Raw genomic sequence first — 68,213 nt, forward strand, 5'->3', positions numbered from 1 at the left:
CACGAGTGCCATTGAGACAACTCTCCATCCAAGTCACAATGCGTAAAAAGTAGACAATTATTGGTCAGTGTACGGTCTTCAACACAGAGCCTTGGCTCTCACCGAACAGCTAGCTACATATGACTAGTGTCAAACAATATAAACAGGAAACAAACGGTATAATCTTTATGAAAAACGAAAAAACCTTATAAACTACACCAACAAATGACAAACTCTTTAAGAAACAGGAAGCGTGTAACGGTACTGTCAATTTTTGCAAATAATCTTAGATTTTAAAAACCTATTTTTGATGTATTATTCTTTATATAGTTACAAACAAATTAATTCAATAAGTTCTATGCTGTGTTTATCAAAGATTTCCTTTGGGTTAATTAATCAGTACTGCTACAGACAAGTGTAAAAACAGGCGGGTAAAACATATAATTAAGACATTGCCTTATAGAAACAAAATCTTTAGAATTTAAAACTCAAAACACTGACTGTGAGCTTTAACTATGACATAATTGAAAAATGGTATTACTTTTGAAAACTTTCAAACATGTATTTTTTTAAAACCGTTTTTTTTTTAAAGTGAATATTTTCGAAGGGTTAAATATTTCGCAGTGGTGTCTGGTAATGGCTTTGTTTGAACTTGTTTGTTTGCTTTTTGGCCTTAAATGTTTGTCCCTAATATTTTATTAACTGTGCATTTGCATTCAGATATCGCAGGTCAAATTTATTCGTTCATAGTGTATTAATGTACGTTTTTTGATTGAGTTAAGCCTGACAATTGATATTTTATCGTGTGTTTTTCTATGTTGTGATGTTATGCTATTGTTTCAGAAAAAGGGAGAAGGTTTGTATCCATTAAAACGTTTAATCCCGCTGCAAATGTTTGCACCTGTCCTAAGTCAGGAATCTGATGTACAGTAGTTGTCGTTTGTTTATGTAATTTATACGTGTTTTTCGTTTCTCGTTTTAAAAAAAATTTAATATAGATTAGACCGTTGGTTTTCTCGTTTGAATGGTTTTACACTAGTATTTTTGGGCCCTTTATAGCTTGTTGTTCGGTGTGAGCCAAGGCTCCGTGTTGAAGGCCGTACTTTGACCTATAATGGTTTACTTTTTTCAAAGTGTTATTTGGATGGAGAGTTGTCTCATTGGCACTTACACCACATCTTCCTATATCTATAAAATATTTATTGAAATTCTAGAAGTGCAGTTCAAGTATTCACATATAAAGAATAAATTGAACCTAATATTTGCATATTTGTCAAGTCATGTTGATTTAGAAGCTCCTCTTTCCTGGTATCTTTCATTGATAAAAGGTTCGTTGTTAACCATCAAAGAAAAAAAATAATAATTTGATTTCATTAACAGTGACGTTTAAATGTGACCTATTTACCTTACCAGTAATAGGTTTCTCTCTCGGGTCGACAGTTTCCATTGATTTTAGTGTCATTCTAAGAAGGCAAGCTAAGTGACCAGATTTCAACAGGAAATATCTGTTTGATGTATCTAGGTTTAGAAACAGCTTCTTTTAACCTGACCTATTCACCGCAAAAAGTGTAACATTTCCACTTTTATTATATCTTCTATCTATTTACGAATCCGTTAAAAAAACGTACGTGAATCTGAAGATTGCATCGGTAAAGCATTTACGTCAGACACACAGAAGCTTCAAGAGTAAAATTAATTTCTTATTTCGGAGATGTGTAAATGTTTTTGTTATTTATATTCGTTTCACTCTATGTGCTTGTGTTAAGACAGACAAGAGTATGTTTCATCAGGTTGATTATAGACAACATAAATTCGGAAGTTGATTTAAAAAGCAAAACGTATTACAAATCTACAAATAATATTGTTTATATGTGTACTTTGGTACTGACATGATTTAACACAATTTACTAAAATTGTCCGTTTATAAATTTTGAAATTATTAAGAAACTAAGGTTTCAACTCCCTCAGTCGAAGTTGACTTAAGATGAATTTGGCTATTTATTTTAGATATTTTTGACATATAGCTCTTCAACGGTTTCGGTACTTATATACATCTTCGGTTTTCAAATGTTTGGCTTTGAGCGTTCCGGATGAAGGTAAAACCAAAAAAGCGCTTCGGACGCAATAAATTATTAAATGTGTTGTTTTCAATTTTTTACATCACTGAGTCGATACCTCTGCTGGTGGAATATCAGTCCCCGAGGGTATCATCAGTTCAGTAGTCAGCACTCCGGTACTGACATGATTTAACACACTTTACTAAAATTGTCCGTTTAGAAATTTAGAAATTATTTAGAAACTAAGGTATCAACTCCCTCAGGCAAAGTTGGCTTTAGATGAATTTGGCTAATTTCTTTTACGTATTTTTTACATATAGCTCTTCAGGGGTGTCGGTACTTGTACATTTCGGATTTCAAATGTTTGGCTTTGAGCGTTCCTGATGAAGGTAAATCCAGAAAAGCGCTTCGGACGCATGAAATTATTAAACGTGTTGTTTTCATTTTTTTTACCGTTTTACACTTGGTGAGTTTAGTTCGAAACTGCCAAACTAGCAAAAATTGTCTCATTTGTTTTATCTTGTTATTGTAATTAAAATAGAAATAAAGGCGTAACTCCAAAATAAATTGTCGTACAACATCTTTGTTACACAGATGATACCTGTAACAGGTATAAAATATCTGTTAAGTAAGGCCTGTTCTTATATCTATTTTATCCCCAAAGTACTATGTGTTGTGTAAATTTGCATTTTTTGGTAAATATATCATCTTGTTTACACGCTATGTTGTCACCATAAATGACTTTTTTGTAATGAAAGGCTTAAATTTGTTACAACCTGTATTTGGTTTAAAGTTTTAGAACAAAAAAATTGTAAATAGCATAACTACCTTTTATAAAAGATTTTTTTTCTATTTATGTATTGCTTTCCTGTCTTTGTTTTATTACCAATCGCTGTGTACAGTAAACGCTTACATGATATTTACATATCAGATTTTATAATATCAACAAATGCACCACATAGCAAATAGTTACTGATTAAGCCAAAAAAATAATTTACTAGGTTTTTCATATATCTCGTAGCTAGTGCCCCTTTAATTAAATTTCTTTTTTTTTTAATTCAAGCTAAATATACAATAAGAGATTATTGGAATGCAGCGTTATACTTCCATTGCAATAAGAATAAGAATATATATTATTCCAATCAAGGGCCCTTGATGGGCAGCATATCATGTACACATAAAACAATACATCATGATTTGTAACAGAAGAAAATTTTTATAAACTAAAATGAAACATTAAAAAAAAATTCAGACGGATGTTATTATCTTCATTCTATACAAATCATATACATCTAATTCCAGGCAGGATCAGAACTATAAAATCATTACAATTATCATTGTTATTACATACATTAAATGACATTTTGTCTAACATCTAGACATGTAATAATATAGCTCCTTAAATATTTAAGTACAGACAAATTTTCATTAGTAAATAACCAGGCAAATTTTGCCTCATTTGAAAGATGTATAAAATTAGGACAAATACAGTTTATCTCCTTGAAAAATATCTCCCTATCATTTTAATATGCTGGACAACCAGTTATAAAATGTTCTCCATCTTCAACCAAATTTAGAGTACATTTCTTACAAAGCCTTTGGTCTCTGTCTATATATAATGTTTATAAATCAAATGAAGTTCAGGTTGTCGGTTTGCAGCAGATGAAAAAGAATCATCAAAATGTGTTATGCAGAAACAAATATTGATATAATTTTGAAAGAATTTATAAAAGTGTCTAATTTAACCCTTTTCACATGCATGGCTGTGTTTGTTTAGAAGTTTTTCTAATAAATATTATGTGACCGAATTGGACCTTAAATTTATGGTATATTAAATCTGGACTTATGTTGCACAATTTCAAAAGCGGTACAATATTTCTCTTTAAACATAAGAAGATGTGATACCTCTCCAACCAAACACACAATGACCTTTAAGATAACACATTACTTACTCCGGATGCGGGATTTTCTCGCTTGGTTGCAGACCCATTGTTGAACTTTGGCATTTTTTAAAATCTTTATTCGGGTTTTTGTTTTTTTTACACATTCCTCATTTCCATTCTCATATTTACATATAGGTCATTGTGTGTTTGTTACTTTATTTTGTATATTATTTTCTAACTTATCCAGATATTACAAAGGACATGTATCATAACGTCTTAAGAAATTTCCTAATCAGAAATCAACAACACGCAGTCATTTAGCTATCGATTTTTTCGTAATGAATAAATGAAGAATTATTTGTATATTCTTCTTAAGCATATATTGAACAAGGCATTTATAGACTAGAAATTACTATAAAAGTAAATAGCTACAAATTGCTTGCTTATGGAGTATATATCTCCTAGTTTACATAATTCGTCTAAACATCAGCCCAACAATGTTGGATCTGTAAATTTGCTTTAGCAAATATTTGGTCTTCCCTCGCTCGGATTCGAACTCATGCTACTGAGATAGCGTGGCACCAAATCGTCTGCACTGTCTCCGACGCGGTAGACCCCCTCGACCACCTAGGTTTCACAAAAAAAAAGCTTTCGGTGGCTGGGTGTTATCTTTCCTTGTCAGTTTTAATCTAGCGTCGTAATATATTATATGGTATATAAGTCATGAAGATGGAATTGTAACAGATCAGCTGAGCTATCTTTTGTAAATTTTGTATTCACGCCAGACGCGCGTTTCGTCTTCAAAAGACTCATCAGTAAAGCTCGAATTCAAAAACGCTAAAAACGCCAAATAAAGTACGAAGCATTGAGGACCAAAATTCCAAAACGTTTTGCCAAATACAGCTAAGGTAATCTATTCCTGGAGTAGAAAAGCCTTAGTATTTCAAAAATTTTGAAAAAAAAGTTTTGTAAACAGTTAATTAATAAATATAACCATATCAATGATAGTTCATGACGATACCCTCGGGGAATTAAAACTCCACCAACAGGGGCACCGACCCAGTTGTTGTAAATTAACTCATCATAGATACCAGGATTAAATTTTGTATTTACGTTAGACGAGCGTTTCGTCTTCAAAAGACTCATCAGTGATGCTCAAACCCTAAAAAGTTAAAAAGGCCAAATAAAGTATGAAGTTAAAGAGCATTGAGGACCAAATGCAGTCACAGAAAGATTTTATCCATCGGATCACAAGCAGTGATAGTGATACTAGGCTGACAATACATTTTGTTATTATAATTCGTCTAAACATCAGCCCAATAATGTTAAATCTGAAATTTGTTCTTCCCTCGCTGGGATTCGAACTCGTGCTACAGAGATATCGTAGCACCATATCGCACAACGAGTGCTAAATGTGGAACATGATCTCTTAATTCTTCCAGTGCACATGAAATCCATACCGGTTTCCGGTGGGGTTCGTGTTGCTCAGTCTTGGTTTCTATGTAATGTTGTAAACTTTTGTTTGTTTTCTTTATTCGCCATGGTGTTGTCAGTTTGTTTTCTATTTATTCTTTTGAATATCATTTGGTATCTTTTGCCATTTTTGTACACGTCCAAATAAAAAGATATGAGGATCAGATGTAAGGTATAGCGACAACATTTAGTATATTGGCTATTTACAGTTGTAAAAGACAAACCGATTAAGTCTAAATAAATTCATAATGCCTAAAATAAGGATAATATATGTATGATCGTGATGATTGTGTTAACTGTAACAACTTTAAATAAACAATTTACAGGACCATCACAAATGTTATTTCTACAAATATTTGTCTTTTAATTTTGTGTTTTTCGATACATCTAGCAAGCAATGATTATTCAGTAATCCAGGAATGATTTATTTTAGCAATAATAGATGGTCGATATAGATTATTTGATGTTTTGATATTACCTGTGACAATTGCTTTTACAATTATAGTTAAACTATTCCATGCGGAATATGCGTTTGAATTATTTGATACAAAATTGTTTACCATAACAAAAATACGACTGCCTAATGTCATTTAGTATTTCATTAAACAAATAATTTAAGAATTTCAAATATCTTTCAGGGACCGCTTAAAAGCATTGAAATGCTTAATTGATATTTCGTTTGATGGAAATTAAAGTATGAAATAAACGTAAATGCGGAAAAACCAAAGAAGAGAGATCCATTTAACAATTAGAAGCAAACGCTTTTAGAAACATTCTTATATTCCTAGAAAAAAATATAATTTGTTTTATAATTTCGGTCATACTAGATAGTTATCAAAGGTACCAGGATTGTAATTTAATACGACAGACGTACATTTAGTCTACATAAGACTCACCAGTGACGCTCAGATCAAAATTGTTGTAAATCCAAACAAGTACAAAGATGAAGAGCATTGAGTACCAAATATTCCAAAAAACATGTTTAAAAAGTTTTTAACAGGAAATTTATAAAAATTACCAAGTTATTGATATTCAAAGTACTGACTACTGGGCTGGTGATACCCTCGGGGACGAAACGTCCACCAGCAGTGAATCGATTGATCGATTTCTGTTTGATTGTATTTCAGGAAAAGGACTACAACATATTTTCTTGCACAAAATGCGACTAATTAATTAAAAAAGTCTTCAAACTGGTTTTAAATAACAAAATCTAGCTATTGCCAAGAAATCAAATATCTACCTCTATATTCGTTGTCATTGTTTTTCGCTTAAGAATGAAAAATCAGCATGACTTCTCTCCCTTTAATTGTTGAAACATACTCAAACCACAGTTTTAATCAAGTACCAATTTGGATGACAGATTTTAAATGCAGATGCATACGGATAACTTACAATGCTCTTCAACTTTGTACTTGTTTGGCTTTATAAATATTTTGATATGAGCGTCACTGATGAGTCTTATGTAGACGAAACGCGCGTCTGGCGTACTAAATTATAATCCTGGTACCTTTGATAACTATACACCAGTCGTCAGTTTGCTTGGTGTTGATGCGATACTGTAGTTTATTTTACTGAAATTACTGACATTCATATATTACTTCAATACATATAAGAAAAATTAAGACAACACTTAAAAAATTACCTGCGTCCAATGCTATTTTTTGGATCTTACTTCATCGAGAACGCTCAAAACCAAATATTTTAAAGTCTAGGATGTAAAAATAAACCACATAATAAAAAAAAAATTATACGATAAAAAAAAGGAGAAATTATAGCCAAATCCATCTACGGTCAACTTTGCCCAAGGGAATTGAAACCTACGTTTCTTTTTAAATTTATACGACGGACAATTTTAAAAATTTAAATGGGGATTTTAAATCAATCATAACCGAATTGTTTTATCGCAATAACATCTGGATCACTAATTATAGCACATCAACTTTTAACGTTTAAAGTTTCCAATTTATCATTATTGGTTCAACAAACACATATGTACTCATAACTTCTTGCTTTTGACCCAAGAATAAATCCAGTATATCTAATATCATGCCAAAAAGCATTTGTTATCTTCATTTTATAAAATAGTTGATGTTTTTCCCTTTGTTTTAGTTTTTGTAACCCAGATTTGTTTTCTCTTTATCGATTTCTGACTTTTAAACAGCGGTATAAATTCTAGGTACTGACGTTGTTTATCATCGTAATAACGTGTTATAATATTTTTTAATTTATCTTTGTAATCATGACTTTTACTGTTGAGTGTATATTGGTGATATCCATGCGATGTGACTCGGTACTTATACATCCCGTCATTGTGTTATTGTCCATTGGTAAATTTTTATATTTTTGTCTTTTGTTTTTGCTAATGTGCATTGTCTATATGCCTTTTTTGTGTTTCTTTGTTTACATAATTGTTTAAATTTATAGACATTAAGATATAACACCATGTTAACTGCTGTGCCCGATTTCTTTTTACTTTGTGTATCTATTATGTCTGTTTGTTTTTTTCACACATCGTTGTCAATATACTGAAATTTGATGCGACTGCCATACAAGTGAGCTATTTAGATAGCTATAAAACCAGGTTTAATTCAACAGTTCTACATAAGAAATGGCCGTAACAAGTCAGGAATATGACACTTGTTATCCACTCGTTTGATGTGTTTTGAGCTTTTGATTTTGTTATTTGATTATGGACTTCAAGTTTTGAATTATCATCTGATTTTTGGTTTTTGTTATTTTACTTTATACGACTGTTGCCTTTATAATCATCATCAATTACTGCTAAATTGAAAAGCCACGTGAACAAACTTAAGTTGTAATTGTCTTTACAATGATATTTATGTTTTTTAACTAGTGGTAAATTTTTAATTCCAGTAAATATAATTTTCAGACATTTTTGTAAAATTTTGGATAATAGGACAATATATCGTTTAAGCATTGAATCGTAGAAATGAAACCATCACTTTTCTGCTTTTATCCATAATTATATAACTTCGTTGAAACCTTGATATACGATAAAATAAAATTTCATTCAGGTGTGGTCTAATAGAAGAGAGATAACTTTAAATTTCAAAACCTTGTAATTTTGTAATTTTATAACAACAATAAGAATAAACGTCAAAAATAAAAAAGTGTGAAAATAATTTAAAAAGAATATTAAAAACTCCCATCTCAATGTTTAAATGTGCATATTTCAATACATAAATAGTTTTGGGCTTGTTTAAATTTGAATTCACAATATTTTCTTTCATAAATTATATCATGATGTATTAAGTACAAAGAGCCGAAAAGTTATAAAATCTCTTCAAAATATAGCAAACAAAAAATATCTCTTTGAAACAATTCTATTAACTTAAATTTTCAGAAATCTTTAAAATATGGGATAGCATTAAATTGTGTTCAGTATAACCTCAACGTCAAATTGATTATAATTATTGCTAGTCTCTCACTTTATTAATATAACTGTTAAGTCTGTATGACACTTGTTGTCCATTCAGTTGCTGTTTTTAAGCGTTTGATTTTGCCATTTGATTAGGGACTTTCCGTTTTGAACTTTCCTCGGAGTTCATTATTTTTGTGATTTTACTTTCAACTGATACTGAACTTAACTACAATTAACTCACATATATAATATAGACTATATAGATATCCTTTATTTTAAATAAAAGTGCTAATATTAATGAATTGAAACTAATCTATTGGGTATAACAGATCTAGAAAGGTATATATACATTCCCTGTTGTGTCAATCGGTTTTTGTCATTTCGATTCCGTTGTCACATTCTAGTTGTCTCCCTTATGCCTTATAAAATCATCATAGATTCAAGGCGTATAATTGTGTACACCAGGGACGCTTTTCGTCTACTCAGCTTTATCAGTGCCGCCCGAATCATAAAATTTAAAAGGACGAATCGAGTAAGAAGTTGAAGAGCATTGAGGGTAGGAAATTGCAATAGGTTTTGTCAAAAACATCTATTACTGGGGTTGAAAATTCTTAGTGTTTCGAAAAAATATAAGTTTTGTATAGTAAACAGTGAATTCATAAAAATGACCGATGACCATATTAATGATATTTCATATCAACAACGAACTGCAGATTACTGAACTAGTGATACTCTCGGGGAAGAAACCTCCATCCTCAGTAGAATAAAAATAACTAAAATACAGAACTCAGAGAAAAATTCAAAAGGGAAAGATCGTAATTAAGTTGCAAAATTGAAAGCTCAAACACAACAAACGAATGGATTACAACTGTTTTATTACTGACATTTTTTTTAATTAAGAAGATGGTGGATTGAACCTGGTTTTATAGCTGGCTAAACATCTCTCTTGTTTGACAGTCGATATGTGAACAAAACAATAAGACATAATAGGTAAAAACATAAAAAGAAATAAAATTACGAAAAACAGCAGCGACCAAGTGGTTGAAAATTATTTATCAACGATTTCAGAGTATCTATACTATAAACAAGAAGACCTCATTTTGTGTGTCGCTTCTCTACCTTCCCCAATAAATGAATCAGCATGCCTCTGTGTCCTATAGGTACCATGCATATTCGCATTTGACATCCATTCTTCTGATTATTAGATTTGGGTTATTTTGGGAGAAAAACGGATAAAGGCGTCCGGATATTGTTTCAGTCATCAGACCGACTTTTAAGTCATAGGCAAGACTTTCGATTTTAAACTTTTATATACAATTTTCATAATAACTCCGGGACTGGACAATTATTTTCGCGTTATTCTGCATGTATACTATGAGTATACTCCTATAAAATATAATCGCCGTGGAGATGAAACTTGGAATTGATAGTTTATAGCAAATACACTTAATTTATAATTTACGTATGTTCGTATTATACAGAAGTTTTAGGCGAAAATTATGGAATTTAACAGAAAAAAAAAAAAAAATAACGGACTTTGGAAAAAAGGAAGAGGGCTTAAAATAATAAAATAAGTGTCCTGTCTCCAAGTATCTATGCCTTTTGATACCTTTTGTGAAATTCTTCTGACATAAATTCTTTTACAAAAATTCATCCTACGAAAGTTTACATACTTTCAACCACGCTCTAAATACCCGCGATTTCAAATCGCGGGTATGTTTTAGTTAGTTTGAAAGCTGTTGCAATTACAGCCAAAATAAGCGTTTAAAACACTACAAAGTTTTGTAAACGTTCGATTTACAAATTGACGAAATTGACCATATCAATAACATTTAAGCCAACGCAGAAATGTCAACCACTTTGTTTCGAGTTTCATTATCTTCTCTTTTATTTTATTTTATTTTTATTTTACCTGGTCGTATCAGAATTACTTCCTTTATATTTTCAACTAAACATTGCTTAACTTTATTAATGTAAGCAATATACAAATTGACTCATCTTATCCACATTGTTGCAGAAAAAATAGCAAACAGTGATTTTTAAAAGGGCTTGATGAGAACATATGTAAATTAAGATGCAGTTATATCTTGTACTTACTTTAAAAAATCTGAAAATTCAAACTTAAATTTTAAAATAAAGAGACCACACCAATGTATGATTCTATAGACAGAAGATTTACATTTTATGACCAAGTCTCATTCTGTTGGCTATTAATAAACAAATAAAGAGCAGACAACTATTTTTTTTTTAATATGCATATAACCACGTATTTATTCTATCTGTCAATATGTATAGCTATTCTTTATAAGCACTTCGCAGGAAAATTATAAACTCTATCTAGCACTAAATATTTGTTTTTTTTTTATAAATAATGATATATTTATATATAAAGGAAAATCATAAAAATACTTAACTCCGAGGAAAATTCAAAACGGAACGTCCCTAATCAAATGGCATTATAAAAAGCCATCAAACGAATAGACAACAACTTTCGGACTTGAAAAAAATAACAGATGATATGTATGATATTATTAAAAAGATACGGATAAAATATAATCAAATACAAAGTGTTTTTCTTCTTTTTCTTCATTCTTTTTTTATCTTTTCATTTTTTTTCAAGTCGATTATAAGTGGGTGACCTTTCATTCGGGTTAATAGTTAAGAATTGATTTAACATTCAGAAAGTCATTAAGAAGACAGTATGCATTGCAAATGCAATTTTTATAATTAAAGATAATAAACTGTTAATACAAGAGATGCGACTGAATAGGAAAAACAATATGGATATTTAACTAACACGGTTTCAAAATTATATGGTTCTTGCAACGAGTGGACACCAATGCTAGCAGTTAATGGACACAAAGAAGATGTTGCACCTACGAAATTAATGGATCAATTTACGAGTTCATGCATACGTCGAGTGTGAAAAAGGCTCAAGTGGACATGTTATTTTATTGCTGCGCGGCTATTTGAGGCTATCTAAGGACAAATGACCCATAGACATCTTTTTCATCGTAATTATATGGTATACGGTTTAATACTCGAGCAGATTTACACCTCAACTTGAATGAAATTATCTGTCACACGAGGAAATTCTCGAGTGTCTCCATTATAAAGAACCAATTCGCCATTAAACATCGACCATTGTATATTTCTATTACAAGTCATTAGATCATCTTAAGTCACGGTGGTTAACAAAAGGTGTCATGGGGGTTTCTGACGTTCGGACACACGGATGATGAATAAAAGATGATACATAAGGCTGATCATTCGAACCTCCCTGACTATCTAGACACTGTTGCCATGGTGGGTCAAGCTGTGAACTGGACACGTTGATGATGTCGATTTCAGTAGAACTTAGTTATTAAAATCTTCATTTTCTTTTTATTATACTTTTGTAAGACAGTGAAAAATGATTTTTTCATCAATTCATCAGTTGTGGTTGTAAATTGAACAATTATTATATCTTAAAGACGATTATTATTTTCCAATGTACCTTTATTATCTAGTTTAAAGGTTTAATGTATTGTCGCCATATTATATTGTCTGTAATTTTTTTATCTGAAAAAGTATTAAATTGACAAAGTCTTTATAAAGCAAGGTGATATTTATTGACTTTTCGACAACTATATAATTTCTGATTTAGCTGTGTTCTGTTCAAAACCTATAATTTGCAAGTGAAAAATAATAGTACGTTAAAGGTTAAACACATTTTAAACTATATTTACAATAGTCGCAGACTTAAATATTGCACTATCTATATTTCTCCGGATTTCCCACGTTTATATACCTTTTGATCGTTATTGACAGACGAAAGAAATGAGCAGGAGATTATAGCGATGGCTAAAATGATAGTTCTGCTTCTTATTCTGCTTTAAGGATAACAAAATGCATTACTTTAAAACAAACGTTCATTAGAAAAATGTAACAGCTAATCTTAAAATTTATGTTAACCCCCTCCCGAAACTAGTTGTTAACTTGCGATCTGATAACGACTATCGAAAAATTTCTGGAAACATTTCATCGTCATCATTCACTTACCGCTGTTTTGAATTTATTGTACAAGCAGTAATGCAGTGCAGATTCAAATGTCTCATATAAGACCCTAATCGGGAACAAGATCTTGAGTGAAAATATTGTATAAAGTCTTAAGAAAGAAACAAATAATTTGTTCTAGATTACAAATCATTAGAACAAAATGTTTTAAACTTTTATATATATAAATTTATCTGATATATATTGATGCTATACTTATGTCGAATAAACTGTTAGTTTAAGCAGAAACAGGCGAACAATTGTATAATATAATATAAACGAAATTCAAACATGTACATTAACAAAGAAAACATCATATATTCGAAACTAATTGATACAATCTGTAAGTAAAATCCAGCATCTATTAATTTGTTTTAATGCATTATGTCAAGGTTGTTATTCTTCACACGTAGAAAACTTAAAACCGGAAAAACAAACAAATCCAGTACATGTTATTCGCCCCTCTTTTTACAAAATTGTTCATCAAGTCAAAAGACAAATGGAATACATGACACAGAAAACATATTTCTAGTGAGTTTACAAACGTAGATTCTAAAAAAGATCAACCAATTAGAATTTTCTTATTATTGTTTTTGTTTTTCAAAAACTGTTGGAATCGATCACGGTTATACAAATTATTTGTGACAGAAGCATTAATTTATGCATGAATCTTTGGTGATAGTGAAACATTATAAACATTGATTTCCCAAATAAAACCTGTTAAGTATTTGATGCATTGTTTATTCAGTTATAAACAAATGAATTCAGCATCACAATATTGCAGGAGAATTGATTGAATTAACAAATCAATTCATAATTGACCATCGTCTAGTTGTAATTTTATCACAAACATAAAAACTTTAAAGTTATAACTTGTAAACTCTTAATTTTATACAAAAATTATACATATGGATATCAATTTAAATGTATATATATACATATTAATTTAAATAAATCAATTGTATCCTTGTCTTACACACAGTAAGTGTATATTTAAGTGGCATTTACGAAAGTGAATTTCAAAACTTTTTTGGATTTTATTATGTCTGTATATTGATATATAAATATATCACAACAAGTTGTCAAATTAATTTATTTTGTATCTTTACGATCCTTTACGTTTAACAACCCTTGGAATACAATCAGTTTCAAATTGTATTTTTTTTTATCGTACATACAGTTCGGTTTATATTCGATGTTTGATTCTCAATTTGATATCTTTCGCCTGGTTCTAACATAATACCTACTTTCGTATTTTTTTTAAATGTTTTTAAGTATTGAATGTTTCCTTTCTAAAAAATAAAGAGTGTTGACCAAAGGTCAAATGTAGATTAGATATGGACACACCAGCTGTGAAATGGTCACCTTCATATGCTAAATTCTAGGATTAGTCTCCATAAAATTGACTAATGATATCGCCATTTCCGTTTTGGACATTTTCAGAGGACAGTGAATAATGTGTTTTGACCAAATATATGCTTATCTCAATGACCTCAACTTTTTTTGTATCATACTTAATCTTCAAACGATAACAAAATGATATTAGAAATAGCCATCACCTGCTCGTAAAAAATATATAGTGTTACCTTATATCACAAGCACAACAATTTCATTGAACAATAGCAATTGCCATTTGGTAGGAATGTCTTATACAAATGTGTATCAATTTTTTAATCGATGTACAATAAAATAAATTTGAAATAACAATATAATGATCTGCGTTAACTTGAAAAACTGTTCTGATATACAAAACTATCAACCCATTAGAGTTTTCTTTAAAAATCAAGCCCTTCTTACTGAATGTGTTCTTAGTACACATAGTAACTCTTTCCGTCTTAGTATTTTTCTTATCGTTTTTGTCAGTTTGATAATTTGTTCATCATTGTCAGTTTTTAATGGTAGAAGTGAAATCTAAGTTCCCATCATCAATTTGTTGTGACGGTGTGCACAAAGATGAGTCCACAAACGTAACGTCTTCAAATTACTTTTAACATTCACGACGTCGGCATTGTCCATCAGAAAACAAACGCGTAACAAAAAAACTGGACACTTCGATTATCACACAACTTTAAACATAACCGTTCAACATATAATTTTTTTTCATACAACAAAGTGCAGCAAGTGCACATTGTGAAAAATATATAAATATATGCTTAGCGCAGTATAATTTAAATATTAAGCGACTATGTCATGGACAATTTTCATAAAATAGCGTTTAAACGTTATTTCTTTAAATTGTAACATAATAGCTGGACATTCAAAAAATTCAGGTGTTCAGCCTTGACTATCGAAATATTCATATTTTGTAAATAGGTTAAAACCTCTTCTTATGCACATTTGGAATAGCAAGTTATTTTGGAATAAAAAGATTGCAATTAATTTATTTTTCATACCAATTCATCTGTTTTAAATATTAATCCTTCCAAATGACTAATTCTTACACATAACGAACTACACTCCAAACACATACACCATGCCCTTTTTTGATTTTATTTAGATGAAAAAATGTTCATGTCAATATAATAATAATGATAATAATAGTAAAAATATTAACAATAATAATAAGAATAAGAATTAATAATAATAATAATAATAATAATAATAATAATAATAATAATAATAATAATAATAATAATAATAATAATAATAATAATAATAATAATAATAATAATAATAATAATAATAATAATAATAATAATAATAAATATAAGATATTAAATATTAAATCGACGATAAGTATAATTACAATTATCATTACTTTTTAGCAAATCAAACACATTTCAATGCTTTATCATAAAGGTTACATTATTGCAATCGTAATCGTCACTCACATTCATATGTGCAAAATGAAAACATTATGAAACATATTTATCACTGAAGCAATTTGTGAATTATATCTTATTGAGACAAACTCATTTTCTTTTTCATCTGGATTCCCGTTGACATCTGTACTAATGGTCTGTGTCATATTTACAAAGATTCAATACTAATATGTTTGTGATAATATTATAATACAATTTTAGTCGATCTAATTTTCCAGACACTTTGGCTCACTATGGTGCGGATAAATTCGCCAGTTGCAGAAATCTTTTTTAAAGAAAAATAAACTGTGAAATTTTAAGTGCACTTGAACTTTTCCGCTCAAACTACATTTTTGCGAATAAGAAATTTCGGTGGTCAATAGCCAACTCATGATCCTATTGCAGAATGATGACACTAAATCTGATTTATAGTGACTTTTATGTTATTTGAAAGATTCCACCCATAAGTACACGTGTTTGTCAGTTTCAAAAAATGTTTAAGGGAATTAAACTCATTTGTTTTATTGCCTTATTTAGGATGTTATGATCTGAAATGTTGACCAAGTGATTAAAAGACCAAACATATTTTAGTAATGTCGCGTGGCGAGCTTTAATGAAATGAAGTATAAAATTAATTCTAAGTCTGGTAGATACTTTCATCTAAATATTCATAAAATGTTTTACTACAATGCCGTGAAATTTATTACCTGTTCGAAATTATCGCCTGAACTACGTTCGAATAATACGACGCAACGTGGCACGCGTATAGAAAAAATAACCGGTAAACTTTCGCAGCGTAACGGATAATATGAAATAAAACTAAATCAACGATTATGTCGGTTTCCTCTTAATCCTAATAATTAGCTTTAAAGGACACTTTTGTCACGTGATGTCAATGCACGTGCACGAGAATTAAACAGATTTATTATGCATGATTTATTCTATGTTGATATTGAGATGGTTTTTTTTTCTCTTTATTTGTGCCAAATTAATAGTATTAATATTCGCAGGAAAATACATATAAACCCCACATCCAATCATTGACATCGCCTGTCATTCAACATGAACCCCGGTAGAAATTTATTCATCCAAGAGCAATATTGCGCGATTGTCTTGTAGCCATTGCAGAGTATTCGGAGATAATCAGTCAGCAATATTGGAAATCCGTCACTAATGTGAGCGTATTTTAAAAGTAATAAGGAGCCTAAATTAGCAAAAGAAACACATTCGGATCATTTGAATCGTAATACAAACAAATTAAGAGAAAGCTACTTTCCAATATAAAATATTTAGAAACAAAATTGCTAGCATATTGTCACCCCATTTACATTTTCCCACAATAACGAAGAAAACAATCGTTAATAAAGTGAATTATTACATTTAATAAAGTCATTCCCCATCAGTTTATTTCTAATATTCCATCTTGTACATTTTCTGGAAATTATCGCTTAATTTGCCTAACAGATAGGAACGTTCAGACAACTTGTTACCATATTTATATCATTAAAAACTAATTAGTTACAACCTTCCGATAGAATTACGGATCATTTTAGTGAACGAAATGTGTTTTTAACTATTTGCTTTACTTCAAGAATATCTTAAGAATGATATAACTATGCCATCTGCAATATTTTCAAATTAATTGAGATTGCTTTAAAACATGTTCTTGTTTCTCAAAATAAAAAATAAAATTAATTTCATTGCAATGCCTCATTATTATAAAATCATTTGTTAGTTATTCATTTTAAAAATTAGCTCCAAATTGTGTTTCATAACTTCTGGAATCAGACTGTATAAATCGACTTAGTACCTAAATTGCAACTATTCAGTAAAATAAAATAGCAGGGGAAATCTTATAAGTTTTCCTAGAGACAAACCAATTTGCATTTTCATAACTTGAACAAAGCAAGTCTTTTTTTTAACATAGGTAAATATATTTATATTTATCAAAAACGTTCACAGTATATATAAAAAGATGAAGTGTTCACTGGAAAAAGTAAGATGCAGGGAAACGTCGCCGGTCAATGTCCACAAAAAGTTATCTTTTAAAAGTTAGCAAATAAAATGTGTTACAAGCATTGGTTTCTTACAAAGTTAATAGTAAGCTTGGACAAATGTCATTTAAGCATGGATGCAATTTGGATACTTCTCGTTACAGAATCATTGATCGTTTGGAGGTCTGTTCAAACCCATTTTTCTATGATTCAATATGGGTTCAAAATTAAATTGGTAGAACCATATGGTTAATAATGATACATCTACAAAATAAACACAGAATGGAAACTATTGTCTAGATCATAAAAAGTAGGTGAAAAAATTATAAAAACAGGTGTAATTTGGGTACCATCAGGTTAACTACATATTACATATGCAACCTCATCTAACAGTTCTGTCATTATAAGAAAACAAATTACAGAACTTTGCTTGGACCAAAAACACAAAAGTAAATAATTATGTAAAATATCAAATTGTATTTCACGAAAAATTATCACAAGAGGACGGTGAATTTAACAGACTATCAAACTATCTAAATGTGCATTATTTCTGTACTAACTACAAATTAATAACAACTTTTGAATTTCATCATCCCAGTTTTAAAAGGGTCTTAGACCAAAGTGAGGATCATTATCCCCTAAACATTACAATTTTAACATGTATTGCAACACTTGTATAAATAAAGAATTTGATCTATATCCTGCTTGAATCTTGTACTTTTGATTTTGCCATTTGATTAGTTACTTTCCCTTTTGAATTTTGAGCTTTTGATGTTGCCATTTGATCAGATACTTTAATTTTTGAATTTTTAGTTGTATTTTTTAATTTGCCTTTTGATTGGGGACTTTCTTTTTTATAGGTTTTGATTATGTCATTATATAAGGGACTTTCCTTTTTGATCTCTTGATTTTGCCATTTGATAAGGGACTTTCCGGTTTTTAGCTTTTAATTTTGCCAGTTGATTAGGGACTTTCCTTTTTGAATTTTGAGCTTTCAATTTTGCCATTTGATAAGGGACTTTTCTGTTAGAATTTTGAGCTCTTGGTTTTGTCATTTGATTAGGTACTTTTTTTTTTAATTTTTAGTTTTTTTTTAAATTTGCCATTTGATTAGGGTCTTTCTATTTTATATGATTTGATTTTGCCATTAGATTAGGGACTTTTCTTTTTGATCTTTTGATTTTGCCATTTGATAAAGGACTTTCCTGTTTTTAGCTTTTGAGTATGCCATTTAATATGAAACTTTCTTTCTTGAGCTTTTGATCCTGCCATTTGATTAGGGACTTTCCTTTTTTAGCTTTTAATTTTGCCATTTCATTAGAGACTTTACTGTTTGAATTTTGAGCTTTCGACCTTGCCATTTGATTAGGGACTTTCCTTTTTGAATTTTGAGCTTTTGATTTTGCCATTAGATTAGGGACTTACCTTTTTCTTTTCTGTAAACTGGAAACTTTTAGAACATATCTGATTGTACACATAATATCATCGGTTAACAGTAAAACATAACCGTCATTTCAAATATTGGCCAAAAAAACCGGAAAGAATGTCATTTTGCTCAGTGTTTCATTATCTACAGTGTAGTGTTTGGAGGGAAAATCTTAACCGTTTATCTATTATCTATTGCCGTTTGCGACTTATGATTTTTCAATTGTCACCTGATATCAATTTTAATTTTAGTTTATTCATACGAAGGAAATGAATGAAGATGATATTACCATTATATTGAAGATTTAAACATTGACAACAAAATTCAAACCGTGTAGTCATCTACAATCCTCGACATGATAAAATTTGAAACAATTCAAACTCAAACGAGGAAAACAACGGCTGAATTCATTAAAAACTTATAAAGGAAAACACGTATGATATACAGCAAACGACAACAGGCATACCGAGAATAAAACGGAATTAGACATGTATGTGCGTGCCCAAACCTCAACTTAATTTTTTGCAGGGGTTTGACAGAACAACATAAGAACAAATTGAAATAGAAACAGTAGGAAATGGGTTGACTCACCAGACTTACACTGAACATTCAAAACAACTTAATTCCATAAATATGAACAGACACAGAATACCAATCTAAAAGTACTTGTATTCCCTGAAAGCTTGTTCAAAACCAATTACAACTTATTAATAAAATACTTAGTATGTTCTCCGAGAGCGTCAGTAATCTCAAACAGATTTATTGTTTATAGTCAAACACTGTGTATATTTTAACAAAAAATATATTTATATGTACATATATAATTTTTCATAGCAACTGTAACAAGTAGAGTTGCACACTTATTAACCAAAAACAAACACTTTAATAAATAAAAAAATCTGTATTTGACTAGAGGACCTGAACGCCTTTTATAATACGTAGAAATTACTTTTTGATGTTCCTTCTGTCGATTTATAGCAAAATCATGATCGGTTCATTAATAAGTGTGCAATTCTACGTTTCTTGTCTTTTAGAATTTCTTACTTTTCTTTTTATTTTTTTACAATCTAATTGCTTTTAACTTATTTATTTTAAAAATCAGAAAAAGCAACCTTAAATTTGCCATTATTAAGTTTTATTTTCAGATTTGTAAATCTATTTTTTTGATACTTTCTCTTTGTTTTTATCTTAATTTTAGAATCAGCACATCAGCATATCATAAACAGTATCAAATAAATAAAAGTTTTGTATTATTTCTAGTATCAGAACATTAACCTGAAAACTATTAAAGATTACGAGTTTAATAGTAAAATGAATGAAGCTACTAAACTTCTAATTATCTTTATCTGTCTGTTTCCATTATTCTACATCTGAACATGGAATAATGGAAAACTTGACCAGATTTCAACCACATGACCGTCGTCCATTCAAACTAATTGTTTAAAAAGAAAACAAAAATAAAGATAATATTGGGTGGTTTGCTATACAATTACAAATAATTATCCACAAATCTCCGCCTACTTGTTTGACCGGATGTTAAGTTCTAACATTACATTCATTGTAAAATGACTGACCGTCCTCGGCTTTCAATTCCTTGACTTTAACGTATTATTATGATCTACTTTGTGAACATTATACTTTCACGTCAAAATTTGCAGATGTCGTCTTTTTTGTGATATCTGACCCTTTGTTCATCTTTTTTGCCATAAATTAGAAGATTACTGTACTTATGTCGACGCCATTGCGGACGATTGACCCTCAGTCTTGAATAAGTAGCTATTTGTAGCAATTTAATTTTTGTAACAATTTGCAAGTGGCTGCCTCCCTTTTGAAAAGTATGATACAATGTGTCCGTATTGCTTGTCAGGGGATTTGTCAATGGTCTAAGATGAGTAATTGGTTAACAATTGATCTTTAATAATATCAAGAGTCTCATAATATCGAAGACTTTAACATTTCACAATAAGATTCCCGGTCATATTCATAATTAGTAAGCCAAAAGATAGTAAAGATGATGGGCAGGGGCTATGACATCTGTCCAGTAGCGGAAAAATATTAAAAAGTCTCTTAAACACCACCGACCTCCAGTACGCTACATTCATAATCCCATTATCACATATTCTATTTTCTTTATTAAACAACACTTCTTGAAACGATTTCTTAATATGAATTGGTGCCATCTTTGGGTTTTTTGTAAAGGCACACAGGCATAAAATTCTATTAAGCTAACCTGATGAGAACTAATTTGAAACACTCAATAAGCTATTAAGACCAATCAACATGTAATGCTAACAATATTACTGATATTTCTTTCAGCTTGAAAACATATTAACAATAGTAAGCTTTTTAATGGTGTGATAATGATTATAATTCCGATCCTTAACATAAGATACATTGTAACTATTGTCATATAAGTGATAAAATGAAATATAACTCACGCATGCAATGGCCATCTGTAATGTTTTATATAATCACTATACTTTTTGAATTTAATAAATAGCCTATCATAAATCTTTAATTTAACTTCAATTTAAGTATACATTTTATTTAGGGAAAAATGAGTATTTGCACTAATAATAATATTGTCAATGTATGATCTAAGACTGTTGTTTTTTTAACTTTCAAATGAAGAAAAAGTCAGTTGCTTATTTTGTATAGTTGAATTTGCACGTTTATTTCTTTTTCAGTATTTTGGACGCAAGAATATCCTTTTATTTGTAGCTGACATTTATAATTTATTGTGTTAAATATACGTTTTGCCATGCTTTACAGTTGAATTATAGTATCATAAATTATCAGCATGCCATACATTATTCTCTTAGCTCTACATTATTTTGGTATGTAGTGCAATAGTTACACAGTACTAGAATATATTCACCTATCATACAATAGATAGATGAAAATAATTGATACATGGTAAATAAAAAGAAGTAAAAATTAAATCATTTGATAAATTCTTAACTGCAACTGCTTTATTATCGATTTTAATACCGCCATGCATACGTGAATGACCGTCTAAAAATCCTTGTGATAATTTTTATTAACATAAATGATTGTTAATATCGTCAAAGTTGAAACACCTGTCAGGTAAAACTACCAAGAAAGTTTTGTTATTTAAAGAAGGCTACTTAATAATGTTGAATATAGCAGGAGATAGACAGACCTCTCTTACAGATATCCGATTAGCGACAAGAGTCTAATACGTTGCATGCAATATTAAAGGATGTTGCACTCAAACCTTTTTTCTCTTCATAATGACCGTTAATTTTTATTTTTTTTGTCATGTTGCTATTTGTATTTCTACGAAGATGCCTCCTTTCAGAATCTTTAAATTTTGATTCTTTACAATGTTTGTCCTGAAGGCTATATTATTACTGAAAAGTTGATTTGTATATGAGTAAAATGAAGTACTAATGATTTATGCTTATTCAATGTAAAACCAGTTTAATACTACTAGTTTCATTTACTTCTCTGTGGTATCATTTTTGTAAGAAATTACAAAATAGGAACATAAATTATTTCCAATTTAGATTATCACAATTTCACATACCCTTTCCAATTTGCACAGTCAGGTTTAAAATAACTAGTATCAATGATAGAGCAAATAGTACAAACAGATATTAAAGGTTTAACAAGAAATACAAGATTTACTTTTAAAGTTTTATTAAGTACATATTCAGTGGTAACGCCATAAATATGTTTGTAGATTTATTTTGACTTCAGCTAAAATCATCCAGAAAATGTTAGTGGGTTTTTTTGAATTTATAGAATCGAAATAAATACAATAAAAGACGATTGAACGAAACAATTCGAAGGTAATAAAGACGTTTTAATATGAAGAGATAGTTTCTAATTATTCTCTTTCCCAGATAAAGGGTATTGTTATAATTATCTGTTAAAATGAAAGTTTTGGGATAATTGTGTAATCGTTATTCCAGATGTTCTCAAAGGGATGGATGAATCGCGGGACAAAACCTACAAAAGATAACTACAACTCAAAAATTAATGTTTTGTATAAAAGGTTAATATAATTATATTTAAGCTAGAAATTCAAGAAATATGATATTTTTCAGAAAGAGAGTTTGATACAATACTTAACAGTACTTGCCTTTGGGAGAATGCAGATGTGTGAAATTATCTTTCTTGCTAAAGATGCGACAAAGAAATCGAACAATAATGAACAGTGTTTACGGGTAATACAATTGTATTGTCACACCTTTAGTTTAGAAATGATTCACATATTTGTTTATAATTTACACTCAAACATTTAATTCAGATGATTTTAATAATGTTTATTCATACACATAAAAGTGATTTGGACGCAAGAAATTATAAAGTGTTCACCAAGACAAAAAAAAAGACTATATCATGCCTATACTATGCTCTTTTTAATTGAAACGGACGTGCGATAAATTATTAATTGTATTATGTTCAATCGAGTATCATACCCAGTATATAGTAAGAATACAAAAACAATAATACATTCGCAGATAAACTATAAACATTGAAAAGTGAAAAAAAAATATGACAAGATTTATTTTACAGTTATATATTCGTTTGTGGAAATACCCTTCTCAATTTAAAAAAAATGACATGAATCCAAAATAATTAGATAACGCGCTTACTTTTCGATTTTAATTCAAAAAGGAAAAATGAAGGCAGAAAAAGGTAAATAAAATTGTCCATCGTATCGTAGTCAAAGCTCATATTCGTAATTGCAATAGATCACTCAGTAATTAGAGGAAAAAATATAAGTAACCGAATATTTGAGATGACCGTTTTTTTTCTTTGACTTTCATTTCATTTGTTTATTTTGATAACAAAATGTTCCATTCAAGTTCTTAAAGGGGCACTAGCTACGAGATATATAAAAATCTAAAGTTTGATTTTTTTCTGTTCAATCAATAATGAAAGTGAAATAGTGAAATAACAATTTGCTTTTTGCAGCCAAAAAGGTTCAGTTTTGTCAAATTACGCTATTATAGAAACATTGATAATTAGTAGTTCACTTCCAAGTGAATGAGTCGACCTCTTTAAATCCGTATTCATGTGAACTTCAATTTAACCCCTAGCTAGAGATTGACAACGCATGCATTGTACGTGTACTGGTTATTTAAAGAAAAAGAATGTCAACAATGAAAGTGAAACTACGGTAAATCATTTGATTACTAATTCGATGCACATAAAATCATTCTTATACGGATAAAAACAATGAGAAACATCTATTTTTAATCTATAAAATAAAATCAAACAGACCTATGAAAATCCAATTGCACGTGTTGGTTTAATCTATTCATATCTTTATATATGTTTACATCGCTTATATGGTCATCTGAGGTCAAATCGATAGGTAATTAGATGGCGTCTGGACTAAAATACACACGAAACGAACCTATATATTATCTACCCCATACTCTGTAAACTGTTTATTCTAGACTTTTGATAGTTTGGATAAATGTTTTACATTGTTATAAATCAAATATGAGAATTTGAGTCAAATCGGTGACTATGAATTTGACAGCTAGTGCCCCTTTAAAAAAGCAGTTTAGGAGAGAAAAAAAAAGACACATCAAATAAAGTCATTCTAGTAACAGTAAATAAAAAGTAATAAATAAATTAAAAAAGAGCATTGAAGACAAATAATTCCGAAAGGTGTTGCCAAATACAGCTATACTCCTTGGGTAGAAAATCCTAACTATTTCAAAATATTCAAAGTTTTGTTAACAGTTTATTTATAACTTTTGCCATACCTATGACAATTTATGTCAACACCGAAGTCCTGACTACTATAGCACGAATGACAATTATCGTAACAGTAAAACTGACCGTACCGAACGCCGACCACTGCAAACAGTGTAGACCGTGGAGACATACTTATTTTAAATAATGTATGAAATATTGACCGTTTTTTAAAAGTAAAACATATTTTTAACATAGGTAAAAAGTAAAATAACAAAAATACCGAATTCCGAGGGGAATTTCAAAATGGAATGTTCCAACGCAAATGGTAAAATAAAAAACTTAAACACATCAACGAATGGATAACAACTGTCGTACTCCTGACTTGGTACATACATAGGTTAAACATACTTATATTAACAATTTTATCGATGTTGAAGTAACACAAACTGCTAAAAAGCAGACTTTGAAATAAGTCACCAACATATTCTTGTTAGAGCGCCTTATGGAAAAAATGCATAATTTCAATAAACTCTGTTTAATGGGGCTCGCGGGTCTAAATCATTTTTTTTCTTCCTAATATAGGATTTCTCTATATTTTTTCATAATACTTAATCATATACTTAATAGAAAAATGAAATAAAAAAATGAGGTCACCTTTCATTTAAGCCCACAATCTGCTTCCAAAAGAAGCATACATTTTTGTTAATGTCCTATTTTTCTGTTGAACTAATAGAATTAAAGGGGCACTAGCTACGAGATATATAAAAAAATCTAAAGTTTGCAGTCAAAAGGTTAAATTTTGTCAAATTACGCTAAGAAACATTGATAATTAGTTATTCACTTGCAAGTGAATGAATCGACCTCTTTAAATCCGTATTCATGTGAACTTCAATTTAACCCCTAGCTAGAAATTGACATCGCATGCATTGTACGTGTACTGGTTATTTAAAGAAAAAGAATGTCAACAATGAAAGTGAAACTACGGTAAATCATTTGATTACTAATTCGATGCACATAAAATCATTCTTATACGGTTAACACAATGAGAAACATCTATTTTTAATCTATAAAATAAAATCAAACAGACCTATAAAAATCCAATTACACGTGCTGGTGTAATCTATTCATATCTTTATATATGTTTACATCGCTTATATGGTCATCTAAGGTCAAATCGATAGTTAATTAGATGGCGTCTGGACTAAATTACACACGAAACGAACCTATATATTATCTACCCCATGCTCTGTAAACTGTTTATTTTAGACTTTTGATAGTTTGGATAAATGTTTTACATTGTTATAAATCAAATATGAGAATTTGAGTCAAATCGGTGACCATGAATTTGACAGCTAGTGCCCCTTTAAAGGTAATATCGAAATAAAACAGGAATTCAATTACAGAAATCGCTTAAATTTTACAATTATTTAGTTTATGGAAAGCTTATTTGAAAACAATAATAAAAAATATAGGTCACCGATGAGTTAAAGAAGATATTTCTATTTTAATGCCAAAAAATTGCATTTTTGTACCAAAGGGAGATAATTTGGAGCTTTTTCAATGATAAAAACATTTTAAAAGTCATCTGGGGCCAAACCGAATCGATTTTTTTGGTTGATATTTGTATTATATCATAAAGTAATAACAAATAGTGTAATAAAAGTCAGCCAATTCTTAAAGTGCAAACCATATATATACCGTATAGTGGGTTATTTTCGCGGGGTGTAAATTTTCGCTTATTTTCGCTGATTGAACAAAATTGCCAAAATAATTCCGCCATTTTTAAAGTATAAATTCAAAAGTATTAATAAAAGTTTCGAATCCGCCAAAATAATAACCATCAAATTATTTCGTATACCTTATTCAATGAAAATCGCGAAACTTTACACCCGCGAAAATAACTCCGTATACGGTATAATGCCGATTTTAATTGTTTTATCTCGAAACTTTGTTGTCGCAGTATTTGTGAAGGAGCACACACATTGATGTGGTGTCGATATATATATGTGAATATAAACGAGAGTAAATGAAGACAAGACGTGCGTCCGTAATGTATTACTGGATAAACATTCAGCACAAACGCTAAAACCAAATCAATTAAAAGCCAGCAAAATGAAGAAATCTTGGAAAATATTTAACCTTAGTGTGGGTGAAGAAGTTGGTACCTTAGTATCTTAGTAAATATCTAATGTCAATAAAGTATTAGTTCAGATATGTATACAAATAGATATCACGTTTTCCATAGATTCTAGCTTTAAATCGACCATCTATTTCTATGTATAGAAAAATATTTCATAAGCGGGAAATTAAAACAAATACATGTAAATTTGCAAAAGAAAGTGAGAGCATAGCCCGTATTTTATAGATTTTTAATCAGCACCAGTGCCTGATAAATTCAATACTAGAGTTTAAAGCTGTGTCTTATATATGCCAGATTTCCATATTTGAAGTGGTTTGCACACTAGTGGTAATACAAAACCACAATTAACCATGAGTTCTTAAATCACATCAGCGCAAGATGACGCTTCAAATATAGACACGGGTGCTCCTAAACTGAGGAACTTACGAAGTTACTAGGTACATAAAGGTTACGATACTTCTCTTGTAATTTTTGAATAAGAAATTCGTGGCATATTTTAATGGGAATAAGCACATATTAGAGTCGTTATGACAGTAAATAACTTAGATGATAACTTACGACTGCCAACAAGGAAGTCCTTCACTAGAGGTTGCACTTTGTAAGTACAGCTGTTTCTCAAACCACGCCTCTCTGGAGATATATATATAAATAGTGGAGATCACTTCTAACCTCTCATCAAATCTGTCAGAATCTGTCAGGAGAATTGTTCTATAAACAGTATATAGAACTGTCTTTCAGACACCTTTTATACAGTTTTAGCTAGATCAGGTCTAACCTAGAACTAATTTGGTCAGTTCTATTAAGAACTGATTTAGACAGTTCTACGACTAGACCAGTTCTACGATTATAAATGATTTGTTCAGTTCTACGGCTAGAATGGGTTTAGTCGCTTCTATCCATAGAACAGTTTTAAGAACTCTTTGTCTTAAATAAGTCAAAAGAATATATAAAAATATCTCATCACTGTATTGTTTGGACAGTTCTCGAGGTGCCATAACTGCCGTGACGTCATTTAGAACTGTTCTACAATTCTGACAGGTTTGATCAGTTCTAGTCAATTTTAGACCGTTCTGCTGACAGTTCTATGGTTAGAACTGATTTGGCCAGTTCTGCTGACTGTTCTTCAACTAGAACTGATTTAGACAGTTCTATCTAGAACAGTTTTAGACAGTTCTACCCTAGAACTGGTCCTGACAGTTCTACATAGAACTGATTCTGACAGTTCTACTAACAACATATCTAGGGTAAAACTGTTCTAGGTAGAAATATTCTAGGACAGTTTAGATCAGTTCTAATGAGAGGTTAGAAGTGATTTCCACTCTAATATTCATAGATAGTTAATTTTGTTTATGTACTGGTTCCCAGTTATTTTCTCGATGTTTCATCTCGTAGAAACATAACTTGGGAATCATCAATGTGACCAGTAAATATGCATATGCATATCAGTCATATTGAAATCTGTGGAAATCCTAAAGTCAAGGTAGGTGAAGTATATAATTTTAGTGTATAAAGTTTAAACACCTTATAAGTTCGGGACATATAAACGTTGAAAATATGCCACACAGTCCGAAGGTATCACCAGCCCAGTAGTCAGCACTTTGGTGTTGACATGAATATCAATTATATGTACTTCGGTATTGGCATGAAAATACGGTTTTTTTGTGTTATTAAAATTTGCTGTTACAAAATGTTACAACAAATTATTATAAATTAAGGAATGTATTTCCCTCATGCAAAGCTCTGATTCCTTTCACGGATTTGGCTATACTTTTTGGACCTTTTGGATTATAGCTCTTCATTTTTATAAAAACTTTGGATTTTAAATATTTTGGCCACGAGCATCACTGAAGAGACAAGTATAGTCGTAATGCGCATCTGGTGCAGAAAAATTAGTACCGTTAATGTAATATGGTCATTTTTGTAAATTTCTTAATTCAGAACTTTGAATTTTTCGAAATACTAACGATCTCTTATCCCAGGAAAAAATTACAGTGTACTTTAGATTTGGCACATCTTTTTGAAATTTTGGTCCTCCATGCTCTTCAACTTTGTACTTGTTTGGCTTTATAATTATTGTGATCTGAGCGTCACTGATGAGTCTTATGTAGACGAAACCCGCGTCTGGCGTATTAAATTATAATCCTGGTACCTTTGATAAATATTTACACCACTGGGTCGATGCCATTGCTGGTGGACGTTTCGTCCCCGAGGATATCACCAACCCAGTAGTCAACTTCAGTGTTGACATGAATATCAATTAAATGGTCATTTTTATAAATTTCCGTTTGCAAAACTTTGAATTTTTCGAAAAAAACTAAGTATTTTTTTATCCCAGGAAAAGATTTCCTTACATGTATTTGGCACAACTTTTTGGAATTTTTTGTCCTCAATGCTCTTTACTTTGTTCTTGTTTGGCTTTATAATTATTTTGATCTGAGCATCATGGGTGAGTCTTATGTAGACGAAACGCGCGTCTGGCGTACTTCAAAATTAAAATCCTGGTATCTTTGATAACTATGACTTCCAAAATTATCATTATGAACCCTTAGGTATGTAGTTTCGTTGTAAGCTGATCCAGACAGCAACGCTAGTGCCTTTAGCGTAGAAATCATGATAGAAAATGGCTGGAAGATATACATTACAAGTGTAGACGTTACTGGAATGTTGATACACAGAAAACGTAGTTTAATGATGACATATTATAATTTAAGGATATACCCTCGACTTAATTAAGGGGCCTCGGTGGCTGAGTGGTCTAAAGTAGTTACTACTGTAATCACTAGCCAGTCAACACTGAGGTTGTGAGTTCGAAATCCGCTCACATGAACCCGACTCCAATCTTAATTGACTAGGATTGTCAGTTTTCCTATCGAAGGTCGGTGGTTTTCTCTGGGCATTCCGGCTTCCTCCACCAATAAAAACTGACCGCCACGAAATAGCCTAAATGCGGTGCTTAAAAGTGGCATTAAAACACCAAAAATTGAAAACATCAATCAACTTAATTAATGCTTTGGATTGACTTGGTCTTCTCTTTCCGTCGATCGTACTGATTGTCTAATAAAAGATGTTCATGCGAGTGGAAAGTACGGTGCCGTAACCTGGTTTAAGCAACCTTTTGTCTTATTCCGTTTACAATCATTATGTTCATTTCGTCTATAGATACTTTTCTCATGCTTAGACAATTTGACCAATAAACTTTTATCTAAAAGAGAGACGAAAGAAACCAGAGAGACAGTCAAACTCATAAATCGAAAATAAACTGACAACGCCATGGCTTAAAATGAAAAAAAGACAAACAGACAAACAATAGTACACATGACACAACATAGAAAACTAAAGAATAAGCAACACGAACCCCACCAAAAACAAGGGGTGGTCTCAGGTGCTCTGGAAGGGTAAGCAGATGCTGCTCCACATGTGGCACTCATCTAAAGATATGTACATTCGCCATCAGCAATATCGGATGTACTCGTGTTCGAATTTTGTGTAATGTGTGTTGAAAGGAAATTTCAGCAAAAAGCTGTTCAAAAGGAAAAAAAAAACATTAATTACATAGTAGTCCTTTGTGTCTGTACTTGCGGACCAAATGGTAGCAGTGTAACTTTAAGAATTAGGAATTATATAATACAATATTTTAAGAACATAAGCTATTTTGAGACTTAAATAGAAGACAATCATATCATACCACATTACACATTACAGTCTCTTTCGAACATTTGAAAGTTCATACTGTATATTGGCTACACATATACACAAACAACGCGCCAAAAATATCACTAGTGAATGAATTTTGGTCTTAAACAGTCATTCTGATCTTAACATCATCTGAAAGTATGAATCTAAAAACGTTCAGTCATACTTAGCATTTAAGGATTTTTTCAGATATTATCTTGTTGTTATTCAGTATCGCTCAGAACATTTTCTTCTTTTAATCTAGTACTGTTCGGCAGCTCGGAAGCGTGTAAAAAAATCAGTATATTGTTGTCTTGTGCAGGTAAACAACATCTGCTCAATCATCTGAATATATCTCCATTGACCATAAACAAATTGTCGGACGATACAAAATGTACCGCAGTGAATAAGTTTTAAAATCAAATCATTTCATCTCAGTATATGGTCAGTATTTTCTAACTTACATGTCAGTGTTTTTAACAAGTTCTTTTGCTAAAATAAAATAAAATAGTATCCTATCTTATATAATAAAGCACATGATCATGATGGAATTACATGTAATTTATTTTAGATCGTTTAAAGTTTACGTGCATTTTAGATAATAAAAACAAACGTATTTTTGCAGTCCTTTAGAATCGGTTGAAAGTTACGACTTTTGTAATCCCATCAAAAGTATTCTTAATAAAATTCTCCTTCAAAAATCTGAACGCAAAATTATTTGTTGTAACTCATAAAGAGTCCTTTCTTTATAGATTTTTTTTTATATATTTAAGATATAACAAATGAAACTGTGGCGATACAATTATAGAGGTAGTGTCAATTACGACTGAGTTGAATCACAACAGGACCATTTAACTACAGTTCAATATGCCACAGCTTCATGTATGTACTATAATGTACTAACAATAGAAAGGTTTCTAAATTCTGAACAGATCCTTATATTTCGAATGCCAGACAAATGCACAAACCACAATAAAACAGAGTTTGTAGAAGGCCGTACCTTGACCTATAATGGTTTACTTTTATAAATTGTTACTTGGATTGAGAGTTGTCTCATTGGCACTCATACCACATCTTCCTATATCTATTTGTAGTTATCCTTAAGATGATAAAGAAGCTTGAGGGAATCCTTAGTTAAAACTAAATTCATTTGGATTTAAACCTTTATGTTTTGTTTGGGGAAATATGATATTTAGATTTGGTTATTCGATGCAAAGTTTTACAAAATCAGTTTGCAATTTTGTATCAAAATGCGTTCAACGGTTACATTAGGCCGGATAAGATTTGAATTTACATGTATGGTATGTGGATTTGTTGAAATATGTTTAAGTAGATAATGTAGGCTCTTTAACATAGATATTGACTGTTGTTAGATCTTGAACCTTTTAGTGAACCAAATTTATATACCATTTACCTTACCTCTTTTATCTATGTTCGTTTCGACTAAAGCGTTTGCCGAGAGGTAGTTGGTATTCTTACCGACATCTATTGCGCTCCTTTAATTGCAGACTTGTTCCTGTATTGTAATGAATCACAGTTTATGGTAAAACTCAGTAAAGATCCATGTAAATCTATTTTACAAGAAAATTATTAATAACACTTACACTTTCCTTGATGATATTTCTGCATCAAATAACTAATCATTTTTTTTCTATTCATACTGCAGAAATTCGCTGATTTTGAATACATTGATTTGAACACCATTTTTTTTCCTTTTTATGGTTTTGGATATTCAAGTTGTTTCTCATAGAAAATTTCCTAAAAAAAATTGTTTCCCCTTTTGCTTATTTTCCCTTTCTGACTTTGTATGTGCAAACGCGTTCGCTTATCAGTATATGTAGTAGTGTTTTAGATTTCAATAACCATAATTTGTGCATAATTGATTAATTATAAAGTAAGTGATTTCGTTATCACAAATCAATAAAAGAAAAAAATACGTAATTGATCATCATCATATTCGAAACATTTATTTGAAGTTTGACTGTACCTGTGAGTGAAGTGTACATTTTAATAAACTCTGTTTCAAAAGGTTTTCAATACAGCATTATAGTAAAATCTTTGATAATTGTCTTTATCGCTACCAATTTTATTTTTTTGTATCACATAGTTTGATGCATTCTAAGTAAGCATAATGTCTATCAAGGTAATACTACATATGGTCCTAAATCCTTTCGATACAAACACTTTGGTATACTTACTCCAGTTCATGCTTTTCTTCGATTCTGTGTTCATGATGAGGAGATGCACGTTTGCAATTCATACATGTGATATGCAAAGAAATGTTATGTGAAATTTTGACTGTACGTAGTACTGGATAGGACAGGATAACATTTTATTCATTTCAAACATTGTTTTTTATTTGAACCAAAGATAAGTTCTGCACAATTGTTTGAAAAATGCCTATTTAAATAAGAACAGAGGGTGAATTATAAAGATTCATACTAAAAGTATCAGAAAAAAGAAAGTCACATTATCCAACCAGACAACTAAATATCATAAAACGTTAATAAAAAACTCCATAAAAATACCAAATGAAAACGTACTATTTGATCAAACTCTTTATTTTCCTCATTCGACACTGGTACACAGATCATTACATCAATGACCCGATCTTTTTGTTATATGTTTTGAACTTTCTCTGCGTGTATCCTAATAAATGTTCAATCGTGTATATGACCTTTGTCAAATGTAATTCTTTGAACCCTTTAAGTAACTGGTTGCAATCGTCTGGTTAAATATTAGGTCCTTGGACTTTGACACTTCCCACATGCTTGTCTTTTAATCCAATTATACCTATCTAAAAAAAACGTTTACAATAATGAGGCATAAGATCTCAGGTAGAGAGGGATTTGTACGATCCTTTTGATTAAAAAAATATCTTTTCATCCAGTTTTTTTTTTAATTAAATGTTCATATTAAAAACATATTAGACGTTAATTTAGCCCATCGATATTTCGAGACACCGACAGCAGTTTTCCGTTTAGTTTCCAAAAGGTCTAGGACGACTTGACAATTGAAAACAAATAAATTGCGCACAGACGTGCATCTTGAAAAGACGTGTTGTGTGTCAGATAGTTTTCAAAAGACATACACAATTTTCAAGGAAATAAAAGATTTAAAAACACCATACGTTATGAGATGAAATAGTTAGTTATGATGTTTACTTCTCTACAAAAACACATAATTGTGTTTTGCATCCCACGTTTTGCGCCAATATGTTTGAAACTCTCTGATACAAGAATGTTTAAATTTTTGTTGTCTTATTCGATGTATTTTATATATTTGGTGTATAGTATGTTGTTTTGTTTAGATTTTGCTGTTTTTATTCTAAAATATATGTTGTTATCCATTCGTTTGATGTTTTTTTGAGCTTTTGATTTTGTCATTAAAATTCAATACGCAGTTTTGAAATTATATTACGATATAGAAATTTGAAACCACTTTCTACGAATGAAGTGATTGTCACAATCCCCCCTCCCCCACTTACACACCAGAGTTCACTCCAGTTGTGCAAGGGACATCCAGATTCTTCGCCTTTCGAATATATACTTTGCTAGGAGAGTGTCACTCTTCTTTGACGACAAAAATAAAAAAAACAAAGGTCATTCGTTTAGAATATTTTCATTTGTGGCCATTGAAATACCTATATTTTTCAAACACTTCAATACATATTTAATGGCAGTCAAAATTAGCCTCGAACTCTTCCTTACTTTCTATTCATGTTCATCGCTCGAACATTTGAAACAAAACCCATTTTATCTAAGAAAAGATATCCTGCATTTCTATAGTGTTATTAACCGGCTGTTTCTGTATTTTCCGTAGAAAAGATTCGAGGTTAGCTGTCCTAAGATGTGAAGGTAAATTTATCATTTTTACTCAAAGAATTTTATTTATTAAATAAAAATGTATTGAACAAGCTTTCTTGTTTGACCTTGGTAGAGATTATTGATCAGTTGAATTAGCCATCAACTCCTTGGTCTAAAATCCAAGCCAAGTTAAAGTCATAAGAAACTTCAAATTAAAAAGAAATATTTCATATGTTGTTTTTTTTAACTAAATGGATAGTTTTCATTATACAACTTATCTACATATACTTTTTTCTGAGGAAAATTCTTCCAAGAAGCAATTCGCCGAAATATTTTCCGTATGCATAGTGACCTGAGCGTGACCCTCCTCGTAAAAATCCGGTGATCGCAATACGCATGGATCTGTCATCAGAATAAACAAATATCTGATTATGCACGTTAAACACGTGCTCAATACCATGGTTTTTGTTATTTGTTTATTTTAAGGTGACAATCGGTAAACTTCGGCTTCAAAACACGGCATTTAATGAGCAGCCATATTTGTTAAATCATAACAGACAGAGAGAAACAAAATTGACGATTATATGATATATTTGCGTAAAAATTATAAAAATCGTGCACAGAGGACTAAGTTTATGATATATACATGCATTGGTTCAAGAATTGAATAAACATTTTTTTTCACCACTCGCTCGTTTCATATGACTTTAATAACACTTATGCCAGTCTCGCTTATTTTTTACTTGTGTACAAAGATAGTCCATGCATTTTGTTGGGGTAAATAATCCTGTTCATAATGTTTAGGGTAATGTGATTAAGATTATAACACAATGTTGACTGATGTACCCCAATTTTTGACATTTTTATTTATTTTGTCTGTTTGTTGTGTTTACACATCGTAGTCATGATGGAATTTTATGCGGACTGTCAAACAAGTGCGAGGTTAAGCTAACTATAAAACCAGGTTTAATCCACCATTGTCTTCATACGAAAATGCATGAACCACGTCAGGATTATGAAATGTGTTATCCATTCGTTTGATGTTTTTGGGCTTTTAATTTCGCCATTTGATTAGGGACTTTCCGTTTTGAATTTTCATCGGATTTCAGTATTTTTGTAATTTAACTTTTTTCATAAATGCTTGCAAGATAATTATATTCATTTACCAAATCCTACAAGCCACACCCTCCCGACTAAACAAATCCATCTTCAACCCCACAATATTAAAGGGTGTATCTAATGGCGGACGAAACTCATTTTCACTAGCAATGTAACAGTTATCACGTGATTAAGAAGCAAAAAAGTCTTGTGAATAAAATCCTAGTGTTTTGATTAGTAAATAATACATTGGTCCAGTGATATAGTTAAAAAAAACAACATTATAATCAATGAGAAAATGAATAAATCTGTATTAAACGGCTCTCCATTTTGATAATACCATATCATAGATAGAGGGAGAGGTATTACGACACAGGTGCTGTATTCGGTATAAATGTCAAACAAAATCCTTAGGTAATGCACAGAAAGCACGCACACTTATACAACTGTGCATTTGGTTAAGTAATCAGTCACAATAAAGGTCGACATAATAATGGTACACTTTCCAAACAGGTGGGGAATATTATTTTCTGCTCTAGTGATAATCTATACATAAAAAGGTTTATAACTGACAATTGACAAGCAGTGACATTTCAAGTGTGTTCTTGAACCTATAAGTTGTAATTCGTGCATATATACTAGCGATGTTTTACAAGTTATGGGAGAACACAACTTCAGAAACGACTGTTGATATAAGAATTACAAATTTTAAATGTCTATGTAAAACAATGACCTACATGTATGAGTAAACTTTGCAAACAAATTGGTGTTAAAACGTTTCAAGGATACAGCTTGCGATATAAAATACCTTATTTCAGTTTGCTCTAATTTGTAGTTCCTGAGAACAATCCAAGGAACATGTGTATAAATTATTACATGTTTATTATTTCTTAGAATATAAATGTTCGGACCATATGTGTATTTGAACAATACGCTAATGGTCATTACCATATGCACATACATTGTACCTATAGGGTTCGAACATGAGTATTATACTCATTTAATTTGTTATTAACGGACCGGACCATATTAACGTTAGACAAAATAAGTTTTTTTCGAATAGATTCTTACTTCCTTCACATGAGCACACGGCTCATTCTCCTAACACAAACCTGCACAAGTAACTATAACTGAATTCCTTGATCTTTACATGTTTACTGATTTTGGTTTTCGATAGAATCAATTTAGAACGTTACGTCTTGTCAACTTTTTTGTCTGTAGGCGTTTTGAGAATGTACCATTTTTATTCTAAGCGTTTAAATAATCTTTTCAGAGACAGAAAACGAATTTTCTGATCACAACGTATTTTCATTAATTATTGAGTTCTTTCTCCTATTTATACATTTTTTTTCTGTTATTGTACGATCGTATAAATTTGGGGCAAGAATTGTAATATTTAAGAAATTTTAGTTAGATAAAAACACGTAAATTAATGTTTAACGCGGTGCAATAAATGAGTAAAATTATACACAGTTGGTCATGACCATATCCGTATGGTCCAAATACTCATATGGTTCGGAATATATACAAGTATTCGATATACTGAAAGATGATTAGTAACAATTGTGAAGATCCAAAGTATATCTAAGTTTGTCGAAATTGTCGGGTTCCCAAAAAGTTGATCTACTTCATATTTCATTTTATCGCACCGTGGGTAAATTATCACGTTGTGATTGGTTTAACGTCGTCACGGGGTAACCCCCTATGAGACCGTAGGGGGTTAGTAAATTTCATAGGGGGTTCATGACGCGTTAATGGTGACGTCATCTATCAATGTTGTGTGTGTTTCATTGTTTATTTTTCAACAAAACGCATCAAAAAAGTCTAGCGTTCGATAAATTCGTTAAACGGTTAACTACTGACCCCCTACGGATCCATAGAGGGTGAATAAAATCCATAGGGGACTCGGCCTCCGGCCTCACCCCCTATGGATTTTACTAACCCTCTATGGATCCGACGGGGGTCAGTAGCGAACCATATAACTTATAATAGTTTAATCGTTACAGACTGCAAAGAGAGGGTTGGAGTTGAACAATGGAAGTTTTAACGACATTGACTGGCTATACAGCCTTTACACGGTCGGAGTTGAAATGTACCAATGACATATTTAATTATTTATACATTTGTACTATACTCAAACAATCATCTTGAAGTTCTTAAAAGTTACCATTAGGTATACAGTATCCGTTTTATGTTAGTTGCAGGTACAATGAATACGCAATTCTGTACGTAATATTCTGAATATATTTTATTTACTTTGCAATTTCATTCATTCATTTAGAGTGATTCCCCCCTGTTCGCTAACAGGTGGCGCACATATCCATTATAACGGATCTTCATCGATCGATGGAAAATGTAAACAATCATGGTTTGCACCTGTAACCACTTGTTCAACGGGTTATTCATTTTCATGTTTGCTAAGATTGTCATAAAATTATTAAAAAATTAACTCAGTGCCTAAATATGGTATCTCAGTTTTTAAATGGCAAACTCTTTCTCTTAACTGAAAGACAAAGCCGGTGTAGGTTTATCAAATGGAAGTAGATAATAATGTTACTGCAAAAAATAAATATGACCTTATTATACCTATTTCAACGCATATGTGAATATTATCAAAAGGTAGTTTTAATTCTCGACAGGGTTCTATAATCTTATGTTACGTTTTCTTTATACATTGTAACAAAAATATGCAAATTTTTAAAACACAAATAAAGAACAATTTTCTTGTAATATTAATGTCCGAAATACGGGAAGAAAATTACATGTTATGTTGAAATTTGCAGCGAGTGTTATTGATATACACGATGAGGGTACTCGCTGTAACAAGGGTTGCAGTTATCGTTTTTTTAATATCAAACAGGGCTATGAAACTATTTTTTAACAGAATCGTATGATGTTAAAGTTGATGATTAATGTTGAATAAAGACGGTTAAACTTTTCTTTTCGTTTCGTTATATCGACGTTCTTTCCTCTATATAGTTGTGAATAATAAAAACGTGTCTTTAATCATTTAAATGGTAAAATGGTGAATTTGTTTTTAGCTTTAAACACAAAAGATAAAACGTAATGCATATGTGCACTTTTTTTTAACATCTATTGTTCACGAAACATATAAATAAATACATTTACACCTTACACAATATGCATACACTAAAGTGATGAACATTGACACAAAACTTGAGAACGACCAAACTAGTTATAGTCATCACATTTCTATAAGTTTATATCGAATTACCAATATACACTTGCCTGTTACGGTATGTTAGAAGTGAAAAACATTTTTCGGCTATAATACAATGAATTTCACAATCTAAATTAAATATACTTTCAAAATGTAAGTATATCTTATAAATGCCCAAACGATATTTTGAGTATAAAATATGAATATGTCAAAGTTTGCCATAAACTTTCATTAAATTCATTTTTCTTTGTCAGCAGTTTTCTTTAATCGAACTTCACAAGTCAATATTCTATTGTAACGGAAGAGTCAAGAATTGTTAAGGTTATATTCTAATAACCTGTTGCTCTTTTTCTTTTCAAATTTATTCGTGATCAGTCATTTTGGTGACAATATCAAACGTGCACATGTATAGAAAAGTATCATTTTATAAAAATGTGAATGTTGTTATCTCTTACAACTTCGTTGAATTAATATATAATGTATAAATCATGTTTACATCCCTTTTTAAAATGCATTAGATATGACATACTAAAACAATTAAGTACACAAAGACCAGTTTTAATGCAATGTTGAATTCATTTCAAACGCTTCATTTCACTTTTTTTGAATTGCATTTTTATTCATTAATACATTTATATATGACTTACTAAACTATAGTAAGCAAATCATAAAGAAAGGCAAAGACATGTCTCTTATTTCAATTTCTTTGAACATATTGCATACTTAGATGCAAAGATTGAAATCCGCACCGTCTTACAACAACGTATTAGTTTCTTTGCATTGTGTTAGCTTATCGATAACTGAAACGAGACTGCGTCATGTGCATATGGCGGCAAAATTGAAAAGTTGCATGGAAAACCGCGGGTACTTTGACTTTTGCTTCTTGTTTTCTTTTCCTTCTGTAATAATACATGAAATATATTATATCATTATCGTAAGATTTGACGCATATTAAACGACATGATTAAATTATTAATTATGTTTAATAAGAACAGATAGCTAGCAGACATCATGTTTAAAAACTCAAAAAAACGCAGTTGTTTTTCAGACGAGAGTGTCGCGTAAACAGCAGACATACGAGAAATGCTATTAGAGTGAATTAAACTATAAAACCTATTATATAATACCGTTAAATACAAAAGAAAGTTTTAAATTTAAATTCTCTCTGTCAGTGAATCTTTAAAAAAATGCATTATACTGCTTACAGCTGCGAACGCAACTGCATGCAGTTCTTTCTAAACAACCTGGAATAAAAGACTCTTTTTGCTGCAATTATTATCAAACAAAGTTTATCAATACATTATGCAACAATCGCAATCGTTTGTCAACATAATTTCTTTTATAAAATCAGATGCAGCTGCAGAAGTGACACTAAGGCTTCATTTTTCTTGGTCCGTATCTGCTCCCCTTAAATTTTGAAACTAGCAGTTTAGGTCTCTTAGCAAGCTCACCATCTGCCGATAATAAAAGAAAAGATAAATAACAAAGTTCTAGCTTATTATTTAAAGTAAAGACAGGAGTTTTGATAAAACAACAGCCAAAAGCACCGTTTGATGGCGTAACCCTTTGAAGCGTGTGCAGTTGATACGACCCACTTTTCTGCTGGGGGAGACATCTTAATGCATTTAAACATCTTTAATTACACGTTAAAAGGAATTTATAATGCAAAGTTCAGTACCCCATTAAAGCAAAAACTTAAGATATGATATGACTAATTTATGATTCCGCAGATCGGCACCATGCAGCAGCTTTTTTGGCAGGTGCGAATGATTCTGTCCGTAGCTAAAACAGTGCACATCAACACTTTCTGCTTGTCGATGACGCAACTTATGAAGAATTGAACATACGCCCGGTATTGGTAAAGATGTCAAAAGAATTGCCAACATTTTCATAAGAAAAATACTCATTCTCAGGCACGTATCCATTATATGCCACCCAAAACTCGTAAAACTGTAATTTCTGCGGGACACAAATGTTGCAGATATGTTGTGATGGGACGAACTCTAATCAATAGACATATGCATACATGAAAGCGAAAATTTTAATAAAAAGGGATACTTAAGACACATTTAGCATACTTAATGTTGCAAATAGTGCCAATTAGAATGTAACACGAGGTCTTGACATCGCTCTGCGAATCTTAACAGTTGCAGTGAGATAGAACAGAAGCTAACAAATGAGGTTTCTTACGTCAAAACATGGACATGGAGTTTCTGTCAAATGAAATGGAATAATGTAGCGATAAAATGTAACACCGGATAATCAGTTGTATGTCATAAATACAATAATAATTATATTAGTTCCAGAGCACTGTACTAGATGTGAGATAATATAAGCCAAAGAGTTTTGATATTTCAATGCATCCTTGTAGACAACACAATTTAATGTTAATGCAAAACCACAAACTTAGAATAGAAAATTAACCAATGCAATGCTAATAGGCTAAACACAGTTGTAGCAGGATTCATCGGGCTTTAATGTCAAACATGTCATATTTTTCATAACCATAAATTTGTTAACATCATGTTGTTCTAAATTCTGTAATGTAAAGTATGTTGCTAAACATTTATGGGATTCGTCGGATATTGTTGCCAGGCAACTTTGCTGTTATAATTTCCAAATTCACTCGTATTCCAACGGCAGTCTCAATGACTCTCAATCTTGGTCGACTGTATTTTCAAACTCTGCGATTTATCGTTGTTGTTCAACTTCCTGAATATGCATGAAATATTTGTCACTGAACGTCAACACATTAATTGAGTATATGAATTCTTTCTTTTTTACATTTTCCACCCTTTTATCAAGTTTTTACTAGAAGTAGTCACCAATCTGAGTATTTTCAAACATAATAGTTTAATCAAAGGTACCAGGATTATAATTTAGTACGCCAGACGCGCATTTCGTCTACATAAGTCTCATCAGTAATGCATTGCAAAAATATTCTTAATCTATACCTATGTATGTCTCTTTCGTTGAAATCAACGAGAAACAGTGCAGCATGATCTCACAGCAAAAGACTCTTCTGTCGCCGTGTTAATGAATAAGTGTGGTTTTTTTTTGTATTGTGGTAAAACATACATGTACATGCTGCACATTTTATATCCACAGCTATTTTGAGGATTCAAGGAAAGTTTATTTTCAACGAACAAATTGCTTGATATGAACATGATATGAACAAACTAGACATGTTATTACATGTACTGACTCTAAAGTATGAATTTGATATCACTTAGTGTGCGATTATCTCTCGGCTCGACGGTCGATTGTTTGAAGTTTGTCACTTTAAATAGTTGTTTTAATCAGTAAGATTTTCAAATCGTCATTTGAATGAGAGCATTACATATCTTTTTGTATGTAGTAAGACAGTGGTATCTCCGTATTCTTTGAAGATACGTATACTTCCTTGGATCATTTTATAAAATTTGTAACAAACATTAGCAGGCAGTACGGTAATGGAATGCATAGTAATAATAAAAACGAGATATGGGCTATACGTCACTGCATTGAGACCAAAACCCAATGATAAGAATAACACAAACACATTTAGAGGGCAACACACAATCTTCACGAATACAAGGGTGAGTTCAAACAAGGTGTCAATCTAATTCGCCGCGTGACAGTTTTAAAATGTATCGGACAAGTTTACGGTTTTTTCGTTTGTATTAAAAAAAAAAGAAATAGGACAACTTTTTAAAAAGCAATCAACGCTTTATACATTTATAAAAATGGTACATGTACATAGGGAATTGAAATATAAATTTTAGTTTTGATAAAAAATTATCAACCAATCCGTTGCAGATGTCTTGAAAACGGACATTGTAACACAGCCTCATCACAGTTATCATTTGAAAATCGAGTTTCCACAATGAAGATATACCAAAAACATATTCCAGCACAAAATCTGACAATAGAAGTCCACAAATTAGGTGTATAGAAGTCATGGAGTCCAATAATTATATTGACGGAAAAGTTCATAGACTGAACATATGTTCAAGCGAAAGCAATATAACAGAACCACACATTGCTAGGTTAAAAGAATATATCAAAGATACAAACAATCGGTTATTACTTTGTGCAATCTTGGGTACGGAGAACGAGCTATGTGCTCCTGTGAAAGACGGCCAGTGGTCAGACCAAATGCGTATACGTGTATTGTCAAAATACTCATATGGTCCAAAACATATGTAAATACATATTAGATCTACTGAAAAATAAAATATTTAACCATTTGATTATCAAACCGTTTCATATAGAGGTTAATCTAGACAAATCAAACCGTTTAATATGGAGGTTAATCCAAAAATTGGCTAGCATTATACATAGTTGTAAACCATACAACGGTTTATTCTAATCATTGTTCTAATTGTGCATAGGCGGATCCAGGTGGGGGGCCTGGGGGGCCCGGGGCCCCCCTTTCGTGGGAAAAATTTGGTTGATTATATAGGGAATCATTGAAGCATGACTGGAGCGGGCCCCCTCTTAGGTCAGTCAGCGGGCCCCCCTTTAGGAAAAGTTCTGGATCCGCCACTGTTGTGAACTTCTTAGACTACCTGAACTTTTTACAAATAGACGAATACTTGTATAAAAACATGTGTTCATTATACAAGTTTTATATATGTACATGTACTTGTTACTCCAATAACTGAGTGCATGTACGTATTTTTTAAAGTCATTGGGTCGAGTGAAATTAGATGAGGTGTATAAATATAAAGATCTGTAACTTTTATTGATTAACTTGTATTTTAGCTAATTTTATTACCTTCATAATATGCAACAAACAACCGACTATCATGAAAACTAACAACACAAACTCATAAATAACCAGAAAAATAGAAGTCAAGTACTAGTTTAATAAAGAACATAATACGTGTGAACTCATTCTGTTCATTTACCTTCGTCAAAATTGGCCGAGTGGTCTTCCGAATTGGGTTTAACAGCATAACAGGGGTTCGGGCACAACATATTGTTGCACTCAACTGACTTTCCGGAAATGGAATCTTCCCTGTAACCTACCTAGACACGCATGTTTTTTTAAAGTATTGTAACACAAAATATCATCTATCGAAAACCCTTCCAATACTATATCCAGTAATGCAAACAAGTTAAAATGGAGAAATCAAGAGATTCTTGTGTTTACATTACCAGTGATAGCTACCTACCTGAGATGTTTATTTAGGTTGAATTATGCTGCTCACGTAAGGATCAGAAACTACAAACTCAATTTAATTGCAGGGTTCATAAAATCTCACTATGGAGTTGAGTTGAGATTGACAGCATAGGTGAGGATCAGTGAATATAAAAATTCATCGATATAAAAAAAAAAAAAAAAAAAAATCAATTAGTAACACATGAATGACATACTATGTACCGTTTACTTTTGGAAAGTGTTAGAATGTATCTGAGTTTTAAATATCATCATGAAAAATGTTAGTTTATAGTTAACGACGATAAGACACTGAGATACCAAATTACTCTTTGATGTAAATTTGTGTACAGTGAACAGCATTGTAAACACAAAACATGAGTGGGATAACAACTGTCACAACTGACCAAAAAATTGTGTATAAACAGGGCAGGCTTTTTTTTATATATGAGACAAAATCTGGTCAGAATTCTTGCAACCAAGTCTTTAGGCGGTAAATGGCCTGCTGAAACATATATTTCCAATCGTAGTCGAAATACCTGTCGTTCATGCCGATCGACTAACTTTGCAAAAACAAGTTTGGTTGATTGAAATGGAATATCTGTGTCACAGGTGACTACTAATCGATCTTTACCAATTGTCGTTACCATAAATCCGTCCCTTTTCCCTGGATTTTGCCACCACCGAATGAGATTGATCACCGGATTTGTACTAGCATGAGCATTATAACTGTTTCCATGTGTTGAGCAGGCAGTGCTATACCTTCCTTAGTTTTCTTAGTTTCGAATATTCCCTTGAAAAATGTGCCTCTTTTGTCAATACCTATTTGATTTTATTGGTTAATTTTTTTTTCTCGTTTTGAAAGCAAATGAACTGTTTGTACATTAAGCAATTGTTAATTTCTCTATGAAAGACAAGAAAACCTTGTATCTTGCACATTTCTGATTATTGTTGGTAATGGTATTTTTTTCAATTAAAAGGTGATTTCCTAGAAATCCATTTTGCCTGACGATAGTATTGATGTAACAGCCAAAGGAAACTTGAATATAGAAGATATAGAAGTATGATTTTACGTTTCAGCATTTGAAGTAAGACAAGAGATCGTTCAGATAGGTCTATAGCTTAGATATGAAGTAATACAAAGCTTTATCCTACTGCGACGAGCATAAAATGCTTCAGAGTTTTCAGAGCATGCTCGTGTTTGGAGATCATAACTGTTTTGTTGCAATGCACAGTTAATTTATTATTTTCCCTCCCCAACATTCATGTAATATTTGTCACTTGACGTTAAGCGAAATGAATGTATACATCTTCATAAGGTATTACGACCAAATGGTGACTGCTGAAAGGTGCCTATAACATGCTACAATGACTGAATAGACAAGCGTGAATAAAAGAATATGTGTGGTGTACTTCAATGATACACCAACCAAACACAACAAAGCATATAAAGTCAACATATATTCAACAAATAATTCAAAACCTTACAAAGATCTGTAATCAGCACCAATATTAAAAAAGAAGATGTGGTAAAATTGCCTTGGATACAACTCTCCACAAGAGACCAAATGACACAAACGTTAACAACTATAGGACTTTATCAATTAGCAACGCCCATATCGCATACAAAGGCACAATTTCACATGAATCTTACATGAAGTTCATGTGAACAATTTCACGTGAGATTCACCTCAAACGAGCATATACATGAAACTCACGTGAAAATTTTTTTATGAATTTCATGTGAATCGAGATTAAAAAAAGTATATTTCAGGATTTTAATTGAATTTCAAAATTCAGATGTTGTATGAATTACTTTGTTTCTAAAATTCATGTGAATTTCACGTGAACAAAAAATCATGTGATTTTCACGGGAAGTTCACGTAAGTTTGACATGAGATTCATGTGAAACTCACATAAACTGAGTACGTGTGAGTTTTACGTATAAGCTCGTATGAGGTGAAGTTCACGTGAAATTAATGTGAGTGAAATTTGCCTGTGTTGTCAGCTATAAAAGGTCATGAAATTACAAATGTAAAACAATTCAAACGGGAAAACTAACGACCTTACTTATGTAAAAAAAACTAGAGGATATCAAGAGCCTGTGTCACTCACCTGATTCTACTTGGGATTTTGAAATAAAATGGAAAAATGGAAAAATAACAGAATGATGAGGCCAAATTTGGTTTAATATTGTTATGTTTGGATTCATTCCATTCAGTGGTTCTCTAAAAGAAGACATTTGTATGTAGTTCCAATAGGTCCTATGTTAAACTAAGTCCCCGCTGGCGGCCATCTTGGATAATGGATCGGCTAAAAAGTTACAACACTTGGTCAGCATATCATAAGGAACACTCATGCCATGTTTGGTTTCATTCCATTCAGTGGTTCTCTAAAAGAAGACATTTGTATTTATTTCCCATAGGGTTCTATGTTAAATTAAGTCCCCGCTGGCGGCCATCTTGGATAATGAATCGGCTAAAAAGTAACAACACTTAGTTAACATCTCATAAGGAACACTCATGTCATGTTTGGTTTCATTCCATTGATTGGTTCTCTACAAGAAGACATTTGTATTTATTTCCCATATGATGGATCGGCAACAAAGTAACAACACCTGGTCAGCACCTCATAAGGAACATTCATGCCTAGTTTGGTTCCATTCCATTTAGTGGTTCTCTAGAAGAAGTTCAAAATGTGAAAAGTTAACGACGATGACGGACGACGACGACGGCCGACAGACGACGGACGCCAAGTGATGAGAAAAACTCACTTGGCCCTTCAGGCCAGGTGAGCTAAAAATTGAACCAAATACAAATATATAACACATCAACAAACGACAAACACTGAATTACAGGCTCCTGACTTGGAACAGGCACATACGTACAGAATGTGGCGGTGTTAAACAGCGGGATTTTAACCCTACCCTGACCTGGGACAGTGGTGTAATAGTACAACATAAGAATCAACTATAAAAATAAGTTGAAAAAGGCTCAACTCATCAGATGGATACAAATAGAAATACAAGATATAAGAATTTGTATAGCTAGTGTTTTTAACTAAATGTAAAGTTATTTCTGTTTTTAAATGTATAAATATGTTGCCCATTCGAGTATTGTATTTTGGTTTTGATAAAGTAAATGCTGGTTGGACCGTCAAGTATATTGACAATAACAGATGAAATCGGTTATGCTTCAATAGTATACAAATGTATTCGTTTATAGTGTGTTAATTTACGTTTTTTGATGGAGTTAAGCCTTCCAATTGATATTTTATCGTGTGTTTTTCTATGTTGTATGTTATACTATTGTTTCAGAAAAAGGGAGAAGGTTTGGTACCAATGTTTGCACCTGTACTAAGTCAGGAATCTGATGTACAGTAATTGTCGTTTGTTTATGTAATGTATACGTGTTTCTCGTTTCTCGTTTTTTTTTTTTTTTATAGATTAGACCGTTTGTTTTCCCGTTTGAATGGTTTTACACTAGTAATTTTAGGGCCCTTTATAGCTTGTTGTTCGGTGTGAGCTAAGGCTCCGTTTTTAAAGGCCGTACAGTGACCTATAATGGTTTACTTTTATAAATTGTTATTTGGATGGAGAGTTGTCTCATTGGAACTCACACCACATCGTCCTATATATATGTTCTGTAAATCCGGTTGCTTGATTCGAATCATAACTACTGTCGAACGATGTCTTGTAAAACAACATAATATATGAATAAGTATAAAAGTTAAATTAAAAAAAAATGTATGCTCGGATGTAGATTTCTGTAACATGAAGTAGTCCCGATTTCACTTTTTTATTTACCACTAGAGCAATTTCAAAAAGACATCAAATCTTAATCTACTAAAATTAATGGTAGCAGAGCTTCCTGTGTGCGTTTGTTTGGGATGTTTCAACATTGTGTCGTATTTCTAAGTAGGTAATCAAATTATAAATGTTTAAACGATGATCTGCACACTCTGTCCTTTTTGAAGTTAGGGATGTATAAATACCGTGCCACGTCCGCTCTGTGTTTAGTAAGATGTTGTTATCTCTGCTTCGTTGTCCTTTTCAACTGCATTTTATAGTTTGTCTTATGGTGTTCTGTTACAACACTGTCCAATGTTAGGAGATTGAGCGTTCAGAAACATGTTAAACCCTACCATACTGTTGTGCCTGTCCAAAATCAAGAGCCTGTAGTTCTGTTCATTTCTGTTATGTTTGTTTTTCGTAGTTGTTTTGTTATGATAAAGGTCACTATTTTTCTCAACTGAATTGTTTTATATTTTTCGTGTGGGGCCTTTGTTAGCCAAATATACGCTATGAGTTTTACTCATTGTTGAAGATCGTACGGTTACATATAATCATGGTAATTGCTTATACATCCACTTCATTTGAACTTTGGTGGATACGTAGTTATCTCATTGTCATTCATGCATACCATATCTCTTTATTGTTATAAAGTCAGATTCCAAAAGGTTATGTCAACTTTCGATTTTGACTCTACAAGAGAAACAAATATGAAGAAATTGGCCGTACTTTATTCAAATAATGCACACAATACTATGAACCACGTTCGAATCATTTTAATCATGAGTGTTCTGTCTCATTGAAAAAAAAGAATATGGGTTATCCATCAGTCTGACTTAGATTATCCGTTGAAATTTGTTACTTTGATGTTATATTTTGCAATTTCAAGACATGAGTACTAAAAGCACTGACAAAATAACTTATATAAGAGTCTTAGCGTTATTGTAATAGAGATAAACGAGTATGTATAAAGAGAAGAGTGGTTGTCCTTAAAATCTTCACTTTCCTATTTCTCTATACCCAAACACTGACGTTGAAAATTAAACGATTTTGTTGTTTCTGTACAAGAAACATGCTTAAAAAAGTCTCTCAAAGGTTTCAAATTGACAAGCTTTGTATGATGTTTCGTTTGTTCCACTAAAAATTCCTAATTACTTAAAATAAAGTTCTGCCTACAATCATTGTGTGTCTATGGTTTTTCTTTGGTTTGGTAATGTGATGATGGTTATATTGAGTGTACTGAAATCAATATCATATGTTTTAAATCCTGACAATCTGCTCATTTTTAATCTATTTACTTACATTGTACTAACAAAACGGATCGTCCTAAAAGATGCTGTTGGATTAACTGGAATTCTGTACCATATTTGTTTAAATTTCAAATGTTAGAGATACACAAACTGAATGATATATGGAAGTCAAAGAAATTCTGTGCAAAAAGAAAAAAGTGCTTTCAAAGGATGCCAACATGCACCTTCGTAGATAATTCAATATTCTTCTTATATTTTCTTGTCTTATCAAAGGTGAATTGATACCACATGCAAAAAAAAACCCAGAATACTGTAACTTCTAGATGCTTCATATTGCGAGAAACATGAAAATATTTTGTCATTAAATAGAAATTAAAATATAAATTTGGTAGACATTTTCAATTATGTTTGTCAGTTTGATTTCAATTAGTACAGTTACTCCTGTTTTGAATCCAGAGAACGAACTTCACTTTTCCACGTTTGTGTATATCTTTTTTCAAGATTCGAATTAAAGGAGTCTAATTTCATATTGCATGCACACACTTTTAAACTGATCTCAAAAATTTGTTTCTTTCGATTAACCAAGGATTTGTATAGTATTTAAGACTTACTATACATGTACATGTATATACAAATTCTTCTATTTGCCATTTACCTTCAATTTTTTTGTAATAAAAACGTTCATTTTTGTTTGTTTATTTCGCTTACAATGAACCCCCAGAAACAGGTATATATCTAACATTTATGTATTTGTATTGTTTTATTTCATATTATAACTCCAATGCGTTGACTCAGAGGTAATTTACCGGATATAGTGATGAGGGAAAGAATTTAAAAAATGCAAAAAAAATATATTCAAATCTTTCAATAATCTCATAAATTGATAAGTGGAAAAATATTTCACAGCTCGATAATTTAATGAACTTTATTTCCTTTTTATCTAAATACGTTTTGTAAATAATACTGAAACCGAAATTTTCTTTAGAAACGTTTTTGTGTCATCCGTTTAAGATTAAATATTTTATTTCCAATTTAGTGTAGCTAAGGGGTTCTGTTTTCCAACTCGCTGCAGTTGATGGTTCAATTCTATCATTATGAAATCCATTTGTGGCGTGTGTCCTGCTGGGGGTCAAAACCCAATTATAAGGTCATCGTTCATCCGTCGGGTAGGGGTCAGTTATGGTCACCTTGAAGCAGTTGGCCAGTCCACGGAAATTACTTTCATGAATTTATAGCGTTAATTTTCTACCCTTTTGGTTGACCATCAAAATGAGAGTCGTGGACTGAAATGAAACCCTGTCTTTAAAACAAAATTAATGCTGATTGAGAAATAATTGCAAATAATGATTTTATTGTACAGTAATTGGTTTTATTTTACATGGCCATAATGAAAGTTTGAAAATACCGTATTTGCCGTATACGACTATGACTGCAAATTGGGGGATTAAGAATTTAAGATAATGTACATAAACAAACAAATCCGAACGAAACGAATGTCCTTAATGTATTTTTAAGCAAAGTATTGTGTTGTAACAAAGAAGTGAATAAATAATAATCATCGAGTTACTTTATTGACCTCAACATAAGACGTGTCTAAAGGTAAAATATCTATCATCTACCTTTTGTTCAGGTTGACAAGGATAGCATTGTGAGGAGAGAAAGTAGACAGGTATAATGTAAAACACCATTAAAAAAATCAGTCAAAGATTAAAGCTGTGCAAATTTTAGCAGCTTACTCCATGGCACGAGTAATCTAATTGTAATTTATTTATCTATATATATGACAATGTGTTTTATTTATTTTAAGGATTTACAATGTGAACAACTTATATTATATTATTGGATTATTATGTATCAATTAAAAATTAATTTCACAAATTGTCAAAAAATAATTCTTCAAAATAACAGATTAAATGAAAACTTATAACATAATATCAATGATTAAAAAATGTGACAAAATACATGTAGTTAATATGCAATAGACTTCAAATAAATGCATAATCTATATGTTAATGTATACATTATAAGTAACTTGAACATATTATTATAGATTGAACGTACTATACAATGTATATATTTCGACCAAACAAGAAAAATACTAGAAAATTAACATACTAATTGAAGAAAAAAAATCTAATAAAAGAAATGGTGTTAGTTGTTGCGGATCAACTCTAAGCAAACACAAAAGATTTATATCTTTTCAGTTTCAAAAATCTGCGAGATAAGCAGATAAAAAAATCTTACATGAAGATAAATATGACGAAATGAGTAGTTTACTTCATTTTTTTTTATATATGTAAATTAGGCCGTTAGTTTTCTCGTTTGAATTGTTTTACATTGTCATTTCGGGACCCTTTATAGCTGACTATGCGGTATGTGCATTGCTCATTGTTGAAAGCCGTGCGGTGACCTACAGTTGTTAATTTCTGTGTCATTTTGGTATGTGGAGAGTTGTCTCATTGGCAATCATACCACATCTTGTTTTTTATATTGAAACTTTTACAGCGTGGTTATCGTAGAAACTCTCGTGACCTCTCAGTGAAGTATCACGTAGAAACTCTCATGACCTCTCAGTGAAGTATCACCACTTATCATCTTTTAAAATGCCCCTCTTGTCTTGTACATGTATAATCTCTATAATACGTGTCTTAGACGCCAATTAAAAGTAGGGTATACTGTTTAAAAAATAAAACCAAAACAGTTTAACAAGTGCTGGAAAAGCAACACTACTTACGCAAAAAAATGAATATGCCAGCGTGTAGTTAATTATTATGCAGATTTATGGGGTTTTACAAATACACAGCTTGCATTACATAGTAGCATGAAGTACATTTTTTACATGTAATAATTTCTATAATATGATTCAGTTCGTTTTAACAAATATTCTATCGATGTATGTATATATAAACATTTGTTGAATGTACATGTATAGTTGAAACAAAACAGTACTGAAAGAACGAAGATATCATAGTTTGAATAACCTATCCTATTATGAAATCAGATTTGAAATGTTGTGCACAAACTTTGAGATTTATTCTGTTTATGAGTATCATAATATTCCTCAAAAATTTGCAAATACCGTCATTGAAGTTTTGTTTTCATTTTTGCATACATTTTGAAGCGTACGCATCTTTCTTAGGTATCTTTCTTAATATACGTAAGCACGCCGATAATATCCCATAAATGATTTAACATTTCCCTAACTCAGAATACATTTCTACCAAATGATAATTTTTTGCTAATATTTTAGCCTATATTACTCAGAAAGCCTCTCATGGTTTTAACGTATTCGGCTTCTTAAAATGTTCCGTGCATTGTAAAGGCCATACGCTGACCTATAGATGCTTACAATAACGTTATCTGGACTCAGGTGGATAGTTATATAATTGGAAAATCATATCACATCTAATTATTTCTAATATCACACAGAAGATGCAATGTTAAGTTCTGCGTGAATTGGCAGATGTACTGTACAACTGAACTGAAATGAAATGAAAGATCCCCATGTAAAACTACCATTAACAAATACGGTAACGACAATTAACTTGGATAAATGTTCCTCGTTTGGTCACATTTAGAAAAGTATCATAATTAATATCTTTTGCAGTCATTCAAATTCATATGAATTAAAATCATTAAATCAGTGTTTATGAAATTGTATAACCATGTGTCCACATATGAACATAAGTAAATAAATATAGAATATCTATTTAATACTATCAATATAGAGATAGATTAAATTTGTATCTATTTACATTGGAAACATATGTTGTTTTCTTGGAAGATTTTTAATTGCACAATTCAAATTTATTTATTTCACATTTAGAATTATTCGATAATGCTCTGACATCATTTCTCAATAGGTTTTTTTTTTTTTTATAAGAGCTTGCGCATCAATTTAATATAATCGAATATATGCACAATTTCATAATAGTTATCAATTCATTTTTTTTTATATTTTCAATAAAAACTTATAAAAAGTATTCATTTCTGCGAATCTTTTGTTAATTTTAATAAAAGATGCACACATTTTCATCATATAAACTGGCATTATGTGCAATAAAAAACGTAATCTCTCTTGTGATTGGTAATCGTTAGCAATAGCTTTTATTATTAAAACAGTAAATATTGAACATTTGCCGTTATTGACCCGCCTCCCGGTTAATCAAACCATCAGGTCGCGTTTGATTGGTTAAATATGAGAAGTGAATTAATACCCATTAAAGGTAATTCCTTATAAAGGTTTGATGTGATATGATACCTAATCAATTCATTGAACAAATTAGCTTTATCCGGTTTTCACATCTTTCTCCGGAAACAGCTTGGAAAAATATTTTGTTACAGGAGTTTTATCGTTATTGAGTGAAAAATTAACAATAAGAGTTATTAAGAGTCGTTTATGTAACAGTGATATTGCAGAGAACTTTTTTTATTTTACATAAAAAAACAAATAAAATAAAAACAGTTGAGGTCGGCAACAATGTTTCCGAATATTTTAGCACCGTCGCCGTTATACCAAAGTTTGTTTAGAAATGGACAATTAGTTCCACAGGCACCAATGGTGACAACGTCAGCGTCATTTCTTGTAGAAAATCTTCTTAGAGACAGAAATCAAGCACTGCTTGCTCGTCAAGGTCTACCGCCATTCACTTGTGCTACAACATTTTCTCCAACATTACCAGAGAATTTACAAGCAACACCGGTAACCTCATCAGCGTCACTGAACGCCATCAATCCAGCGCCGTATCTGAAGTTTGGCGTCAATGCGATTCTTGGAAGAGAACCATCATCTCCAAAATCAGGTAAGGTCAATAATTTGTTCAACTAACAATAATCTTGTTCCTTTTATTGTTTGTAAACTATAATGGCCAAATTGTCTTTTGTCTTAAAAATAAATATTTATTATTTTTTGTAAACATTATTTTTATCCTACTTCCTGTTAAATAACATTATCTTAAGCTGAAATTTTGTTTTTTTTCCAGATCATTTTTCTACAATACTAATTTCAATTATTAATTACAGTGCAATACATAATAAATTAGTTTTCATTTTATTTAGTAAAGTTCCGTTGCTGTCTCATTAACTAATATCAACAACTCTTTTTAATGATAAAGTTTTATTTTAGAATATCATTAAAATTTAAAGTTTCTTTTTTTTATACATCACATTTTACGAGTTTTGATACTGGTGAAATGTTATTAGCTTAAAACCAAAAATATATTAGATGTTTGAATATACAATTTAACTGTTTTAGAATAAGTTTTAATTGATTCTTTTATCCATTTGCTAGCAAATTATTTCATGGACTAACACACGTTACATAAGCCTGAAATGTGAAATTTAACTCTATAAATGACAACCATATGGACTGTATTTCAATCCTAAAATCTTTATATTTCAGAGGAAAAGATTGAATCGCCTCACCCTTCTCGAAACGTTTACAATTGCCAAAGCAGTATCTCCACGTCCCCATCAAAAGGCTGCGGTTACGTTAGCCATGGTTTATCATGTGCGGGATGCTCACCAAGACAAACATTTTATGAAGCACAGTTTCCAAATATGTTCAGAAATTCTTACTTTCCAGGTGAGCTATAGTCCTATTTTATTTATTCAGAATGTATACAGTCTTTGTTTGATGTATATGTTTTCAGCTTCATGTATTATAGAGTAAATAAGCAAAATTTATATACTGCAAATTTTTTTTTTTTTTTTTTTTTTTACTTGTTTATCTATATATCTTTTAATTCATTTATCTTATTTTATTTTTATTTAATATTCAATTTCCAACTGACTAGACAACAGTTGATGTATCTCAAATTTACGACCGGTATTTTATTTAAAGAATCAATTATAAATTTAAACTGTATCATTTTAAAATGACTTTTATCGCCAAGGTTAATTAACAACGAGACTTTTAACTAATAAATTTCTCGTTCTAATTGATAGTAATAAATTTTGATTATTATCATAACCATGATTATATTTATTTCTCCTTGGGTTTTAAAGAAAATATGTCTATAAACCCAAATTGACCGTTACATTTGCTTTCGGCCAAGTATCCAGTACGTGCCAATTGATAGATAGAATTTTGAGGATGAAAAAGTCATAATTTCACCCAAATTAGTATTCATGTATTATCACTATCTTTAAAAACAATCGAAATACTCATAAAATTAACATTTCAAATATGAAATTGGCGCCACAATAAAATTTAACATTAACATCTATAGTTACTTTTAAAAGCGATAAAAGTGACCAGGGAATGATAAAGGGCCCACCCGCGCTTCATCTTCGTTCAAATATGTCCATATCAGGCATTAATATCTACATTGTTTTATGGTCCGTCAATTAAAGGCAGTATTAGAAAAAAATATTCAACGATAATATTTTGTTTAATGATAATACTTCATAATTTTATTCATAGCTTATATAAAACACATTAAATGTAACTTCAATGGAAAGACTTCAATAAAAAGTATCTGGCATATTCGTGTAACTTATTACTATTTATTAAAAATTTTGTTTAATATGTTGGTTTGACTATGTTTGCTAAACAAGTTGTTGGCAAATGAATGTCTGTGTTAGTGCATTTTAGTTAATTTTTTTCTAATACTGTTACACCCCACACACACTCACTCATATGTATATATATATAGAATTTTTTCCTTTTCTTTTTCTTCAATTGAATACGTCTAGTTAATACTAAATCAGTTCTTACTATCAATTATGTGACACAGAAAAGTAGTTTTTCGTTTCTTCAACCTTAGGTTTGACATTTTACTAAAATTAAAAAGAGACAACACATTAAAAGGGGTAAGGTACTTCGGAAAAAATTTGATATCCCTAATTTTAGTGTACATGAAAATGTCTTTGTTAGTCGAGCGAGTAATAGGTGATAATGACACCATTTGTATGTCCTAACGATTATGAGATTGATCCCTCTTTATAACCGTACGATTGAAAGGTCAATTTCATGCATAAAATTAACATTTCACTTTAATTTTGCAATATAAATCTCATTGAATAATACACTATTAACAACTATTTTATTTCTTTTTTTATTTGAATTTAAAATACCATTGAAATGACAGAAATTGCCTTAAAAAAACGTACGACACCGATTAGTGAAAATACTACTTTGACGTTCATTTAAAAAAGGAAACTTGAGAAATGTCTAAAATTTCTGTTTTTCTCTACTTTTCTCAAAACGGAACGGATTAACACGCGTCGTTTTTGAACTTTTGAACTGAAGAAAAATGAGTACAACTTTATAAAATTATTTTCAGCTAATACACTGAGCAAACAAATTATCTTTTATTTCCGTTAAAATGTACAGGTAACAATATCATTATAAAAATCTCCACCGGCTTCATAATATGCGGTAAAATTTAATGTATCAATCACGAGCTTTGTTGATCGTCACGCTCCTAGCGATCATATCTTTGCGGTATATCTTTTTTCAATGTAAGGTCGCTATTTTATGTTTATTTAAGCGTATAACATTTCATTAAATTTCATCAATGAATTTATAATTCTTTGTTAGTAGATTTTGAAGTATTTCAATATGCTACTCGTTATTTTTCTGGAGTGTCAATTAAGGTGTTTTTCAAGGAGAATTTTTACGTGCTGGCGCATTTTACATCTCGTTTAGGAAAAAGGGAAAGTGCGAAAAAAACAAATGCTTTAAGAATAATATTGACATACATATTAATATGCAGATTATTAAATATAACGAAATATAATCTGTTGAAAAAGTACATAGCTAAAAATTATTGCTCAGTAAATTTTACTTGTTTGGTTTTTATGTGACTAATATAGGAATACTATATGAGAAATCAAGTTCACTTTTTTTCTCTCCATATTATAAATAATGCACGTTTTTGTTTTAATTTATATATCATTTTGTCATAACTATTGGTTGTGTGTTCTTTGTATATTATGTAAAATAACGATATTCTGATAATAATTCATTAAGTTATAATTTATAAAATTGCATTAAAACTTAGAAAGGATGAAACAAAGAGACTTTTGAACATTTATGCTCTTTTGGATTTTGACTCTCACAGATCATTCTTATGTTGCTGTTTTTTTCGGAGGGTAGGGAAAGAGAAGACAACATCTTTCATATTACTGTAATTCCAGAAAAGTGTGTTCGTACTGGAACTATACATACGTTTTATTACCTAATGTCTTTAAGAGCAATCGGGTAAATCTCTCTGTAATGTATTCACGACAAATACACGAGCTTTAATTTCACTGGGAATCTGTTCTTTTATAAAGACATGTGATTTATAATTTCCTGTTTACATTTTAGGTTCTCCATTATTGCCAGTGCCGCACGCATTTTCATTTTTAAGTAACATGAGAGGGAAACCCCGCCGGGGGATGTTGAGGAGAGCGGTTTTCTCAGACATGCAAAGAAAAGGCTTAGAAAAAATGTTCCAAAAACAGAAGTATATTAGTAAACCAGACAGAAAGAAGCTTGCAGCCAAACTAGGACTTAAGGATTCTCAGGTAGGTCCAAATAATGTCACGTTTTATTATGGATAACAGAAGATTGGAATATACACCTAAAACAGCAACCCAACAGCACAATAACGGACACAATTGTATATTTTACGAGCTTTAAAACAAATGCGTTTTTATTAAAGTTTTTTTTGCAGTGAACCACCGTCATCATTTAGGAAACGCAAAACCCACATTGGTATTTTCATAAAATAAACCTACACGTAAGATGCAATGTTATAACAAAATGTCAGTGACAGATAATTATTTTTATGATTTACTTTGACGCCATGAGACATTTTATGAATCTTAGGCTTGTTAATTAATACACATTCTTGGATTAGTTTATCATCAATTTGTAATAAGTTGTCACTTTCATATGTCTCTCATGAGTACATGAGCGCCTTTAATTCATCAGCAATAATTCTTAAGGCGCTCTGAAAGGATCCTTCAAATGGTCTCCAGCAGTCCACAACAATAACAGATGAAGTAAGGGAGACTGTCATAGATTCCGTTGTCAATTTTCTATAACATATTATAATAAGTATGAAACTTATAACGGAATGAAATTGACTAACTGACGGCAATTGAATAAGGAGCTGGCTGCCAAAGGGAAATTCAAGATAATCGTTAAAACATCTGGTCCTGATATCTTAATGAGAAATTAGCAATAATAAAACAAATTAATTGTAATGATAATATAAACTGCCGCATAATAGAGACAGTTTGTCATGAATGCAGATTGTTTGTTTCTGTTTTGGTTAAAGTAGCTAACAACTAAATGTCGGGAGGCGTTCCGAAAAGAGTGTCAGCAGCTTCTTTATGACTGATGAAAGACAAACTTCAAGAAGTCAACTTTGATAAATGATATATCTTGTTACGACGTGACAGTCATAATTTCATAAGAATTGAAATAGTTTTTGAATCTTGAAATCTAAAAGCCAAACGGGTACCGTTATATTATTTATTAATTTAGGTTTAGATTTTTGTTGTTGAAATTTTAAGACTCATTTAACGCTGAAAATGTTCTTTAGCGCAACAAATAGACTGCCGATTGATAAAAATCCCCCCCCCCCCCCCGAGAACACGAAACGTAGTGGTAGAAACACATTTGTATGCAAGTATAAGTAAAGAAATCACATGGGTGTTAAATGATGAATTTAAACTGAGATGAAGGACAAGCTGTTCACCAACTCCACTTGTGTAACTAAATGATGAAAGTCAAACCGTCTGTTATAATGATATTATTAATAACACCTTAATGACTTTGCTCATTTAGAAACTTTTTAATAATTTTACTCCTGCGTCAACAAATATGAAAACCTGGTGGTTCAGTCGTCAGCTTGTAGCTAACTATCATGTAGACATATGTACAATAAGGTTCTTATTGTTTTATAAAAAGACAAACTATCACATCTACAATATTAAGAAACAAACAAAACGATTATATTATTTATAACTATATTTTTCCTTTTTAGGTAAAAATTTGGTTTCAAAACAGGAGAATGAAATGGAGAAATTCAAAAGAGCGTGAACTTTTATCGTCTGGCGGATCACGTGAATCAACTTTGCCAGTTAAAGGAAGTGATGGTCAAAATTGTGAACAGTCCGCTGTTTCAGATAGTAATGACAATGACAATTTAAATGACAGCCAAAGTTCCGAATGTACCAATAACTTAGATGATACAGACTATCCCGGCTCCTTGTCTATAGACATGGAACATGCGCAATCTAGTTTTTCTCATAGTGACGATTCAGAAAGTGATGACGAAATAGATGTATCGTAAACGATCGACATGTCGTTTTAATGATCTCTACACAAATCTAGTCTTCGAAAGATATCATAAAGTGCCAATCAAGTCTAGTTTTTATTCTGATTTCAAATGTATAATTTTTTGAAATTATAATAATACATTTGTAATACTTTGAGTTAATGATTCGGATGAAATGAAATAGTTATGATCTTAAAAAAGCTTAAATTTAATGTTAAGCGATTAAAATATTTAACAACTGTCGACGTCAGATGTCCCATGTGGGACTAGATACTAATAAAAGTGCTACTAACAATGAATCTTAGACAAATGTCCTAGCACAGTAATGGTAGTTTTTTAAATAATTGCTTTTATCTGTGATAATGATGTATTTATGAACTGTAAAATGTGAATAAAATGTGAAAATTTATTTTTTAATTTCTTTTGAATGATAGATAGAAAGAATCGTGGTCATCTTCAAACACGAGGATATGATATCAAATCGTCAAATCTGTTGAACAACTGGTGTATATATCAATAATTCATGTGTTCAAATAAAAAAAACTCTTCAGAACAAAGAGTATATTACATTTTGTTACGAATCCATTAAATCATCTGAAAAGCGTTGCTATATCAACTATATCGAAGCTAACAAGTCCAATCTGACCGAAACATGTAACACACATTTCAAATGACATAATAAACAAAACATAAAGGTGACCCCAAACATCATTCAAACAGAAATCAAATTATTATCGTGTATTGAAGCCTTCTTTACTCAGTTATAACAAAGACTGGTTGGTTAAGATCAAATTGGTTTCTAATTGACAGTGCATAGAAGAGTGGTGATTTTTTCTTTAGACTGACAAGTTAGTTTAGTATTAACCAGTAGCACTATCAAAAGTACAGACGACATACACAATACTAAGAAAAATATGATTACGTCATGTACGTACTCATGAACCTGTCCAAATAAACTATTTTAACAGGAGCGTGTTCATGAACCTGTCCACAACCAATAATGTTCACGTGAATCTGTCCAAACGAAAATCATCTTTTATTGTACGTGTTCATGAACATGTTCGAAACATATTATATTTAGGTGTATGTGTTCGTTGACCCACTGGTCCATGAACGTACTTTATGATCTCTCATGTGTAAAAATAAAGTTTTTGTCGCTTTTTTGTTGCATATATTTCCCACTTTTCCTATTACTTTTTTAATACTACATAGCTTTTCTCTAGACACGCAATCCATTTGTGCATAGCATCCTACATACTTATCGATCCTTATTGAAAAACAAGACATATATCTCAAATACATTTATGACTAAATGTTTTCTAAATCTGATACAAATTTTTCATTCAATCTTGCAAATTTTAGAGACATATTTTATGCCATAGAAATTGTTTTTATGCCAAATTTATTATCAAGCCCCATATATGGGCATTATGGTTTCTGGTCTGTGCGTCCGTTTGTTCGTCGTTCGTTCGTCTGTTCGTCCGTTCGTCCGTATGTTCCGCTTCAGGTAAAATTTTGTTCGAGGTCAGGTTAAAGTTTTTGGTCGAGGTAGTTTTTGATGAAGTTGAAGTCCAATCAACTTGAAACTTAGTACACATGTTCCCTATGATATGATCTTTCTAATTTTAATGTCAAATAGAGGTTTACCCCTTTTTCACGGTCCACTGAACATAAAAAATGAAAGTTCCGAAGGGGCATCCGTGTACTTGGGACACATTCTTGTTTCTTCAACAAATGCTTGTACGGCACTATCCCTTGATTTTTTTTATTTATGGTATGACCGAATTGTCATTCTCAATAGTAGTGACAGATTTTTGTTGCATTAACTTTTTTGTCATTTCTGAATGTTAAAATGTTTTACAACATATGAAATTTGCTAGTTAATTTTTATGTTTTTGTACTATAATCAATTAAGATTTTGATTGAAATGATTTGTTTAGGAAGGTCAGAATATCTGCATGATTGTTGTTTAGTTGGTGTCGTATTGGCTTTCTCTCCATGCTCTGAATAGAAAAAGAACAACACAAACCAACTATTTAATGTTTCCTTATGCAGTCTTTCTTCAAATATACAATGAATCAAATACATATTAAAATGAACTATGTTTGATGAATACACACATATAAAACAGAATAATATGCAATACACACCTTAAGTTAACATAAGCAATACAATTTTTTAGCAGAATGAAAAAAAAAAATAACCTAATCTAGTAATTTTCATATCTTATACGCTTCACTATTTAATTCATATATGCATGCTTGGGACTAAATGTATTATATTCACAAGTTTAAAATGTGTTCAGCATTAAAGTTTTCTAAGTTATCAATATGGAGGTTAACAATCTTTACACCTTGATTTGATTGAAAGCAGGAAATTGCAGAAAGTGAAGATTTTAACAGCTTAACAATGACACGGGGTTGTAATTGCAATTAAATTTCAATGACATGACGTTATTCATTGTAAACTATTAAATATTAATATTCTGCTCTTGTTCGAAAACACTTGATCTTATTGAAATTTATTTAGGCGAGAAAAATACACTCAACAGTTTAAAAAAACGCTAAACATTTCGCATTAAATATGTTTATTTAAAGAGTTGCAAACAGCAAGTAAAGGAGAAAACATCAATGAACACGACACTCCTCCCTAACAAAAAAAAACCCAGAGATTCAAAAACATCAATGAACACGACACTCCTCCCTAACAAAAAAAAAACAGAGATTCAAAAACATCAGTGAACACCACACTCCTCCCTAACAAAAAAAACACCAGAGATTCAAAAACATCAATGAACACGACACTCCTCCCTTATAAAAAAACAGAGATTCAAAAACATCAATGAACACTACACTCCTCCCTAACAAAAAAAACCTGAGATTCAAAAACATCAATGAACACGACACTCCTCCCTAACAAAAAAAAAACCCCAGAGACTCAAAAACATCAATGAACACCACACTCCTCCCTAACAAAAACATCAACTGCGTAAAAAGCCTAACATGCATGGTATAGGGACAACATTTTGTGGAGTTAAACTAGTTTAACGTGCCCGCTTACCTATTTAGATCGTGTGTCGTAAATTTAAAAAAAAAATCTGCACAGCACAGCTGCCAAAGAGGATAAACATTCTCTTTTGTAATTTACAATAACATTTATTTGTATCACTTCTCAATTTAAACACTTTATGAATATGATCGTTTGTAATTGGGAAAATACATTCCTATTTTCTACAGCAACCATTAGTATTTTACTTTTTATATTGTAATGACCGGGCAAAACTTATATATGATATAAAATGATAAAACATCTACAGAAAATAGCAGAATGGTCGAATTTTCAAAACAAACACAAGTTGCATTATAACACTTTAAAATAATTTAAAAAAAAAAGCTTTTAAAAGGTGAAAAGTGTAATGGAAAGGATAATTTATAACGGTGAAAAAAACGAGTTAAAAAAGTTGACTAAAAATCTGGAGATGTGATGTATCTATCACTGAGAAAACTTAATCTAAAAAAAGCATATACAAGTCAAATACGCTAATAACAGTGCTTTACAACGGTAAAACTGTAGTACAAAAATTACAACTTCAAAAAGTCGACTATAAAGCTGGAGATGTGTGGTATCTGTCACTGAGAAAAATGTCAATTTAAAAAATTCACAAGTCAAAAAACATGTTTGTAAGAAAAAGAGAAAAAGATATAGAAATAAATACATAAAGGCACAAGCAAATAGAAATATACATTAAAGATAGAAGAAATCCGTTATGATCATGCTATCTCTAGTATGACGTATACACCTGATCAACAACAAAAACAAAATCTGGTAACAAAACAAATAAAATGTTAGATACAAACCCTTTGGTCTTATTTGTCTTTCAGATCAAGTTATTCTCCCTAGTGGTAACATAATGCTCAATTTGATCTTTTATGTGTACAATAATCTAATTAAAAGGGACTATTTGGTTTAATGAAATCGTATCACCTTATAATACCAAGGTGAAGTGTCGTTGAAAGATTCTTTTAGTTAAAAATAAATAAATATTATAACATGTACTTGACCTCTTCTATTAGCCCCTTTTAGATGCAAACTACGGGGTCAAATTAGGGAAACTTTTCTGTAAAATATATAAAATATAATAAAAGAGAAATTAATAAAAACCAAATAACATCCTCATACAGAAAAAATAATAAATACACGGAAAAAAAATTAACAATTAAACGAATTTTGTTAAACTTTTTTTTTTTTTACCTCCAATTGCATTTTGATTTTCGTTAAAAATGACCTTTTTCATGCATAGTTACTCAAATATTACCAAAATCTGCACAAATATAGTTTCTTGCAATATGTATCATTCATAAATAGATAACAACCTCAGAAATATGCCATAGTGTTGTCAGAACCAGAAAGTAAAGTTGCGAATGAATATGGGATATATGTCAAAGAGACAACATGTAACTGTCATACAACTAAGTTTGTTTAAGATTCCCGGTTTGTTTTAACATGAGCCTTCTATGAAATGAATTCTTGGGAAATTGTTCCCATCTCTTTTGTTAATGATTAAATTTTCCTGAATTCAAACAAACGATTTTATAACGATATTTTTAATGAATAACCAACATCTCTTTATTTTTATATACATATTCAATTAGGAATTGTAAATAGAACATGATTTGGTTCTTGTTTAAAGAATTTTGGATGGCAAATCCTGCTCCGCTATAGCAGCAAATAACGATAGAAACAGGCAACCACAACATTTTACTTAAAAAAATTTCCTCTTTAAAGTTACCCTTTTTAACCGGATTTTTGTGACAAAAATGTCGGTTATTGATTTGGGGATGTACGGCGGGCGGGCGGGCGGGCGGGCGGGCGGCAATCAAATGTTGTCCGTGCATTAACTCATGAACCGTTCAACCAAAGCTTTTAAAATTTTAATATGTTATTACTGACAACTATTCGAAGGTCAAGTTCAATAATGGCGATTTTGACTTTTACCGTTCAGGAGTTATGGTTCTTGAAAGATTGAAAAATGGAGTTGTCCGTGCATTTACGCATGAACTGTTCTACCAAAGCTTCCCAAATTTTAATATGTTGTTACTTATGAAAGAATGGAGGTCAAGTTCAATAATGACGAATTTGACTTTTACCGTTCAGGAGTTATGGTTCTTGAAAGATTGAAAAATGGAGTTTCCAGTCGTGTCTGTGCATTTATGCATGAACTGTTCTACCAAAGCTTCCGAAATTTTAATATGCTGTTACTGATGACAAAATGGAGGTCAAGTTCAATAATGACGATTTTGACTTTTACCGTTCAGGAGTTATGGTTCTTGAAAGATTGAAAAATGGTGTTTCCCGTCGTGTCCGTGCATTTTCTCATGAACCATTCAACCAAAGCTTTTGAAATTTTAATATGTTGTTACGGATGACAAAATAGAGGTCAAGTTCAATAATGACGATTTTGACTTTTACCGTTCAGGAGTTATGGTTCTTGAAAGATCGTAAAATGGCGTTTCCATTCAGGTTGTTGCATTTACTCATGAACTATTCAATCTAAGCTTTTCAAATTTTAATATGTTGATACTGATGACAAAATGGAGGTCAAATTTGATATTGACGATTTTCACTTTCACCATTTATCAGAGTAATTTGTTCTTGTGATATTGCCAGGACACAAATAAATGTTAATAAATCCGGTTTGCTGTCGTTGTGACAGCCTCTTGTTATATAAAATGTCTAATCAAATCCAATGAAAATTATTCTGGATTTCTTGTTACAATACGTAAACCCAAGTGTAAGGTTTGTGACGGGTTTTTATTTCATATGATAGTAGCTTGCATTGATTTTATGAAAAAGGGGACCTTATTTTGACTTGTTTCACAAAGTAAGAGAAAAAATACATGACTTGATCTAATTACTAAAATATGTTTTCAATTTTCAAAGTTTGTTCGAATCTCATCTTTGCCAACTATGTTATCACATCATAAAATATAAAACAAAAACATTGTTATTATTATTCAAACTTAACTATAAAGTTTCCAAAGCTACTTTCTAATTATAAAGTTAAATGTTGTGTGTGGTCAACCATCCCTTTAAAGTGCCCCCAATCCAATAACCATAAGCAGTTATGAAGAGTACTTGAACCCATTAGGGGTATCATATTAAAATTGATCTTTATTTGCTAACTTTATTCGATTTTATTCAATTTATCTTAATTCCTAACCCTGAGCGAATTGTCCTGCACTATTATTACTATTAAGATAGTTTACACATCTTTATAAAAAGCCTCACTTCAACAAAAATCCTCCTAACCAAAGTGATTAAAGCCTTTGAATTAAAATCTTCAAGAAGCAGGGTATTTATATTAGCCCCCATTATTGCAAGTTATTATAACAAATCTATTATAAAAACTTCCAGAGGATTTAAAACAGTGAATAGATAGAGTCCATTGATACGAGAAAACAAATAAAGTTATAAATGAGAAAAGCAAATAATTTGTATATTTTGTTTTCTAAGTAGGGAGGGAAATTAAGCTTACAAGTTTATTTAAGTCGTTATTTTATCAGAAAGTAAAAGAAATACCCACCGGATACTTTTTGATTAAGTAGCATTTGTATTGATTTTAACGAGGTTAATTTTCTTAAAGAAAATATTTCTATTCGAATTCATAGAGTACTGGTTTATTGAATTCGGGCGGGGTGCGTCCATTCAAAAATGAAAATTAAAAATATATCTCAACAGAGATTAGAGTAAAACATAACTTGTATATTTTACTTTTTCCTTATAATTGAGAAAACAATTTGATATACGATTTACCATATTTTGATAACATATTTTCGTAACAAGTCAGCTGCATTTAGGTAATTCAAATTGTTGTTTACATATCATAATATCCCATAAAAACATTTACGAAATGTATATCGTGTCCTTAATTCCTATGGGAAAATTTTACAGAATACAACAAGACTATATGACGTTTAGTTTAGTTGTCCTCGAACCAAGAAAACAGAAGTAAAAAAGAAAACAACGAACGAAAGAGATGAGCAGCTGATTTGACTACGACTGTTTATGACTATACACAATGTTTACAAAAACAGACAGCTAAATACAACAGTAAAAATTGAGAATGAAAATGGGGAATGTGCCTAAGAGACAACAACCCGACCATAGAAAAAAACAACAGCAGAAGGTCACCAACAGGTCTTCAATGTAGCGAGAAATTCCCGCACCCGGCGGCGTCCTTCAGCTGGCCCCTAAACAAATATATACTAGTTCAGTGATAATGAACGCCATACTAATTTCCAAATTGTACACAAGAAACTAAAATTAAAATAACACAAGACTAACAAAGGCCAGAGGCTCCTGACTTGGGACAGGCGCAAAAATGCGGCGGGGTTAAACATGTTTGTGAGATCTCAACCCTCCTCCTATACCTCTAGCGATTTTACTTTTTATAGTCAAAACATTAAATCATATGACAGGGTTTTAATCTATCCATTTGAAAAGAAAATTATGGATAAAGTACTGTTATTTTCCTAGGTCATAGTAGAGCTTTGATTTCATTTCTGATTTTAAACTAAATAACGTGAACATCATAGTGTTTATAACATATGTATGGTTGGGAGAGATCCGTTTGCGCCAAAAATGCGTCCTTTTGCGCCACAACTTTTTTTCTCTAATGCTACGTTTGCGCCACATGTTTTAAATTTACATAGTATCATTTGCGCCAAAAATAAAACATACGATTGCGCGAATAAGAAGAAAATGACTCCCCTACTCCTTTATTCGGATTTGGAACCAGCAGTTTACACGGCAAAAATTTTCTTTCCTGACACATATCTTCTTCTTACTGCTGCTGCTGCATGGGTACTTCCCAATTTGATGTATGTAGTAGCTTGTAACTTCACATTATTGTCAAAAAACAGAAACATTGAAGGTAGAAATGCATAAAACAGTTCATAACAATTCCTAATAATGATAAAGCCCATACGTATGGTGGGAACATAGCACTGTGTCATCAACATATGTGGCTAAAACATAATCAGCAAAAGATTGTATTTTCTTTTCTATTTGGTATATCTTTTTTAAATATTCAGCAAAGCAATAAGTTTTCTTCTCTCTCTGTACATTGACTGTCTAATGCATTTTAAGTCATTTCTCTCCAGAGGATCATCTTTATGGCGAATAACTCCGAACATATGACACTTTTTAAGCCACAAATAAGAATACATGTATATTAATCATCAATATTTATGATAGATATGTGTACAGGTAAATTGGCGCAAATGAGTTCCGAATATTGGCGCAATTGATACATTTGGAAAACAAAATTTGGCGCAAATGATACCCCTGAAAAACAGTAATTGACGCAAAAGGACTTATGCCGTATGATTTACACATGTAAATTCAGATGTTGGAGTAACAAAATGGTGCTGTGAGTATATAATGTATTACATTTGTCATTTCCCGGCCTTGTATAGCTGACTATATGCCATATGGGCTTTTTTCATTGTTTAAAGGCAGTACGATAACCTATAGTTGTGTGTCATTTGGTCTTTTTGTAGAGAGTTATCTCATTGGAAATCATACCACATCTTCGTTTTTATATTAACACGATTAATTTTCTCGTCAATCATAGATTATTTCCCTTCTAATGAGTATGTGTAAGATGTTACATGCGAGATGATCTTCTTTTATTGTTGCAGGATTATGTGTATAAAAGGTTTGAAAAGATTACAATGCGGCTTATCAACATTGCTTCACATGTATAACCTTTCCATATGATGACTCGTCCGGATGGAATGGCGATCTTAATTCATATGGTCATCCTAGATTAGTACTACGCTTTATGTATGTTAACTTAAAAAAAACATTGCAGTAACCGAGGGGTCTGTTGGCGACCTATGTCAAGACAAAAATGCTGGCCCTTATCTAAGATGAAATAATTTCCCAACTGCAGTACACATTTCTCGCCCCTTATCCCGGTCAAACTACTGTGCCAGTTATGTCAGGTTCCTTGTTGTAATAAAACAAAACCACCGAATTTCACTCTTCAATTGCAAAAAGGGTCGGTCACTGCAAAGGGATACATGTCGTCCAAATGGTGGTACTTCATTTAGAGTTAATACAACTCCCATGTTTAATATC

At 31.2% G+C, this 68,213-nt stretch overlaps 1 protein-coding gene across 1 annotated transcript; it reads left to right on the forward strand.

The window, feature by feature from the left end:
- Positions 1-53,056: 53,056 nt before the first annotated feature.
- Positions 53,057-59,478, forward strand: LOC139481152 (homeobox protein DBX1-A-like). The gene is made up of 4 exons (XM_071264287.1): positions 53,057-53,594; positions 54,194-54,376; positions 57,107-57,306; positions 58,776-59,478. The coding sequence occupies exons 1-4, from the start codon at positions 53,273-53,275 to the stop codon at positions 59,082-59,084; spliced, it is 1,014 nt and encodes a 337-aa protein (XP_071120388.1). The 5' UTR covers positions 53,057-53,272; the 3' UTR covers positions 59,085-59,478.
- Positions 59,479-68,213: the final 8,735 nt, after the last annotated feature.

The sequence above is a fragment of the Mytilus edulis genome, chromosome 7 (assembly GCF_963676685.1).
Source record: "Mytilus edulis chromosome 7, xbMytEdul2.2, whole genome shotgun sequence".
NCBI lineage: Eukaryota > Metazoa > Mollusca > Bivalvia > Mytilida > Mytilidae > Mytilus > Mytilus edulis.

What these genes read in the sequence shown, in the direction of transcription:
- LOC139481152 (XM_071264287.1), top strand. Translation starts at nt 53,273, where the DNA reads ATGTTTCCGAATATTTTAGCACCGTCGCCGTTATACCAAAGTTTGTTT. An exon ending in ACCATCATCTCCAAAATCAG is followed by an intron (nt 53,595 to 54,193) that starts GTAAGGTCAATA and finishes TTTATATTTCAG; the next exon opens with AGGAAAAGATTGAATCGCCT. An exon ending in CAGAAATTCTTACTTTCCAG is followed by an intron (nt 54,377 to 57,106) that starts GTGAGCTATAGT and finishes TTTACATTTTAG; the next exon opens with GTTCTCCATTATTGCCAGTG.